The following is a 72,089-nucleotide window of genomic DNA, read 5'->3' as shown; positions in this document are numbered from 1 at the left end:
AAGGTTTACCATATTTCTTTAGTATAGTCATGATTCGCTGATACTTCATGAACCCTGTAGCCTTGAGTAGGTGTCTGTGCCTTTGAGAACAAGTTACCTCTTCTGGACTTTATGGATTGACTTCAGTCATGAAACACAATGTCCTGTTACCCTGGGTCTAGTCATATAGGGCACAAGGTGTGGGGTCATGTGGCAGCAGTGGATACAGGAGTGCATGATGTCCCTTTGGCTTAGGCTGCTGGAGCACACAGTATGAACACCCATGTGGTCCTTGGTCAGCACTGTGGGGAATACAGTGGCTATAGGGACTGTTGGGATTCTTAGCAGAACCTTCAGGTCCAGTAGCTCGTGACCTGGGCAGGCAGTGATGGTGGCTGAAACCACTGGTGTGTGCACACTTGGGTATGGATCCCACAGCAGGCGCCTGTGTAGTGGCTGGGACCAGGTGCAGCCACACACATTGTGGGGCGGGGGTGGGGGGTAGTGGGACTGGCCAACTAGGGGCTCTTTGGTAGCTATGGGGATCCTGGCTGCTGGCAGGCTCTCCCATGGCTGCACAGTTTGTCGCAGGTCCGCATGCAGCAGTGGAGACTGGTGACAGGTGTCAGGGTAGCGGCACACAAATACGCAGCTGGAGGGGCTGGCCCCTGTGCCTGCTAGGCTATGGAGCTCAGCCGCAGGATTCCATGCTGGCATCTTACGCTCATGCCTCCACATATATTGGGTTTGATTGCAGCTCCTGAGCTCTGGACTGGGTGAGGGAGGAGGCAGCAGGGACAGATGCGGGAGGCTGGTGTCCACAGACGAAAAGTAGTGGTGGTGAACCGAGCAGAAGGCGCTGCATCATTTTCATCAGAATCTTCCGGCTTTGTCTATAGAGCAAGTCACCATGGCCTAGGATTGCCCCTGCTGCATGGTGACTGTCCGTATCCCCTGCTCTTCCTCCTTGTTCCTTGCTGTCTTTATATGTCTCTGCTTTGCCACTTTCTGGGTGCAGTGAAACTGAAGTGAGACTTTCAGGGGGAACTAGAAGGCTGGGGATGTTGGTCACTGACCTTCGTTTTCCTTCCCTGGTGAGGGAGCTCTTTCTAGATGGGAAGTTCTCTCTTTACACTGAGCAGTGCTGGCCTGTAAGATGGGTTGAGACAGGCAAAATGAAGCTGTCTTCCTTTGCTTCTTGTGCGGTTTTTCTCGGATTTTTTGTTTCGCTGTGCTGCTTAACTTCAAATGGACCCCAGGGCTCTCCCAGTGTTGTTTTATTCTTGGATAGCTAATTGTTGCTCTTTGTGGGGGGATGAGGCTAGGTTTCATCTATCACCATTTTGATGATGTCACTCCTGCCATTAAAGAAAAAATCCCCATCAACTGCAGTCTGTTCTCTAAATGAAAAAGTAGGTGTTTTTCAGCATAAATGTTTGAAGAATTTGAGGGAAATGGAAAAAAAAATTATCAAAATGGGTGACTTTCTTGGTTCCAAATCATGATGATGGCCACTCCATTGATGACTTAACCTTTTGAAGTTTAAAGTGTCAAAATTTGGATTTCACTTATGTTTTTATAGATTAAGATTTTAGGTTTCAGTTTTTTTAGATTTGTCTATTTATAGCAGATTATATTAAAATATATTAACTAAATAATGAAGTCATTAATTTATTGCCATTTCTCAGTTTTATTACTATATTTTACCCTGTCCCATGAATTCACCCTTTTCCTGTGTATTTGAATTCTCCATTGCCTGAGGCTTGGTGGGGTGCAGAGTCTACTTCGTACCCTAGAGGTCCACTCTCTTAGCCTCCCTTGTGCTTTTTGTGGGGTATGTGACTCAGGCTCATCTTGTCAGATGCAACTACTGCGGGTTTGAATTGGGGGTTAGGGATGTAAGACAGTAAGGATACAAAGCACTCCTGCTGGCAGTAGGGCTGTTCATACCCTTATCCTACATACCAGCCCAGTAGAGACAACACTATTAACAGTGGTGTTTACTACCTAGTGGCTGAATTCCTGAGAACAAACTTTCTCATTAGAACTCTACAGTCTTTTATAGTTTAGTCTTCACTAAATCCCTTCTCCCCTTCCACCCTATGCCAGCAGGCGTGTTTACATGTGTCTGAACACCAAACATGACAGAATATGTGGTCTTTGACCAGAAAGCTATTTTGCCTTTATATACCCCAATTGCTGGAAATGGAAAATGAGGAAAGTGTTTTTTTCTTAGGAGTAACCAAAAAGCTCATTTTGAATCTCATCTCATGGTGGGCTCCCTCCTTTATTCTTAGCACCCCCAATCAAATTCAAAATGAAGCATTGGAGACTCTCTGTTTCTAATCAAATTAATTTGTATTTTGATGCTCTGTACTGTTAATATATTCTCAGGGAAAATTTAAAAGTCATTTTTCACTTAAACAGATAAACAAAACAGCAACATGTATATGTAAGAAAAGGCAATAAGCTCAAGTGTTCATCAATAGAGGAGTGGATAAACAAAATGTAGCATATCCAGACAATGGAATATTACTCAGCCTTAAAAAGGAAGGAAAATTTGATCTATGCTACAACATGGATGAAACTTCAAGACATGCTAAGTGAAATGAACCGGTCATGAAAGGCTGTGTATTGTATGATTTCTTTCACATGAGATTCCTAGAATAGTCAGTCTCATAGAAACAGAAAGTAAAATGTTGGTTGTCAGGGGCTGGCAGGGAAAGGGGAGTGGGGAGTGAGTGCTTCTTGGGAACAGAAGTGAGGAAGATGAAAATGTTCTGGAAATGGATGGTGTTGATTGTTGTACAACAATATGAACGTACTTAAGACTACAGAAATGTACAGAAAAATGCTTGAAATGGTAAATTTTTATTATATTTATTTTACCATGATAAAAAAAAAAAGTAAAAAATGCTCTCCAGAAGTAACCGCTGTTTTTTTTTCTTGTGTATTCCTCCAGGAATTTCCCTATGCATATATATATATATACCTATTGTGTATGTGTATATATACCTAAAAATGTGTGTGTGTATTTTAACATAAAGTGCTCTGTATGCATCTTTCTTTGCTTATTCTATCTTGGACATACTTCCAGATCAAAACATATAGATGTACTCTATTCCTTTAGGTGGTATCAAAATATACTCTTATCTTGAAGTAATCTAAATTTTTAATTAGTGTCCTACTGCTGGACATCCAGATTAGATTCTTTTTCTTTTCTTTTCTTTTCTTCTTCTTTTTTTTTAATCAAACAGGGGTGCCTGGCTGGCTCAGTCAGCAGAGCCTGTCACTCTTGATCTCTGGGTCATGAGTTCAAGCCCCACGTTGGGCGTGGAGCCTATTAAAAAAAAAATAAATAAGTGTTCCTGAGTGGCTCAGTTTGTTAAGCATCTGACTCTTGATTTCGGCTCAAGTCAGGATCTGAGGGTTGTGAGATGGAGCCCTGCATGGGTTCTGCGCTCAGTGTGGAATCTGCTAAAGATTCTTTCTCTCCCTCTCCCTCTGCTGCCCCCCCTTCTTCCTTGTGTTCTCTCTCTAAAAAATAACAAAATAAATAAATAAATAAATATTTTTTTAAAAAAATCAAGCAATACGAGTGAACATTTAAATATACATCTTTCAGCTTGAGCACTTGGGTAAATATATGTGCTTGACAAATTTTTAGAAAAATGGCCTTTAGCTGAAAAATTATCTGTTTTAATATGGTAGATATTGTCAAATTTCCCTCCAAATTAGGAGTTTGTACCAGCTTACACTGCCACCTACAATGTATAGGCATTTATTCCCCACTTTCCAGTAATGGATATTATTAAATTTTTAAACTGTCGATTTAGTGGATGAAAACTAGTGTCGAGCATTTTTGCTATGTTAATTGATTTGTAAGAGCTTTTAATGCACAGTAACAAAATTAGTTTTTTTGTCTATCATATTGTTGGCAAATATTTTCTATGTCTGTCATTTGTCTTTATGCTTTTTTTAACAGCTACGCAGAATTTCTAAATCATTACATAGACACAAATGTATCCACTTTTTCAAGATTAAAAAAATTCTTCACACCATCTCTCATACTTTTGTGGTTTCTTCTTATAAGTCATCGATTTATTATTTTGGTGTCAGATTGAGGCCAAGAAACTTGGCACTTTCATAAAAAAACAGTTACTCATTAAATACTCTGTGAAGCATTATGCTAGTGCCTTCCATTGGTCACAATGAAATCTGTATTGCTGACAGGTAAGGAAGCAGGCTCAGCAAGTTCTCATTGCCAACCCAGTAACACAGTTAGCAACTGGTAAAGAGACAAGACTTGTGCCCTAGCGATGGTCTGAATAGCTAATTTGGCCACAGAATTTAAGACCGAAGTGGGGACCTCTGCTTTTGTACTCTGTCACTTCCTCCATTTTACACCGGAAGATCTGAGCTCTAGAGACATCACACAAGTAGGAGCAGCAACTTTAAAAACATGTCAGAACTCTTGAGTCCCAGCCTTCTTCTTCCAAAAAACCTTTATTCTCAGGCTTTCCCAGGTCAGCACAAGATGGTGCGCAAGACGTTTCCTCATGAAGATGATTGACAATTTCACCTACAGGGACTGCAGGGACGGCAGGGACGGTGAGACTTTCTGGCGGCTCCTTTGCCACTGTGAAAGGCTATAGATGCCCAAAGCACCCTCTCCCCTTCCCCCACCGAAACCGGGAAACCTGGGCTCTTAACTGGAGTTGGGGAGGCCTCTGAGCTCTACTGCAGGAGGCTTGTGACCTAGGCTTTGTATTTATATATGTATATTCTTTCTCCTGGGGCCACAGTTCATACTGTTCATCAGATTTTCAAAGAGGATGGGGGGAAATGTTAAGAATTATGTCACTGTACATATATAAAATATTTGTGGAATGGATGCTTGCATTGGACTGTATTGCTTCCTGAAAAGTTTCTTTAATAGGTATCATTTCTTCCTGAAAGATTTCTCCATTAGAAATTCCTCAAGCAACAAAGGTGAGAGTCTGTTCTTTTACTGTCAGCAGATGTGTAAAAAATGTTCAAATTGTTTCCTTTTCCAGGGCTCCCCTCTTCCTTCTTCTGGAATCTTTCAAGCCTGAGAGGCAAAGTACTCCTGAATGTCAGAGAAGCTACACAGACGGCTGTGGTCCGAACGTTTCCGGGGGGCCGTGAGTTCCCCAGAGTTAGAGTCCTGGCTGTTCTGTGGCCAGAAACACAGCCATCCATGTCTTCAATTAGCGCACAGCCCCGGCTCCCGCGAGGACACCTTGTCCCCTCCAGCCTCAAGCAGCGAAGTGATTTCTTCGGCTACGCAGGAGGGAAAGGAGGGTCGAGATGGCAGAGCTGAAAACCTGCAAGTGAAATCAACTTTGAATTGATCCAGAATGAAGCCTTGTTTCCCTCCTAAGCTGCAAGTCTTTGAAATGCTCACTGGTGTCTTTGGGGTGGGAAATTAGCATAACTTCCTTCTCTCACGGTCAGGTCTTCCAGCCTCCCAGTGGGGGCTCTCTTTGAAATACGAGGAGTGTGTGTGGAAAGGTTTCAGGAGCAAGGCTTGCAGGCCAAGAAGAAAAGCAACCGACCTATTTCCCATCCAAAGAGTAACCAAATACAGCTGTAACTTGGGACTAAGGTGCTTGGGAAAATGATTTTTATTATTATTATTATTTTGTAAGAAGCAAGTGTACACTGCTAAGGAAAGGATCTAAAATGTGGCTTAGGAAATCTAGCTTTGATATTACAGTCTAACCTATTATGTAAAATTTAACAAGTTAGCTGACTTCTTAGGAACAGAAACCTCACAATTAAAAAGTTTTCTAAAAGACACAACGATTAAGTAACGACTTAGAAATACAAAAGAGATTCCCAAACACCCAGCAGGTACAATACTCTTACAGCCTGTTCCTATTTCCTTCAATATTAGCTCTGTTCGAGTTTGAGCAATTAATAAAGGAAGCTAAAATTCTCTTGTGTTTTGTTTACCCATGGGAGCTATAACAAGATTGCCGCTGAAACAGGAAATATACAATAAATCCCCCCTTTATGACTGGAAGTGAAGTATTTTACGGTGTTTGCAAGTCATGTAACTTTGTAGGGGAAACAAGTAAATTACATTGTAAGTTATGTATTACTAAGTAGTCTCTGCTGCATAGTAACCTGTTTTGTATATCTGCCACCTCTTTGTAATTGCAGCCCGTGTCTGTCCTCGCACATAATCAACTGTGATGTTGAAATGAAAAGAGGCACTTGACACTGAGTTTGTGAAAACTTATGTGTAATGAGATTTCCCACAAGCAAATTAGACCAACAATGATATATTGTATCTTATTAATTTAAGTAGAAAAAAGTTAGGTGACTTAAAAACTAGGAGATATTTCAAGAATATGGTTTATTGGGCCAATATTGTTTTCAAGGAGTCTTTTTTTTTTTTTTAAAGATTTTATTTATGTATTTGACAGATCGAGATCACAAGCAGGCAGAGAGGCAGGCAGAGAGAGAGGAGGAAGCAGGCTCTCCACTGAGCAAAGAGCCCGATGTGGGGCTCGATCCCAGGACCCTGGGATCACGACCTGAGCCGAAGGCAGAGGTTTTAACCCACTGAGCCACCCAGGCACCCCTCAAGGAGTCTTTAATTTAGGAGTGTTCTGCCATTTTAAGAGAAATTCAGAGTAGTTATTCTTTGATTACTGTTACCAAAAAGCTAATTTCCAAAAAAGAAAGAAAACAAGATACGATCTTAGTTTTCAAAATCCAATTTATTTGCAAAGCCTGTACTGGGGGGAGGGGCACTATATTTTGTGCATTTGAACCAAACTCTTTGCTCGAGTCAGTCTACCCACCTCAGATCCAAATCTGGTGGTGGCTCTTGATACCTATAGCACATCTCCCAAGTCTGACTTTGCAACTCCAGCCTATCACCTGTTCAAGTGTAGATGTAATCAAGATGAAACTAATAAGGCGTGTCTCTTATTTTGATTGCAGCTTCATGTCTGTAAAGTCTGGAGAGATTTGTGCGCCCTGTATCTCCAGTGTAAGGTTTTGACCTATGATAGTAGTGACCATCAATCACACTGTAATCCAGACTGTCTCTAGAAGGAAAAGAAACATTTTTTTTCATACAAATGGAAGACTAATTCATTATCAAACCCATTCATCTGAAAAGGGGTTGAAGTGAAGGGAATGCAGAAGAAACTCAGAATCAACTCTCTGCGTCTGTTTTGGTTCATGGTCCTTGCTCTGAATGTTGGGATTGTGGCTATAATCATAGAAGGCATTTTGTGAACCAGAAGATAGACTGCAACTACCAGGAACTGCCAGAATATTAGCTAGAGGATTCAGCTTTGAGTGAGACTCTTGAATGCTGAAAGAAATGCTACCTTGTGGCTACATGCATTCTGTATAAATTAGGGAGGGCCTCATAAAGGAGGGGGGAAAATCCATGAAACAAATTCAAGAAAATTAAAGAGTAAAAAAGAATCTTCTGCTGTGAGACCATTGCACTGGACCTTTTAGTACATATACATTTGTTTTTTTTTTTTTTTAGGATATTATTTATTTATTTGGCAGACAGAGATCACAAGTAGGCAGAGAAGCAGGCAGAGAGAGGAGGAAGCAGGCTCAGCAGGGAGCCCAATATGGGGCTCAATCCAAGGACCCTGGGATCATGGCCTGAGCTGAAGGCAGAGGCTTTAACCCACTGAGCCACCCAGGCACCCCAGTATATCTACATTTCTATTCTATGTGCTGATCACTAGGGATACTGTAACTTAAATAATAATGCAAGAATGGATTCAGTAATTTTCCCTTCCTGTATTTTTCATGCACAACATCTAAGCCTTCAGTCATGTATCAAGTTGAATCCTAATCTTCCATAGTTGAGAAAGAACATCTCTATATTTATTTCTTAAAGCATTCTTCTAAAGAGCCAGCATTCTGCAGGGGATATTATACCAGAAATATTGACTCTAAGGCGATACTCCCTAGTGGAGGTGACCACATTTCCTTCTTCGTTATTAAACTGGGGAGGCAGTCCTAGATGGATAAAACAAGAAAGAATTGGATGCCAAAACAAATTTTCCTATTCCCTCTACTACCCAGCCACTAGTAACTGGGTTGAGGGATTGGCTCCCACTTTGTTAGCCATATAAATAAAGGTACAGTGTGGAATTAGGTTTGTCTTCACTTCCAAAATCTGAAGATGTTTCCCAGATGAATTTAGAATACCTTAAAGCAATTGTTAAATGCCTTTCAATTATGTTTCAGATGATAGGTGGCTCAGTGTCCTAAAATTTGTGTGAAAGGTCACATATCCCTTCAGAGATCCTAGGAAATCAAAAGCCACCAGTACAGTTGTCCCTGGCTTGGGGACCGGGATGGTGGCTGTGACTCCATTCCCACATAGCCTGGCCACATGGCATAGAAGGTACGGCTCTGCCTGTGACAAAGCCCAAAGGGCATGAGACAGCATTGGTAGAATTGGGGCTTGTACACGAAGATATGCATAATCGTATTTTGCTTTTATCTAGATAGCTGTTTTTAGCTTGGGCCATCCACTCAAATATTTTTCTGTTTTACAAAGTAATACATGTTTATTAATGGAAACTTACATATTTATTGCAGAAAATCCACATATATTTAAGACAAATACTGACAGCAATAAATGCAAATGTTAAATCACCTCAAATCCTATCTTTATTAACATTTAATCTAGATATAAAGAGATATCTGGATAGATATCTAGATATACATACATACTTCATAGATTTATATGTATTTCTGTAGGAATATTTATATTTACAAATGTATCTGTATCTACCCTTATATACTGATCTATCTTCAGTTTATCTCACGATCTATATTTAGAGGCTCTCATACAAGATCATGCAATATCTACTATGTGATAAGTTTTTAAAGACTTAGCATATTATGAACAGTTTTCCATGGCAATTTCTTCTACTATTATAGTCTACAAAGTCATTTTTAATGGCGTAATGCATAGTAATCTATAGAGCATACATTTGACAATTCTGTTTTTTAAGGATCAATTCACAGATGTGGAGTTATGAGTCAATATTGCAAAGCTTCTGCTATTCAATGACATTATCTTCTAGATGGTATGTTCCTATTTCTACTTCTACCAGCAGGGTTGGGAAGGGTCTGTTTCCCTGTCTCATTACCAAACGTCGCTCTAAACTTTTATGGGCTGCTCTTTAACAGAAGAGCTCAGAGTGCCACACAGACATCCACTTACCAATGTCTTCTATATCAGGCAATGGAGTGAAAGGGGTTGTTATGCTGGTTTAGCAAAGAGCATTCACTATATGGTTGAGGTAGGAAACTAAGAGTAGATCCTAGTCAGCTGATGGCCCACTTACAGTTCTTACTTTTAGCTCTATTGCAAACATTTTGTTTAACTATATATTCAAAGAACTGTTATTTTGGTGAAGAGTGGCATGGTTCATTTTATAATATTCAGAAATTTCTTCAGTGTAGGGTTTCAAATTCTAATCTATAGGAGTTTAGTGTGGGGTGGCTTCCCATTACCAGGATAAAAGAGATTTTAAAGAGGCCTGTAAGAATAAACATTGTATGAAGGTTCCCATCCTTTATAAATAAATAAAAGCAACATAGAGGTCAGTGTGAAAGACAACAAAATTAATCTGCCATACACGAAATGACAGGCACCACTCAGGGACAGGAGATTTGTAGACTAGACTCATACCTCTGCCGATACCATTCCTCCCTCCGTCAATAAATGCTTTTTTTTTTCCTTTAATTTCCCCGTTTCTATGTATTTCACTCTTTCTTTCTTTCTTTTATTTTTAAATATTATTTATTTATTTATTTGAGAGAGAGACAGTGAGAGAGAGCATGAGTGAGGAGAAGGTCAGAGGGAGAAGCAGACTCCCCGTGGAGCTGGGAGCCCGATGCGGGACTTGATCCCGGGACTCCGGGATCATGACCTGAGCCGAAAGCAGTCGTCCAACCAACTGAGCCACCCAGGTGTCCCAATCTTTCTTGATCTTTTTTCTTCTCTCTGCCATAATTTTAGTTTGTGGAAGTTTCCATAACCTTGTTCAACGGAGGATAAGAAGAGAATCTGCTTCTACGTATAATTCCTTATACGGATTCACTTTATTTCCAATGGAACACTGCTATGTGTTTCTCTAACACAAAGCAGATAAACATATAAAGGAAGGGAACCTTCATACCATTAGTCTGCAATGACATCCTTTAGCTGTAGATGGTAAAAGAGAATACTGCCTTCAGAGTTGGTGATTTTAAATGGATTGTGTCAGGAGTCTGAAAGCCCTGGTTTCAAATCTATCTCTATTACTTGCCAGCTCCTTGCTATTGGGTTGACCTAGAACTTAGAGTGTTTCAGTGAGGTTTAAATAAAGTAACATAGGGGCGCCTGGGTGGCTCAGTGGTTAAAACCTCTGCCTTCAGCTCAGGTCATGATCCCAGGGTCCTGGGATCCGCATCGGGCTCTCTGCTCAGTGGGGAGCCTGCTTCCTCCTCTCTCTCTGCCTGCCTCGCTGTCTATTTGTGATCTCCGTTTGTCAAATAAATAAACCAAAATCTTAAATGAATGAATAAATAAATAAATAAATAAAGTAACATATATTGAGCACTTAGCACAGAGCTTAAAGAGAAAAACTTTTTTAGCTTAGCATGCAGGAGGTAAAGTAGAAAATTATTTGGAACTCTGTTAATTATGCTGACTCCACACAGTGTTACTGGTATTACTGGTTTGACATAGAGTCAAACACATTCCCACTCACTGCAGAAAGTCCAATGCTTTCCCGTCTATGTCTGTGAATTCCCAAGAAGCATACTGTCATTGTCGCCTATGGGTCCAGTCTTCTGCTTCTGCCAAATTACTCATTAAGAGATTGCCTCAGTTTCCCATGAACCTGTCCATGTTCTGTGCCACTTTGACCCTGATATGTCACTCAGTGATTTTCTTTCATTTACATATACACTAAAAAAATTACTCACCATGGATATTTATGCCTGTGTAGAAAAGTTGACTATTCAGGAAGAGGGATTTATATCACAGACACATTAGCTTACAAATTAAATGTTGGATATTTCTGATTTTGAAAATGCCTTGGCATTTCTGAAAAGTGAGCTTTCGATAAAATCATGGTGAATAATAATACCTAATCTGCAGGGTTGTTGTGAGGTTAAATGAGATAAACCATAAAAAACCACTTGGAACAATGCCTGGTATGAAGTGGTTAGCTGCTTGTACTCTCACTCTTACCGATATCTGGCCTGCCACCATGTGACTTGGTCGTCCTCTGTGTCCCGTCTCTTTCTTCTGCCAACCACATTCCTGTTTGTTGTCTTGGCAGCTGCTGACCTTTAGCACCGGCATTCATCCAAGGTATTTATGAAAGCATTTCCCAAACAGAGACAGTTCCTTTTCTAAGAAGAATTCTGCTGCCAGCTATTAAGATAACATGGTTTTTTGTGTGTGCGTGTGCGTGGGCATGTGTGTGTGTGTGCGTGAGTTTTGTTTTTGTTTCTTTGCCCTACTCCTTACATATTTCAAGCTTATAAAATAAATTTATTGAAGAAGGCAAATTCCACGCATATCACAGATTTGGCTCACATCCATCCTCCTGTCCTAAGCAATCTAACCTACTAACCTACTAACTACCCAGGTAACTTATTGATCAAAGAGTGTGTTTCTTGTCTTTGTTACATGAGCATGTACTCCTTGATGGCATGGTTGTGTCCAATTCGTTTTGGTTAGAGACAGAGACTTGCGTGCAGACGGATGTTATAAGTAACAATGTATTGCTCTTCTCCCTTTCTCCACCATTGTGGTGTGTGGGGTTGACACCTTTCCTTGTCCTGTTTCCTGTAAGACTTTCATGATCAAGTGATTTCTGGCCAAGAAACAAAAGCAGAGTCATTTTCATTCTCCAGTGAATTCACTTGAAAACTCATAAGTCAGATACAACTCTAAGAGGACACAGTGGAGAACAACCAAGCTGTGTCTGTAAGGAATCACACATCGGATGGCTCACACTGATGCTGCTTTGAGGTCACTAGAATTTTACCCTATCAAGCTGAAAAACTGCCACTATCAGAACAGTTGGGCATATTATATTGGGCAAATAATTTTTTCTTTACTTCTGCACAAATAGATTGTTTCAGGAATAAATATGGGAGAACTTTTGTTTGAAAAAAAAAAAGGTGATTAAATGAAGAGACTGAACAATACTGAGTATATTTAGTTCCAAGGAAGAAACATATTTTTGAAAAAAGAGTCAGCAGTCTTTCTAAGGTAGCATGGAAAGGTTTAATTCATTCGCCCCCTCACAGAGGGGTGGAAGGGTGATAATGGTTACATGGAGAGGCCACCTGTCTACCCCAGCTGAGCCCGCAGGCAGAGGAGTGTTCTGGGAACGTTTCACCTCAGCTCACAGCTTGGCTCCCAGCAATCTAAGTGCTGAAGACACCTGCTGTGGGAGCAGGTGGTCTGGAAGATTCGCCAGTGTGTGTGCGTGCGTGTGTGCACAAGTCTGCTTGTGTGAATGTGTGTGTATCTGTATGGGGTGTGCACAGCACAGCAGCAAGGGGCCGGATGTGTGTGGAGGGGGTGGGGTGGGGGGTGGTGTGCTTTTCATCCTTGTGTCTAGTTGAGCCTTTCTTGACAGCTTTGGATGCATTTGGCCTTTTAAATAATCTTGTAGGTATTCTACTAGCCTTGGGCATGATCAGGTTTAGGATGTTTTATCTGAAAGGGAATGTTTATATAAATCTTAGAACTCAAAAAACAATTTTCAACAACAGAGGATTTGACCTCTGTTCTGCCTTTCCTGATGTTGCCTGATTACTATGATATTCCTGTGTTTCATTTCAACGATGAAAAGTTGAATGAATAAATATAAATGACAATTCATAGAACTGTATGTGATGAAATGCTAAATAAGTCAAACAGCAGTAAGTTTAATAAAGAAATTATCTTTGAAATTTCACTGTTAAGATGATTTGTTTAACATTGTCAAAACTACAACTTACAAATTTATGCTGTTTTTATATACATTATCTTATTTCACCCTCAAAATTGCTTTTTGATACAGAATGAGAAAGTACTATTAGGCTCATTTTACAGGTGAGGACACTGAGGGTCAGAGAAGTTCAATGACTTATACAAGGAGAAGATATTAATATGAGATGGAACCAAGACTAAAAGTAAATATGCCTTGCTAGACTTTATATTCAGTGTTGCTGAATATAATTTATATATTTATATTTATCTAGAATATATTTATATTCAATGTTGCTGTTCTTTTCTAGAACAATCAGTAAAGATTCTTTTTCACACTCATTCATTAATTCATGCAACCCATATGTTCTACTAGATGTCTGGTTCTATCGTAGGCACTAGAACAAAATGGTCAAATTACTATCCTTGAACTTCCATTCTAGACAATAAAATACACACATATAGACTATTATTTATTACAAGGTGTTAATAGTTATGGAAAAAAATAAAGCAGTGCAAGAGGGATAAAGAGGGCCATGGGGTTGAACCTGTACCTTTTTAAATAGGGTTGTCAGAGAAGTCTTCATTAAGAAGTTAACATTTGAACTTAGAGAGCTTCGGACAGAGAAGACCACCCATCAGGGGCATTTCCATTCCCAGCATGTTCAAGAAACAGCCAAGAAATATGTGTGGCAGAGTGAGTGAATGTGGCTGAGAGTACTAGGAGGTTGAGCCAGAAAAGAAAGGGAAAGGTAGGTCCTACGCAGTCTGGTGGGCCACTGTGAAGACTGTGATGTCTGCTTTAAGTGAAAGTGAAGGCCATTGGGAAAATAACAGGATCTGACTTCTATTTTTAAAGTATTATTCTTACTGTGGTGTCAGGATGAGACAAAAAGGAGCTGACAGTGGAAGCAGGGAGAGGAGTTGCGAGGCTCTACGATGAATCTAGGCTTGTCTCACTGTGCTCACGGTTGAAGTGATGAGAGGTGGTCAGATTCCTTATGTATTTTGAAGGTAGGACCAAAAGAGACCATGGCCTCAAGGATTTTGGTCTGAATTGACTGGAAGGATGGAGCTGCCATTAACTGGGTTTGGAAAGATTGTGAGTGGGTCAACTTTAAAACTTTTTATTATTTTATTTTTTGTGGAGGTTGCTGGTGGTGAAAGATCAGGTGGTGAAGATCAGGAACATGGGCTGGGACATGCTAAATTTGGGATGTGTGTTAGATATCCAAGTGGAAATGTTAAGTAGGAAGTTGAGCAGAGTCCAGGGCCAAACTTGGGCTAAGAGAAATAAACCGGGCAGTCATCAGTTTCTAGACAGAACGTAAAAAGCCGTGAGATTGGATGAGATCATCAAAAGAGTGAATACAGGGTAAAGAATAGAGTCAAAGACTGAGCTCTGAGGCTCTCCAACATTAAGAAATGAGGGAGATGAGGATTTCCAAGATATCTTTTGGTAGAGAACATACCAGAACTCTCCTACATATACATATAGTGTACCACCACCACCACCATGACCACCATCACCATTATTATTATTATTATTTTAAGATTTTATTTATTTATTTGACAGACAGAGATCACAAGTAGGCAGAGTGCAGAGAAGCAGGCAGAGAGAGAGGAGGAAGCAGGCTGCCTGCTGAGCAGAGAGCCCGATGCGGGGCTTGATCCCAGGACCCTGGGATCATGGCCTGAGCCGAAGGCAGCGGCTTAACCCACTGAGCCACCCAGGCGCCCCACATCACCATTATTATTACTTCCATGACCACATAGCTGTTATATGATGTTGGTTAGGTGCACTGGATCTGCCATAATAGTGCTTTGCGCAGCAAGAATGAACTCTTTGCGTATCTATGATAGTGGAGAAATTGCTGAGTGTAGAAATTCCTTAGCCAACTTTCATATAAGGGGTACCTCTTGTTCTACTACTATGGAATATTGGTTCAGAAAGGGCATTGCTTTGGATTAACATTCCTAGATTAAAGAAGCTACATAAAATAATTCTAGAGGAAAAAATAAAGAATCTGTTCTCATTTAGGTTATAAATACTAACCATGTACTATGGAAACAGCACACTGGGAAGTATGCCGAGACATACAAAAGAGTTACAATACAGATGCCAATTTGTGGCATCACAAATTGTTTCATGCCTCTAAAACAAGGGGTAATCTGATTAAGTGATATGGTCGTGAATGAGTCACATCATGCAGCCAGGGCTGGGGAAGAGTTCATGAAGTTCCTGCTTATACAACAGCCTTCCTGGAGCAGAGCATATGTATTGAAAGGCAGCTCTGTGTTGACATGGACAGGGGAATAGGTAAGATCTAAGTAAGGGGCATGAAGAGACCAGGACCAAAGAAACCTTGGGGTGGTGCTGGTTTGGAAGGGGAGCATTGCCTAAGCACTGGGAGATTGTCAGGGGTCTGGCCATCCTGGGACAAGTCTCTAAAGGGTTTTGATTAAAATTTCAAAGGGTGAGTCTCAGCCCTAGCCACTTACACTGCTTTGAAGAGACATGGGTTTGAGGAAGCCTGGACATCAAGACTCTGGGCACCTTCTCCACCTTCATTGGAGATGGAGGCTGAGCCCTCTCACTGACCTTCTGGGTCCTTCCTACATCTCAAGACATGAGGGGCACATGAGTGACTTCCAAGGATTTCTTTCTTTCTTCCCTTCACCCCCACTAGTGTTAGGTTTAATTTCGCTAGGAAAACATGTTATGAAAATTTTAAAAACATGATTTTTTTTTTTACATGAAACCCTTCTTAAAGAACAGAAAGTTGCTAGACAAAAATGACACATATTATTTTATTTTTTTCATTCACTTCCTGCTCTCACATGCTGTATTTATTGAAGAAATATATAAGACATCATACTGAGGACATAAAATGGATGGAGCCTAATTTCTGCCTTCTGTGGAGGTTCTGACTTGGGCTTATATCATATTATGTTACAGTTGGAATACTTTCTGGCAGAAAAAAAAATCATTAAAGTATGTGCCCCATCACATCCACTCTTTATAACCTGAAATAGTGGGTTCAGTTTAATTTTGCACCTGTGTGCCTCAAAGGAGAAAGTAATGACCAAGCATTTTGTTAAATAAAGCCAAACTGATCTTTCAGTTGCAGTCATCACGTGCTCACCTTGAAGGTGAAGAGCCTACCGAAAAACCTAGGGCTGAAGTAATTGAGTTTTATAATTTTATTCCACTAACAAGTGATGGTTTTCACTAAGCAGGAAAGAGGCATAAGTCACTTAGTGGGATAGGTGGTTTCAAGACTTTTCTAGTCAAAGGATTTTTATTTCCTATTAACAACATCAGATTTTCTCTGAAAGCTCTCTTTTGGAAGGACCATATTGAACCTCAGAATGTATTTTAAGTGCCTTAATCACTGTAATAAAAAAAGATAGGGGCGTCTGGGTGGCTCAGTGGGTTAAAGCCTCTTCCCTCGGCTCAGGTCATGATCTCAGGGTCCTGGGATCGAGTTCCGCATCGGGCTCCCTGCTCAGCGGGGAGCCTGCTTCCTCCTCTCTCTCTCTCTCTGCCTGTCTGCTTGTGATCTCTCTCTGTCAAATAAATATATTAAAAAAAAAAGATAAACACTGTAGCTGTTTTCATAAATTTCAACGTCCATTTTATGTCTTTGCTGCAGAAGAAAGTAAAAAGGGAAAAAAAGGAACACTAGCACTTTGGTATAGTTCATCTAAAAAAAATTTTTTTTTTCTTTACAGTTACGGCCATATTTACCATTTGGGACTAGGTAAATGCGGCAACAATGACTTTGGCAGAAATTTTTTTTTTTTTTAAAGAAACTGAGAATTTTGGAACATTTCCAAAACATTACAATAAGGAACCTTTAATCTGTAGCAGTAAAGTTTTGTTTAAGCTTAACCATTTGATATTTTCTGTTTGTCTGAAAAAAATTGCCTAGTGTGTGGCTGCCAAAGAGCATACAGTACACACACAATAGGTCAAATTTGTAGTTCAGTATGTCACCTTCGAACAAAATGGCGACCTAGGAGGATTTTCAAGTCAATGTAACATTTTATGGGTTTCTGGGAAATATTTAATGTAAGTTATTGTAGAGTTTTCTATTTTAGATGGACAATTTAATTAAACTGTAATGGGAGGCCTAACTCTGAAGTTTTTCCCAGTTTGCTCTAAATCAATGGATTTAAAATTTGATGGATATTCATAAGCTGGAAGAGTTCTATAAATTAAATATCGAGAATCTTATTCTTTAGAATAGAATGGAATGCCTTTCCAAGGAGTTGGATTTTGCTCATGTTTAATCCAATTTCAAAGCCTTCTGTCTTCTTATCAAGCTGTGCAGCACAGATAACGGCTATGGGCAGATCTTGGTTATAGTTGATGGCATTCTCACAAGTGTACACTGTCTTGTCTTTCCTAGAGGCCCTAATAATGAGACATGGGATCTAATTCTAACCTCGTAGTACTTTATCTGTCAAATCAAGGCCACCTAAGTCAGAGCTGGAAGGAGGGAAAGAGTGGTGTTGATAAATCTTGGATGAAATTGACTCCGAAGGCTTTTCTCCCTCCTCCTCCTGCAAACTGGTTCTGAATCCTGGAGGTTTTCTCTGCATATCACAATGATCTGGGTTTTTTTCCTCCTTCTTCTTCCCTAAATTATCATTATCAATAAAGTAATTAGTATATACTTCTGACCTGACAGAGTGATTTAAGTTACATAAATTTGATTGAATTTTCTTATCATTGAAAATAGGATTAAAAAGCCCCAATACCACAAACAGCTAGATAATTCAAATTTCAATTATATTCAATCTGACTTTTTCTTCTTAATTAGTCAAATTTATTTGTTTATATATAGATTCAACCATAGGGATGGGTAAATTGTTTCTATTTTTTAATTTTTAATTTTTAATTAACATATAATGTATTATTATTCCCAGGGGTACGGGTCTGTGAATCGCCAGGTTTACACACTTCACAGCACTTACCATATTTCTATCTTCTAAGTGCTTAAAATGTAGCTATCTGAAAATAGAATCAAGTATATAGATGTAGGTATATATGTGTATGTATAATGAGAGAAAGAAATAGAGGAAGGGAGTGGAAGAGAAAAGAGGGTAGAGAAGGAGACGGGGGAAATGGGGGGAGAGAGGGAGAGAAAGGGAAAGACTGAACCGTTGGTTTGGTGAGGGAATGGGGTTCCCAAGGTGAAGAAGTTATGCATTCTATAGAATATTTGCAAATGCAAATAATTTCTAGGCCATGTCTGCTCTTAAGTACACAGATACGTTTTAAAGTTGTTTTTTAAATAAAGATTTTATTTGTTTATTTGAGAGAGAAAGACAGAGAGAGGGAGCACAAGCAGGGGGAATGGCAGGTAGAGACAGAGAGAGAAATAGATTCCCTCCTGAGCATGGAGCCTGATGCAGGGCTCGATCACAGGACCCTGATATCATGATCTGAGTCAAAGGCAGATGCTTAACTGACAGAGCCAGCCGGGTGTCCAAATGTTGAAGTTTTTAATTTCATTTTTCTTGTCTGCCCTCCTGTGTACTCCCCTTTATTAGTTTGAAAGTTACATTTGCAGTGGTTACCTTAGACACCCTGAAGGACAAATTTAACCTAATACAATCTAATGTTAATAGTTAGACAATCAAATAATCCTTCCAAACAATAAAGGATTTTAAAGTTTTTAGCACTAATCATCACACCTTTTGGAATTACACACTCTTGTTACCCAGTAAATAGGTACCCACGTGTGGACATTGAAAAGAAAGAAGGAAAGAAAGAAAGAAAGAAAGAAAGAAAGAGAGAAAGAAAAAATTGGGACAGATCAGTTAAGGGTTCAACAGATGTAAATTTTTAATATATAATTTATAAACTAATTAATAATGGAAATTTTTATCCCTAAGCATCCACAGTTTCTTAACTATTCCACATCATGGCAGAACATATTTATGTCCTGACTCTAGTCTTGGTGAACATACTCATTCATTATTTCTATCAATGAAGAGTTACAAATAAAATCAGCAGGAGAATCTTGGTGACAGCACTTGATAAAGCCGGTAGGATACATGATAAATTACAAACAGATTACACAGCAGCTCAGTGGTTTTCTGGATTTTTGCCTCAGAAACTTCTACTATTTTATGGCTTTAGCTACAGGACAGATCAGATTCCTGAACAGTACTCATATTATAAAAAGGTACAACACAATTCTGGCCTTACAGAAACATACAATATGCTGAAAGCCCCTTTGGTCCTGGGATTTCTGGGGAGGAGGGAAGGGTTATGGAGTGCACCATCTGTTCCATTTTATATTTATGTAATACTTCATCTCCAGGGCATTTCTGTTTATAATAGGCAAAGAACAGGCAACATGAGAGAAAAGTTGGTGGTAGGGTCATGCCAAACATGAGAAAAATTAAAATGGTGAGAGTTGAAGGATTGGTAAACAGTGTATTTATCAACTGTGACTTATTTATTCTTTATAATCCTATTTATAAAATCAAACAATAATATTAATAAGAGTAGTACTTTGGCATCAAAACATCTCTTTGGAATCATATCCTCTTTGGTGGTGTATTGCTAAGGCACCACACAGAGGTCCCATTACCATCCATATCATGGCAGAACTGGATTCCGGCATGTAGTTGTCCCTGAGGTCGATGGGGTGAAATTAGACTTCTGGTACATCTTGAAGGAGTCTGATAAACAAACCCCTCTCTTACCAATTCAATTTCAGAACCACTTGGTTCTGAACTAATGGATGTTATTACTAACAAAGTTGATTATGGAATGTGGATTTAGGTATCTGGCTAATAGGGCTTGCTAATTTCTGGCTTAGTAAGAATTAAGTACCCAGTCACAGAAATGCTGGACCACCCAAGGCGAAGCCCCCCTGCAGTGGCTGAATCACCCCTAGCAGTGACCACATGAGGGGCCAGACAGGGTGGAAGAGCCCCCAAGGAGAGGGGGGCAGCCTGAAGCATCCTTTGTTCAAATCCACAGGTCAGAAAAACTGCTCCTTGCCCAGCTTCCTCCCATGATTTTCCGTCCTGGGGAAAAAATTGGACAACACCTCCTCTCTGTCGAACTCTCTTCTTGTTTCTCTGCTAGTGTTAAGTTCATCCCTGGCATCCGCCCATCTTGTTCTCCTGGGCTTTCCTTTGTTCTCATTTACCTGCCTGCAGTAAGACAGGTAGGTGCCTGCTGTATTGATCATGGGCGGCCATCGGACATTTTTCTTCTGCATTTTCTTATTTCAATCATGTGCTATAGATTAGAGATATAATATTAACATTAGTGATACCCATTTAAGATGCAAACATGGGAACATGCATTTTATATATTTTGAGATCTCTGTATGAAATGACACAAATCTTAATTATCTATATTCAGGAAAGAAAAAATACCTTTGGTTGAAAACATGGAATGTGTGAATGTTTAAGGAACATTACATTTGTTAAAACTAGAGAATAAGTTTATTTATATACAGAACCTAAACATTTGTCTCCCTAGAGGTAACAATAGCTAGATAGAAGCCATTGATTGGCTATCTATTGGGGTAATTTTTTCTTTTCTAAATGTGACTGAATTCTGTTTTATGTAAAGTAGTTTGTTGATTGCCTTTGGTTCCTTTGTTGTAGTCTTATCAGGAATTAAGTGCTACAGTTTTCATAGTTTTCTGTTTGGTTCTTCTTAAATTTTTTATGGAAAATCTTAGCCTGTTGTGGACCACATTCCTCACAGAAAAACAAGTTCTAAAACAAAATGCATTGCAAGTGTAAAGCACTGCAAATTTCCCCACCTAATCTTTCACTATAAATGATATTTGTAACACCAGCATCACACACTGACTCAGAGATGCAGTGCTGGGTCACAGAGAGTTCCTTGTGGCTTGCACAGGCCTGGCAATTAGGGTCTTACAGATACTTCTGTGAACATTTTTTCTATCGAGATGAGAAAATGCAATTTCCTGAGGGGGGAAAACACCCCAAACGTGTCCATGGATAATGTGGGAAAAGAAACAAAAATAAAAATAATACATGGACCTATAATCTGGTGAAATGAAACACTAAATGTCACCTGTAGGACAAATAATTCTTTCAAGTGTACTCTGGTACGGTATTATTACATGAAAGGTGACTAAATAAATATAAACACCGACATGGCAGTATGTCAGTCAAATGTAAGCTGTTTTATAAAAGCTGGTTATATGAAATACCAAAAATGCCTACTTAATCATTTTCTACCTGCTAGTTCTTTCTAAACCTCACCTCCCACACCCTCTGTCTTCCACATTAAGCAGGGGTCCTGTCTGAAGATAAGAGGAAAATTTGTGGCTTGATTTGCAAGTAGAGTCATCCACACTCTTGGAAGAGAAAGATAGTCTCTCAATAGTAACTTAATTTTTAAGGGAACCACTTCAGGACTTTACCAACCTCTACCTGGAACATTCTTTAAATCTATTATAACTCTTTCTTGCCATAACATAATGTTGTAACTTAGTCCTTCCTTGGTCAAGATATAGGGCTGATCATTTACAGTTTTTTCTATTTTGTAGAGAAAAATTTTATTAGAGTGCAAATTTTATGATGGCCCTGACTTTGCTTTGTTAATTGTGCTATTTATTCCACCTAAAACTATCTGGAACTTAAAAAGCCAGCAACAAGTGTTTAGGAAATGAATGGATGAATTTTCTTCTTCAGAACAACAATATTCTATTTTTTTTTATAAACATATAATGTATTTTTATCCCCAGGGGTACAGGTCTGTGAATCGCCCGGTTTACACACTTCACAGCACTCACCAAAGCGCATACCCTCCCCAATGTCCATAATCCCACCCCTCTTTCTCCCACTCCCCCTCCCCCCAGCAACCCTCAGTTTGTTTTGTGAGGTTAAGAGTCACTTATGGTTTGTCTCCCTCCCAATCCCATCTTGTTTCATTTATTCTTCTCCTACCCCCTTAAGCCCCCATGTTGCATCACCACTTCCTCATATCAGAGAGATCATATGATAGTTGTCTTTCTCCGCTTGACTTATTTCGCTGAGCGTGATACGCTCTAGTTCCATCCACGTTGTCGCAAGTGGCAAGATTTCATTTCTTTTGATGGCTGCATAGTATTCCATTGTGTATATATACCACGTCTTCTTTATCTATTCATCTGTTGATGGACATCTAGGTTCTTTCCATAGTTTGGCTATTGTGGACATTGCTGCTATAAACATTCAGGTGCACGTGCCCCTTCGGATCACTACGTTTGTATCTTTAGGGTAAATACCCAGTAGTGCTATTGCTGGGTCATAGGGTAGTTCTATTTTCAACATTTTGAGGAACCTCCATGTTGTTTTCCAGAGAGGTTGCACCAGCTTGCATTCCCACCAACAGTGTAGGAGGGTTCCCCTTTCTCCGCATCCTCGCCAGCATCTGTCATTTCCTGACTTGTTAATTTTCGCCATTCTGACTGGTGTGAGGTGATATCTCATTGTGGTTTTGATTTGTATTTCCCTGATGCCGAGTGACATGGAGCACTTTTTCATGTGTCTGTTGGCCATCTGGATGTCTTCTTTGCAGAAATGTCTGTTCATGTCCTCTGCCCATTTCTTGATTGGATTATTTGCAGAACAACAATATTCTTTTAAACTTTTTCCAGAGATTATATTCCATCCTTGCCCCCCAAAGAAGATGCTTCATGTTTCTTCTGTATCTTTTCCAGTTTGATGCTATTGGACACAGATTTCTAAACCTTAATAACTATATTGTCATTGTGTTAATCACCATCTTCATCATCGTAATAAAAAATATGAAAACATTTATATTGTTTATAAAACAGTGTAAGTAGATGTCAATGGACATTCCCCTCCAAGGTCCTCTTGAAGGCAAGTAAACTGTTTTCACTTAAAGCAGATTATATTATGCTTACAAATTAAAATCTCTTTAGTTTCAAAATTGGTGAGAAAGAAAATCCAAGACGTACTATGTCTTACTCTTGCAAAATATTTAAAGAATTTAAAATGTTTTCATTTGGCAGTTACTAGTGAAAACTCAAAATCTGAACTTCCATCAAGACAGGAGGTGGAGGGGCACCTGGGTGGCTCAGTGGGTTAAGGCCTCTGCCTTCGGTTCAGGTCATGGTCCCAGGGTCCTGGGATCGAGCCCCACATCTGGCTCTCTGCTCGGCGGGGAGCCTGCTTCCTCCTCTCTCTCTCTCTCTCTCTCTTTCCCTCTCTCTCTGCCTACTTGTGATCTCTGTTCAATAAATAAATAAAATCTTAAAAAAAAAAAGACAGGAGGTGGATTTATAAAAATTCTGTGCTCAGAAAGTATCTGGATGGCCTTAACTGGTCTTCATATGTGTTGTTGTTTTCATAACTTTGCCAGGTTTTTATTTTTGGCAGGCCAAGAGAAAGGATGGCTGATTTTTTTTTTTTGTCCACATTTCCCTTTTCACCTCAGATTGAATAAGTGAGTGACGTTAACTCCATATTAAATATTTCTCAAATTCTCACTGGGAAAATTTTCCATGTACCAAGCTGCCTTTCAGATGATGTAACTAGGGGAAAAGGATGGTTTCTCAGAAGACCTGTGCGCAAAGTCCTATCAAATCTTTTTTTTTTTTTTAAGATTTTTTTTATTTATTTGACACAGAGAGAGAGAGAGAGATCACCAGAGAGGCAGGCAGAGAGAGAAAGGGAAGCAGGCTCTCCACTGAGCAGAGAGCCCCATGCGGGGCTCAATTCCAGGACCCTGAAATCATGACCTGAACTGAAGGCAGAGGCTTAACCCACTGAGGCACTCAGGTGCCCCAAGTCCTATCAAATCTTAAACCTCATCAGGTCAAGCAAGGAATTGGAGAGACTCTTACTTCTCTGTTCCTTTAGTAATGTACACAATCAGACTGACAGCCAATATTAAGTATCAAAAGAAGTATTACTTATAATGGATGATAATTATTAAATATATTCTAGATAGGTTTAGAATCTATTTCTTATAAAGGATATAAGTAAAAACAAATTTTTATCTAGATAAGAGAGATAGGAAATATAATTCTCCCCAAGAATTTTCCTGGAGACTGTCATGTATCATTATAAGTAATGGCTTTAACCAGATGCTTTTCCTTTGGGTTCAAAAAATTATTTGCTACTGTGTTCAGTTAATAATATTGTATTAATAACATATCAGTCATACATTCAGGGTAGTATTTGAAAGTTATAATCTTCTTGTCTTACCTTATTATTTCTGAGAGATTGCTCAAAGAAGATAGGCTTTATAGGACAAATTTTTCAAGACAAAACCAATGTTGGTGTTAAGGTCTTTGCTACTTATCATTAGAATGAATCAGGATATCAGGACATGAGTAGTATAGAATTGAGAATCCAGAAACACCCTTTATGTTTATGTTAATTGATTTTTTAAAAAAGATTTTATTTATTTATTTGACAGACAGAGTTCACAAGTAGGCAGAGAGGCAGGCAGAGAGAGAGGAGGAAGCAGGCTCCCTGCTGAGCAGAGAGTCTGATGCAGGGCTCCATCCCAGGACCCTGGGATCATGACCTGAGCTGAAGGCAGGGACTTTAACCCACTGAGCCACCCAGGTGCCCCTGTTCATTGATTTTTGATGGAGATGTCAAAACAATGAAATGGGGAAGGAATAGTCTTTTCAACAAACAGTGCTGCGACAACTAGATAGGCACATGCAAAAGAATGGAGTTGGACCCCTTCTTCACACAATGCACCAAAACTAGCTAAAAATGGATCATAGCCCAAAATCAAGAGCTGAAATGATAACATTTTTAGAAGAAAGCAAAAGAATAAATCTTTGTGATCTGGGTTACTCAAAGCCTTCTTAAATATAACACTAAAATTCACAAGAGATGAAATTAAATAAAACTTCATCAATATTAAAAACTTTTTCTTCAAAGAACACTATTAAGCAAATGAAAAGACAAACCATAGAATGAGAAAAGATATTTATAAATGATATATCTGATAAGGGACTTGTCTCTAGACTATGAAGAATGCCTACAACTCAAAACAAAATAAAACAAGAACAAATCATCAATGATAAACAATCTAATTAAAAAATGCAAAGGGTCTGAATTGAGATTCTCCTGAAGATGATATAGAAGTAGCAAATAGGCACTTGAAAAGATTCTCAATATAACTAGCCGTTAAGAAAAGACACATCAAAACCACAATGAGATGCCATTTCACACTCATTAGGATGACTATAACACAAAAGACAGATACTTACAGTAAGTGTTTACGAGGATGTGGAGAAATGGGAACCCTTATGCATTGCTGGTAGGAATGCAAAATGGTATAGTTACTTGGAAAAGAATTTGGCATCCCTCCAAAGGTTAACCATGAAGTTACTATGTGACTCAGCAAGTTCACTCCTGAGTTCTACCCAATAGAAACAAAAACCTATGTCCAGACACAAAAAATGTGTGCACAAATGGTATAGCAGTGCTATTCATTATAGCCCCAAAGTGGGAAAAAAACAAAACAAAACAAAACAGGTGCCCATTGGCTGACAGGTATTCAGTATTTCCCACTTTTTGTCTACAGCATAGGTGAACCTAAAAACATTTTAGGAGGTGAAAGAAGCCAGTCACAAAGAACCCATATTGTATGATTCCATTTATATGAAAATGCATATATATGTTTCAAATAGGCAAATGTGTAGAGACAGGATATGGATTAGTTGTCATCTAGGCCTGAAAGGATTAAGGGGGAGATGGGAAGTGATTCTAATGAGTTTGGGTTTCTTTTTTGGGGTGACAAAAATGTTCTAAATTTGATAATGATGATTGTTACATAACTGTGAATAAGCTAAGAACCACTGGACTGTATGCTTTAAAAGAATGAATTTTATAAATTTTATGCAAATTATATCTCAATAAAACTGTTATTAAAAAAAGATATCTGAGGAATAGTATGCAATTTAGTATGTAGAGTGCTTATGTTATATTATACAATCCCAAACCTCTCCCTGTGGACATTGTGCCTAGGGGAGGAGTAACTTCTCATGCAGAGGACTGTCTGAATCAGAATCCTGATATGACCTCTTACTAAGTCATGGGATCTTGGGAAAACAATTTATTCTGTGGCACAGCCTCCTCGTTCATAAAATGGGAATAATCATGATACTATGGTATAAAGTTGTTGTGATGCTTAAATGAGTTAGATGCTTTAATAGTGCCGGGCATGTAGTAAATCAGTCAGTGCTGTGTAAGTATTTGTTATTATGATAGAGTCTACAAAATTCAAGACTTGATCCTCTGGTGCTGAGTGAATTCCAGCTCTTCTGTTTCTAACTTAGGGAACAAATATATTAAAGAAAGGAGCCCAAATTTGAGTAAGGAAAGTAGATTTCCCGGGACAAATTTCGGACAGATAACAAAACAAGGGAGAGGGGAAGAATAAAATAACATCTGCATTTGCCTCCTCATGATCCAATTCTTTATGATGGAAAAATGGAGGGAATGATTGAAAGAGTATCAGCCAAAGGTAGTATTATTAGCTAGTGACGGGAAGACTAAAGTAACTGAGGGCCACCTTGAGGGTCAAGGACATCAATTAGAAAGGATCAGGGGGAAAAATTGAATAGGATGATTAATATTCTTGGGGTAGCAAGAAGGTTAGCAGGCCAGGATTCCCACGTGGGGTAAATTAGTTGATTAGTGATATAAGGGTAATAAACCTAGTCCCAGGAAAGGTACTGTTAACGCTAGGAGGATCCATGTTAAGATTTAGGGCTTAACATTGGCTAACTTATTTTGAAATACCTCATTTCAACCCTAGAAATTTGTCAGTAGCCATTTCTGATATTCTGATGAACATTTACTCTTCAAGACTGAGGAAACAGTTTTAGACTTAAAAAAAAAAAATTCATTGGCTTTAGTAACTGATATCTTTGCCAAGTTGGCAGATTGATGTTCTTAATATTTATGTATCCATGGAAGAGAACAATTCATCTTCCAGGTTTAACATGAGTTATATGGCTCACATTTAACAATTCACAAATGACTGAGGGCTAGCTGGGTTATTGCTTCTTATTGATTGTTTTGCAGGATTTCCAATATAGTGAGAATTATTTTAAGGCTTTTCTGACTTGGCCTTGATGGTCACAGTCAGTTGCTCACTTGTTCAGCCATAAGCCTAAAGCCGATGTTGGAACAACCTGTGTGCCACTTGACTTCCCTTCACCGTCAGAGGGGAGCTAGGGAGAAAATTAAAGACTTTTAAAGATATAAGATGTAAGATGTTTTCAAACACACAGGTCTGTTCTAGAGTAAGATGGCAAAAGAGTATTCTAGACATCATCTGTAATTAAATATTGTCAAAGGGAGATTAGAAAGAAATTCAGGATCATTTGAGTTTCAACTGATGTTAGACAGAGGGAGCAGTACAGTCTGGGGTCCACTCAGACGTGTCCCACACCTCTCCTTCTCAACCCCCAAATCCATCTGGGCTGTTTGGAAGGTTTGGATGATTTTAAGGGATTGTGAAATCTGAACACATACATATTTGGTATAGGCATTGGTGTTGCCAATCAAGAAGGGTGGTGTACATAGAAAGATCATTTGAATTGAGCACCATTAACTGCCATTAACTGACTCCATGATTTTGCATAAGCGATTTTTATCTCTGAGTTTTTTCCAAAATAAGGCAGGAAAGGCTGGGCGGTTGGATGGGGAGGAGTAGGTGGGTGGGCTAGATCGCTGAGGTTCATTCCATTACTAAGATACTATGGTGACTCCTGGAACTTCTTTGAAGTTCGGTCTATTGTTCTTTTGTTGCAGTGGGGGTGGAGTGGTGCTATTTTCCTTTAGGAAAGTACAGGAGGGTGAGAGAGCCCGCTGATTTTATTGTCCAGTCTCGCTGAGGCTCTGGGGTTGCCCTTTGAGTAACTAGGAGGGAAATCCAGTCCTTTTTTCCTCCCCAGTCCCCCTTCAGAGTGTCATTTAGCTGTCAGACTGCTTTACTGAAATTTTGTTTCTAAATTCCTTCTAAGAAAAGATCACCAGGAGATAAAATAATGAAAGATTTATAGTATGCAAAATTTACTAAGGGCGAGTCAAGACTTCATATCTCATTCAAAAGGGTGAGTCTCAAGGTGTTGTCCCTGGACGGCAATACCATATCGCCTGGGAACATATGAGAAATGCAGATTCTCAGGCCCTGCCCCAGACCTACTGTACCAGAAACTGGGTGGGGCCCAGCAATCCGAGTTTTCCCAAGTCCTGCAGGCGATTTTGCTGCACAATCCCTGCCCTGATGTTGATGTAGCTCACCGGCAGGAAGCTTTTACTGGATTGTTTGGAGACCAGAAAGGTAATTTCATCCTAAAGTGGAACCTGAGGAATTACAAGGTCCACAGAACAGTTTGAATGAAACACGAAACAAGGTCTCTGCATTTGAAGAGCAAGGCTTCATATTCTGTTCCTGGGAAGGCAAAGCCAATGTCTGACAGTGAGGACAGGGTTCAGGCTGAAACTTAGGTCCACAGAGAGCCACGGTCCCAGATCCTCTCTGCCTAGGGAGAGATGGGCGCCTGGGTGGTTCTGTGGCTTAAGTGACGCCTTCGGCTCAGGTCATGATCCTGGAATCCCAGGATTGAGTTCCACATCAGGCTCCCTGCTCAGCAGGGATTCTGCTTCTCCCTCTGACCCTCCCCCTTCTCATGCTCTCTTTCTCTCTCAATCTCTTTCTCAAATAAAACAATTTAAAAAAAGAAAAAAAGAAATGTGATTGTTGGAGTTGGGAAAGGAGCATGGATTCAAGTCCCACCTCCGAACAGTTCTATTCTAGTTGTGAGAACTTGGGGAAATTCCTCCATTCCTTTGAGACTCAGTGTCTTTGTCTTTGGAACTAATACCTCCTGCAAAGCATGGAATGGCTTATGTGACTCACAGATAGTAGGTACTCAATAAACACTAGTTCCTTTGCTCCCTGGCTACATAGGGCTGATCCCCAGTCGGTACAGAATGGGACTAGACTCGTTCAGACTGATCAATGACCATGCTGTACTAGTTAATTAGTTCACATACTAGCCCTGCTTGCAAGAACGTAAGCACACTTTCTTAAGGGACAGATGTGGATCCTCTTACAAATGCAACACTGGGGTAAGTTTAAAGTGTATTTAGACAGATGAAAAAGAAATGTTGACACTTAAATTATTGACAAGAGTTACAAATTACAAATCTGTAAGAATTACAAATTCTTTTTTTTTTAATTGGTCAAATTTGAATTTTGGAAAGATGGCTGTTTCACAGTGAAAACCTCTAGGAAGTTCCTTTCTTTTCTTTCTGTTTGGTATTTTTTATTTCATTTTATTTTATTTTAAAGATTATTTATTTGAGGAAGAGAGAGGGACAAGAGACAGACAGCAAGAGAAAGCATGAATGGGGAAGAGAGGGAGAATCAGGCACCCCACGGAGTAGGGAGTCCCATGTAGGGCTCAATCCCAGGACCATGGGATCATGACCTGAGCCAAGGCCAACGCTTAAGCAATTGAGCGACCCAGATCCCCCCGGTATTTTATTTTACTTTTAATTCCAGTGTTAACAGACAATATTATATCAGGTTCAAGGGTACGATGGAGTGATCCAACAATTCTATATAGAAGATCTTTTCTTGAAATCACTTGTCAGGAAGTTAGATGAAATGCCCATGACTATGGTGCTATGATTCTGAGAAGACTGATTGGCCATGTACAGGTCTGGAGGCACTTCCTAAGCAGCTGAGAGCCCAAAACTGACTCACAGCCCCCAGTAGGTGCTGGGGGGCGGGTGCTATGTTGCAGTTCTCAGAGAGTCCGGGCCATGTGGTTACTCCCCGTGCTGGCACCCATCAAGGGCACTGGATGTGTTTTGGGGAGCTTTTTAGGGAGCCTTTTAGGGTCTTGGAATCTGGTCTTCATTAATGTTTTTCAGTAGGGTCTTAGTACATTAGTAAATTTGCATTTGTCATCTTGACAACTTTCTCCAATACAAAATCTCCTGCAAAAATCTTTGATTTTCACCCTTAGTTCTAAAAAGTGAGTTTTAAAGAATCCGTATTGCTGTGCAAATCAAAACATCATGTAAAAGCTTCTCCAGCCACTTACGTGTTGCCTGCAAAGTCTTTACATATCTTCAGTAGATCCAGGGAGATGTCTGAAGTAGTCAGCTGACTTTATGCAGCCTAGGTGTGCTGTTACAGAAGGATTCTGTCAGTTCAACACTGGTTAAGTAAAACCGTGCAAAATAACAACAGAGAAACAAATTACCTATGACCCATATCCTCTGAGGAACCAGATTTCAACCTTCCCTTCATTTTCTCTGAATGTGGGGCTGTTGGAAGGCACTCATTCTTATGAATGTGGCTCACCCACTAATGGACACTGTCTTATCTAATTAGAGTTTCCTACATGATTATATAGCCTATTTTTCAAACTTCGCCATCACTATTTGTTCAAATTGTATGTTATTTCTTTTTAAGATGTTTATTATTTTTTTATTTTTTAGACATTTACATTTTAATACTTAAAATATTGCAGGCTAAATTATATCTGCTCACATTTCTCAAATGCCCATTTCAAAAGAAAAAGATTCATCAAAAGATGAATGCTCTTCTTGAAAAAAAATCATACATGTCGTTTAGGAAGGCAGAGCACACCCAGATGAAATAATAAAAGGAAAAATTTTAAAGCAGTAAATTGACAGGTGTTAAAAGAATAATTCACAAAAATGAACAAAGTTCAAGAGGAACCAACTAGAAAAATGAACAGAACCAGGCAGTATACTCAAAAAGACTTCTAGGAAGCAGTGAAATTTATTTTGGGTTTCGGTAAAGACACATTTGGATTAGAGAAACCTTGTGAGGGGACATGTTAGACAAAGTGGTAATTAACGTCTGTGAAGGGGAAGGAAAGCAGCTTTTATTTCTGATAGTTGTGGAACCATAAAAACAATTAGTTTGTTTCTTCTATTGTAAGACTTAGACTAAACAGCAGAACATATATAGCAAACAATCTATTATGTTTACTCTTTACTTCTTCTTTCTTGTTTATTGAAAACCCCAGCTACATTTTTAGATGCAGATTAACCCGCAAATGCTCTAATACTGACTGTTTTCAATTTTGTTCCCCCAAAATGTACTTGTTATATCATTTTTCATCTAAGTCATTTCTGTATTTTTGGCTTTGTTCTTAAGAGAACAAAAATAAATAAATAAAAATAAATAAAATAATAAATAAATTTTTAAAAATGCCATGTAAGCATGGCATTAAATAATTGTAGACAAAGTTTGTATCCTAACTAAATGATTCCCTATCTATCATCAGCTGTGGTCCCCCCCCCCCACCCGCCACTCCTAAGTGGAACAAACTTTCTTCTGCAAAAATTTACCTTAGTCATAAACTGTGCTGTTTCTGGTCATTTCAGAGATAAAATTCCATAAACCCAAGTGAGCACTGCTGTTTTGTAAGTGCTGTCAGGTCAATGCTGGGGAGTGGAAACCAGCATCTCCCCGTGTGCTCTGAAGTGGAGGCATCTTTTCTGCTTCTGATTGACCGTGAGAAATGGCTGGACGAAAGCAGCAAAATATTTCAATGATGCAGAGCAAAGGTGACTTCCTGTATTGTTTTAGGGTTTGTTTCCTTCTCTTCTCAATGAAGGCTGTGTTTTCTGACATTCTGCAATCCTTTTGCTGGGTGAAAGGGCAGGGTGCAGGACCCCTGAAGGTCATTCCATTTACAATACGCCTGGAGAAGGGAGAGGGGAGAGGAAGGAGGAGGGACCACTCATTAGAGTGGAAGGGGCAGACCAGAGGGGATCTGTTTTCTATTTTCTTCTTTAGATTGAGCTAATTTGGATGGGAAGGGTTTGATTGTTGTCAGCACCACCATGATTACTATTACCTCTGCAGTGTCGTCTTCCTACACAGTTTTCTCAAGTGTTAGGTGAAATCGTTGGTGATGAGAGATAAATAATTAGAGCCATTTTATTTTAATGAGTAAAATCAGAGGAAAAAGATATCCAAATACTTCAGATAGTTTTCCATTCTTAACCTTAAGAAACAAAACTCAAAAGTTCTAATTCTGCAGGGCAAAAAAAATGTTTTAAATCTGTTTCTTCTGGTGGCCTAGTTGTAATTATGTGCAGTATTTTTCTTTTCTTTCTTTCTTCTTCCTTTTTTTTTTTTTTTTTGAAAGGCAGTTTCCCCCCACTTTGTTATTCATAATGCAGACTCTGTAGACCTAACCTCTGGGTTCCTAAGCCTCCACCGCTGCAGACAAGGGGCTGTGTTTTCTCTGACCCGGACACTTAAAGTGACATTGCTGTAGTCCACCCTACTCAGGTCGGACTTTCTGCAGAGCTGGTGATCCGCAGAGGTCAAACTGTAGTTTGCTGAAAGAGCCACCTCCAGGGAGGGAGGGAGCCTGGGCAGACTCCCCAGGAAACAGTGGGGGCTTGGGGTCCTCTTCTGGGATCGGGGTGGGCTTTCAGCGAGGGGCTGGGGGCTCTTCTTTGGAGCCAGTGTGGGGACGGGGAAGGGGTACATGTCTCAAGTCAGCGCCGTGTCGGACTGTAGCATCCTGGCTGCTTCTCGAGGCTTCCGTCCCTCTGCCTCCAACCGGCAGACCTCCTCTCCTCCGTCCCCGCTCCCTTCCCGGGAGCCGGCGTCGGAAGGCTGGGACTGCACCGGGGGGGCGGAGCTGCCTCTCGGGCCAGGAGGTGGGAAAGTGGAGAGCCGCGGGTCGGAGGCACGGACCTCGCGTCCGGGCTCCTGCGGCCGGCGGGTCCTTCCAACAGCTGCGGCAGCCCGCGCCAAGCGCTGGATCTTTTTGCTCAGCCTACAAGACTTGAGAACTCTCAACTGCCCCCTCCTCCCGCATTGAGTCTTTCCCTCTGTTTTCCTCTCCATCCCCCGCCCCTCCCTCCGTTGGAGAATTTCATGCTTCTGTTAGCACCTTTTCGTAATCCAGGGGACGTGACAGTCCAGAGCTCCAAGGGCCTCCGCTGAATTCTACTTTTGTTTTTATTTCTCCCTCGCTTCCTCTTGTTTTCCTCTAATCGGATTCATCTGCGAAGTCTGGCGCTTCTGCCAGAGGGAGCAAGGAATAAATAGATGCTGCTGCCCCAGAAGGCTTAGACGTCGGGAAAGAACAGCCAGAGCGGCAGGGGCGGCGGCGGCAGGAGGTCGGCGGAGCTCGTGGGACCCCATTGGGGGAATTTGATCCAAGGAAACTGAGATCGTCGGGGGAGGAGAAGCTCCCAGATCATTGTGTCCACTTGCAGGGGGTAAGAGGGGACGGCGGAGCGGGCCTCTCAGCGTGCTCGGCACTGCTCCACCCTGCCCCGTCCTGCCGGGATCATGGTCTGTGGCAGTCCTGGAGGGATGCTGCTGCTGCGGGCCGAGCTGCTCGCCCTGGCGGCGCTTTGCCTGCTCTGGGTGCCCGGAGCTCGGGCTGCAGCCTGTGAGCCCGTCCGCATCCCCCTGTGCAAGTCCCTGCCCTGGAACATGACCAAGATGCCCAACCACCTGCACCACAGCACCCAAGCCAACGCCATTCTGGCCATCGAGCAGTTCGAAGGTCTGCTGGGCACCCACTGCAGTCCCGATCTGCTCTTCTTCCTCTGTGCCATGTACGCGCCCATCTGCACCATTGACTTCCAGCACGAGCCCATCAAGCCCTGCAAGTCCGTGTGCGAGCGGGCCCGGCAGGGCTGCGAGCCTATCCTTATCAAGTACCGTCACTCGTGGCCCGAGAGTCTGGCCTGCGAGGAGCTGCCTGTTTATGACCGTGGCGTGTGCATCTCTCCCGAGGCTATCGTCACCGCGGACGGAGCGGGTGAGTCCTGACCCGGCCCAGCCTCTCTCCTGACCTCCAGCCACCCGGCTCCTCTCTTCTCTTGAGTTTTTGTTACTTGCCTTTGGCTTTCTAGTTCTGCCTGTTTTCTTGGGGTCGCTTCTCTTAGTCACTCCTCTGTGGGGCACCACTTCTTTCTTCTCTCTTCCAGTTCCATGCCAGTAGGTAATCTTTCATTCCACTCTGGTCACACTTGTCAACACTGACCCTGCACTTTCCATCCTTTACGTGTCCTCGTTGCCACATCTTGGATGAGTGATGCTCCTTCCTTACTGTCTCAATCTGTTTACAGGCACTGCACTTCCTTCCCGGATTCTCTTGCATTCTCAATCCTCCCCTTTCCATAGCTTTACTGTGTTAGCTGCTTGTCAAGACTGTGTGGCAAGAACAGAAAACTGAAGCACCATTTTCTTCTAATTATTAGAAATGCCTAGATAATTTCAGTAACCTTACTCTAACCCACAGATGTTAGTGGTTTGTGTTTGCTCAAAGTCCAATTGGAGCAATTACCTTCACCTTAAATTTCCCCCTCCTTTCAATGAGATAAATTGTTCTTCTATTCCAGACTGAAACAGCTGTGAAACATTGCTATGCACTGCTAATTAGCTTCTGTGACTTGCTCCCAGCCACAGAGCTGGGGAAGGGAAATTGCTGGGCTCTTTTCACATTCCCACATGCCTTCAAGTCCTTTTGTAAGTGACATATGGATGAAAAGAGTTATATTTAAGGCGTGCTATCATCATTCACTCATGTAATGTTATTTTTAATCTCACTCCTTATCCCATTGTTAAACTCTGCAAATATGCCTTTAATACTTTATTTCATGCCCTTTGTTCTGTGTGTGCATCAACCACACATCTATCTTAATCTTTCCGTACCGGAAAGCTTGATTGCAGTTCTACATTTAATAGAATCAATCACAAGTTGTTTTCTTACTAGTGTTTGGTCTAATTATGACGCTCATAACTCTGAAGACCTCAGCTACACCTAGTTCGCTATGATTTGTTTAATTCTCACTCAATATCACTCTTACCAATTACCCCCGAACTCAAATTTCACCCTTCATATAATTTCATATTTTCTGTGGTGGGTCCCTTTTCATCCCCTTCCCAGAGGAACTCTGTTACTAGATGCGATGACTTAATTGCCTTCTCTGTTCGTTTCCTGGGCAGCAGTTTTTTCCTTCTACCTCTCAGCTTGTCCAGCCTATGCTCACGTCCTTAGTCCATTTCTAGGTAATAGTTCCTGGTTGTCAAGAGAATTGACTTGGAAAAATTGCTTTCTGTGCACCTTGACCCTCTTCATGGAAAGTGAGCAAAGAGGCAAAAAGTACAAATAGCTGCAAAACCAACACTGAACAGAAAGATTCTAGCAGCTTTTCCATCATCCTCTAGGTCTTATATAGACCTATTGTCTTCTTGATTTTAATCAAGAACTAAGAACTGGCTGTATACTATATGCAGAAAGGAATGTATTTCTGATTAATCTCTGGGCTAAGAGCATGCTCTTGAGCCTTTGTACTCACTAACATCACAGGCTGTGCAGAAACTGGAAGAGCCTGGTCAGTTGTTGCCCTGGTTTGCCAGACCCTTAGAATCAGTTAAATGCTGGTGCTTCACTCAGGCCAAAGACTAGGAATGAGGTGACTGTGGCTCACTCTGAAATGCTTTCCTCCCCTTAAAGGAAAAGACTTGCTCTGAAACCTCTCTTAGAAATGGACCTTAAGCGAGAGAGGTTTGGCAAGGGTAACAGCTTTCAAAACCCATGGTCCGTATGGATGGGAAGCAGTTTTCTTAAGTGTCCCTGAATTACCTATCACTGGGGACCAAATGCAGAACAATTGCCTCATTGAAACACTCAAATAGGCCATGCATGGAAACAATTTGTCAGTCCTTAGGACCTGGTTTCTGAGCTGCTTTAAAATGCCATAATATCTGCTTTGTTGACAGCATCCTTGCTAGAAAAATACAGAGGGTTAGGTGGCAGTGGGAACCGTATTTTTGTGACCGGCTCCCTTTACCACAAGCTTCGTTGTGAGTCAGAGACACCGGTGGCAGGAGGGAGCCGCAGGGGAGGTGGGGATGGGGAACGGAGAGGTGGATTCTAACCCCAAGGGTCTCCTGGCTTCCGAGGCCAGCTTGCTGAAAATTGCATTCCCTATCCTGGGTCAAACTGTCAGGCACCTGGAATTACTTAGTAAGTACCATATGTGGCCAGTTTAATTTACGATGCAATATACTCTTTGGTTCAGTGGGATATGATAGTTCATGAAGCCCTTTTTTTTCTCCCTTTAGGTATAAACAGAATCACTTATGTTTTATGATTAAAATCCAGCTGAATACAAAAATGAGGTCTCCCTGAATGAAAGGGGCCACCCTTCACATTCCTTTGATGCCAAGAGGATTTTGAAATCCTACCATTCGCATGGGTCTGTTCGCTCCTAGCTCAGGATGATGCCACAAACAAGTTTAGGCCCATTCACAAAGCAAAGTCTATTGAAATGGAGTAGTGCTTCGAACTACTTTTTGCTTTCAAAATACTAAGGCCAACATACGTTAAAAAAAAAAAAAAAAAAGGTCTCCAATCCTGACCATTACCAACAAATTCACATTACATGTGTTCCTTTTCCCACATTGTTTATTTACTGTAGAGCTGGGGCTTCACGCACAACTGCTTTATCTGAATGAAGACCTCTGGTCCAGTCTTCAGTACTTGTGGCAAGTACATGTGGCAAGTCAGGAGTATGGGCTGGGAGCCTGGCCAACCAGGCATTGAATCTGGACTCTGCTTCCTCTCAAGTGTTATTATGGGGAAATTCCGTAAGCTCTCTGATTGAAAGTTTTCTGGGCCGTACCATGGGGACAGCCTGCCTCTACATCCCCGGGGCATGGAGAGGATGAAATGAAGCAGCCTAGTCCCTGAGACATAGTCCCTAAACAGCCTGTGCTACTCTTCCACCATGATAATCGTCATTCTCTCAAGATGAGGTTTTCTTTTTTTGAAATGGGATGCTTGTCAGTGCAGATACAGCTTAGAACTTCGATCACTTCAGCTCCGGAAACCAAGCTGCACACCAGGAACCAAGTGGAAAAGCCGATTTTCCTTCTGAACATATAAGCTTAATATTGCACTTTCTGCAAAAGGACTTTGGACCTCAGGCTCAAGAATAATTTCCTTTGGGAGCACCAGGAAGAAAGAAGGAGTCTGAGGGATGTCTGTTAGTTACAAATAGTTTATCTTGGAAACAGAGAGATCAAGAATTTAAGAAAACTTATGGTATGATAGTCATCAGCTATTTATTCAACGCCCATGGCTCGTCATGCCAAGGGCTTCATAATCTATGCTCAGTCGTTGCTGGTTTCCGTGGTAGCTTGTCACCCCGGCTCTTGCTCAACACGTCTCCCGGCCGTCTCTTGCCTGCCTGCCCCACGCCAGCTTTCCCATGCAGGCGCTGCCGTGGAGTCATTTCTCTGTGCTCTGAGGAACAGGCAGCCTTTTCTTTAGGCCTGGTCTGCAAATATTTGAGGGGCCAAATACCAAGAAGGAAGAATTATTCAGTGTGATAGGAGGAAAATGGAATGGAAAGGAGAAATGGAAATTTTAGATTAAGGCTGGAGAGAACACATTTCTGAGGACCGGTCATTCCCTAAAATGTTGAAAGGTACTCTGGATGGGGTAGGGACAAGAGTATCTCCGGGAGCTCTGGTATTTCATTGTAGCTAACGGAATTAGTGGTAACAGAATCTTTCGTAGTCCCCAAATCTGATTTTAATAATTCATTTTCTATTTCATTCTTATCAAACTTCCAAATAGTTGTTGCTATAAATAGCATCATTGACTCCCTTCTGTTTGGCCTTTGTCTTTCCATGAGGCTTATAGAAAGAAGAGACAGTTTTGAATAATTAAGAACTGGGTCTGTTTCTGCAGCTTCCCAGTTTTAGAGGTAGAGGCCCTTAGTTGGAATTCTAGCTTTGCCACTAAGGTTAGGCCTTGAGCAAGTCGTTTGAGATTGACCCTGGGAACAGAGAAGAACAAAAGAACTATTCATGTGTAGTGACTAAGAAATGGCAAAGCAGAGGGTAAGTGCTTAGCAAAAACAGCATGCTCCGGGAGGGGAGAGGACGTGTCCTCTCAGGAGAGGGGTCTTTGGCAGCAACAGAATAAGCAAACATATTCTGTCTGCTGTTCTAAGTGTGTTATGCCTATCAACTTATTAAAATTCCATGGTAGGTACTATTATTTCCATTTTGAAGAAAAGGAAGCTGAGGCATGTAAGTGACTTGTTCAAGTTCATGAAGCTATTAAGAGGAAAGGTTCAAGCCAGAATCCGTTATCCACTACACTTCCCATCTCATGGAGAAAGAGGTGATTCATAACTTAAGGAAGAATCTGTGTCTTTTGACTATCAGATTTCAGTTAAAGGCTCAAATTTTGTCCATTGTATTTTGAAAGCCCACTTATGTGTAGTTTAAGAGAATAAAAGACAGCCCTGGACAGGGATTCCAAGAGATAAGAGATAAGTACTTCAGTGCCCTTTTGAGATAACAGGGTGCATTCCAGACTTTCACAGCTAACCCAGAGCCCCTCAATCTCATCATGCCACAAAGTGAACTCCTCATTTCCTTACCTCATCTGCCTATTCTTTTCTAGTATTTTTTATATGGTTGTGAGGCCCCATATGCATGCTCCAGGCCTGAGAGTCAGCCTTGATTTTACCCTATTTTTTTTTTTAAAAGATTTTATTTATTTATTTGAGAGAGAGAGAACATGAGCAGGGGGAGGAGCAGAGGAAGAAGGAGAAGCAGACTCCGTGCGGAGCATGGAGCCCAACACGCAGCTCGATCCCAGGACCCCAAGATCATGACCTGATCCGAAGGCAGACGCTTAACTGACTGAACCCCCCCAGCACCCTGATTCTACCTTATTCTTTACCCCTTCCTACCCTGCATTCAGTAGATATCAAATGTTACTGGATCTACTCTGAATCCAATTTCCTCCCCTCCTTCTCTGATGTTACTCTCTTAGTTCGGATTTCAACATGTCTCACACGTATTACGGCCACAGGAGAATAACTGGCTTGCTTACACTCAGTATTGCCCCTCCATATTCCAAGAGGATGATCATTCTGAACTGCAGATTTGTTGCTTAAAATCCTTTGGTGTCTGTCTCTAGCCTTCATGACCTCATCCCTTCTTACCCCTCTAGCTTCATTTCTTCCTGCTCACACTTCTGTTTTAGCCACTCTGGAGACTTGCAGGTCCCTTGGTGAGTATGGTAGTTTCTTTCCATACTTCTTACACATGTTATTTTCTAAGTGGAACCAACCTTCCCCACCTCCTTTAGGAAGCTTCTATGACTATCCTTGGGGCATACAACCTACTAATGCCTTTTAATGTAGGATGTAGGATTTTAATGTAGGATGATTTTGTTGGGATTCCTAAGTTGAATTTTCTGAATACAATTTTTTTTGGATTATTTATGACCAGACAACCTTTTTCCCCCTCTTTTAATTCTAACAACTGATTTCTAAGCACTTTTAAAAACAGGAACATTTTCCTGTGAATAATAATGAAAGAAGAAAACCACTTTCCTAGGTTCAACTGTATCAAGGGTTCCCCCCAACCCAGGAAAAGAGATGTATTTTTCATTTTTATTTAAACCATTCAACACTTAACAGTTACTTTACATGTGTATTAATATAATTTCTTCATTTATAGAAAGCTCATTTTTAAAAAAAGATTTATTTGAGAGAGAGAGTGTGTGTGTGCATGAGCAGGGGAGGAGCAGAGGGAGAGGGATTCTCAAGCAGGCTCCCTGATGAGCATGGAGCCCCAGGCAGGCCTGGATCCCATGACCCTGAGATGATGACCTGAGCCAAAATCAAGAGTTGGCTGCTTAATGGACTGAAACACCCTGGCACCCCGGAGAGATCATTTGTGTATGGATTAAATACGTGTTATCATGATTATTGGACTCAGGAATAAGCCGTTGGCATGTTGCTTTAACACTTGGTTATGTTTATCATTAATAAAGTTGTTGAATAGAATAAAAGTCATAAAATTAATAGTATATGACTGAGCAGAACCTAATGTTTTGGAATCAAGTATTTGTTGCCCCCCCCTTTTTTTCTTTTGGTAGTTACTATCTTTCCTTGTATATAGCTTTTTAAATACCAGATGAATAAAAGTTAAAAAGAGATCAAAAAAGTTCATCCCAGATGATGATTACTAAGCCTGAGAAAGTAACTCATTAATTGTAATTGGAGTGCTATTGTCCTAAAATGATATTGAGCTACTCCTTTTTAATTTATTCATGATACAGCCTATAAGGAAAAAGGACAGAGGAAGAACATTACTTTCTGTTAGGATAAATGGATACTAAACTCATTAAACATAAAATGTTAGTACAAAATTTAAACATAAAAGTATGGAGTTGCAATATCAATAAGAATATGTAGGGGCATGCAGCAAATTCAGCATGGTGTTTTGCTGAGGCAGTCTTATTCCCTAGAGGCTGAGTTCTTAACTAGAACCCAGAAAAACTTTTTATAAGTACTATTTACTGTGTGTTGTTACCATTTTCTGGGATTATGGTGGAGTCACTGGCCATTTCCACCTATGTCTATTAATCGCATTGGCTTGAGGGGTCCTTGCATGGTATGCTTGCTTTCTGCTGAAGAACTGTTTAGTTTATAGGTAACAAAGGGCATGAGAATGTGGTCTGGATGTTTTCCTGAATTTAAATATAAGCTAGTCATGTGTGATACATCTATTTATTGAAGAGATGTATGGACTTCTTTTAGTTAAAACACAAGTGTTGCGTGAATGCTTAATATGTATGTGGATTTTATTGGGTCAGAAATTTCGTGAGACTCAAAAACTTATTAAATCCTGAAATTTTCACAGTTGTTGAGGATTCAAGGAAGTGTATCATCTCTCAGTCACACTAAAGAATAGGTCTTGTCCTTATTTGATCTCTAAGTAATAGCGTGGCAAGGTCATGGCACTAATAAGAATCCACTTCCTTGAGATTCCTGGGTTCTTACTCAAATTAAATTTATGACTGAATTAGATTTTTGCATGGGAAATTTTGAAATAATAATGAATAAATTATAATTCTTTCTTTATTCTATCACCTTTCAGATTTTCCTATGGATTCTAGTAATGGAAACTGTAGAGGAGCCAGCAGTGGTGAGTATATCACTATCTTCCCAGTTTTCATTTGTGTTCAAATTTGTCTTTGTAACCTAGATACTCAACTCTTATATGGCTGCATTTGTGTCCTGTGTTTTGAAAGTAAAGTTAAACATTTTAATTTTATTTTAAAAGTTAGCACATAATAAAATTGACTTTTTCTCTTGGTCATTAAAACTTGTGTGGATTTTATGAGTTCTGTGGATTTTAATGCATGGATAGACTTGTGTAACCACTACCATGATAAAGATACAGTTGTATCTCCTCAAAAGAAACTTCCTCATGCTGTCTCTTCATAATGTCAAGCTCCGCTCACCCTTAACCACTGGTCATCGCTGATCTATTCCCTTCTCTAGCTTTGTGTTTTTGAGATGATCTTATAAATGGAACGGTAGAGTATGTAACCTTTTGAGTTTGGTTTATTTTACTTATCACAACGCCTTTGAGCTTTATCCAAGTTGTTGGTGCATGTAGCAATATCAATTTGTTTTAATTGCCAAATATTTTATGCCTTGAGTCCATTACTATTTGTTGAGCCATTCATGTCTTGAAGGATCGTCAGGCTGGTTCTAGTTTTTGTCAGTCATGGGTAGACCTACTATAAACATTTGTATAAAAGTTTTTGTATAAACATTAGTCTTCGGGACGCCTGGGTGGCGCAGTTGGTTAAACGACTGCCTCCGGCTCAGGGCGTGATCCTGGAGTCCCGGGATCGAGTCCCACATCAGGCTCCCAGCTCCATGGGGAGTCTGCTTCTCCCTCTGACCTTCTCCTCGCTCATGCTCTCTCTCACTGTCTCTCTCTCTCAAATAAATAAAATAAAATCTTAAAAACAAACAAACAAACAAAAAAAACAAAAAAAAACATTAGTCTTCATATCTCTAGGACAGATATCTAGGAATAGAATTACTGGGATTATATGGTAATGTGTTTAACTTTGTAAAAAATAGCCAAACTGTTTCCAAAATGGTTATTCAGTTTTACAGTAGCGATATGTAAGAGTTCCAGTTGCTGTGGATCCTTTTTTGCCTGTGGTATTTTCAGGTTTTCATTTTCTTAATCCTAGCTATTTTAATAGGTGTGGAGTGGTAGCTCACACCTATTAAAGTAGTGCTGTATTCTGGATATAAAGAACCATCTTTTGGTTCCTTTGATTTTTCTCCATTGTTTCTCTTTTCAATTTTATTGATTTCCACTCAGTATTTCTTTCCTCTGCCTGTGTAGGATTTAATTTTGCTGTCTTTTTTTCCCCCTTAAGGTAGAAGGTTAGATTATAATTTGAGACTTTTCTTCTTTTCTAGTATAGTAATTTAATGCTATAGGTATTCATCTAAGGATGGCTTTATTTGCTTTTTACAGAGCTTGATAGGTTTTATTTTAATTTTTCTTCAGTGTAAAATATTTTATAATTTCCCTTGAGACTACCTCTTTGACTCATGAATTACTTAGGATTATGCTGTTAAATTTGCTATTTGGAGATTTTTCTCTTTACTTTAAGTTGTTATATTTTATTCTAATTCCCCTATGACTAGAGAACATACTTTGTATAATCTTGTTCCTTTTAAATTTGTTAAGGTTTAATCTATGGCCCAGGATATGATTTATCTTGGGGAATGTTTTATCTGCACTTGGCAAGAAAATATATATATTCTGCAGTTGTTGGGTAGAATGTTCTTTTATTTATTTATTTATTTGGGGAGAGAGAGAGAGATAGAGACAGAGACAGAGAGAGTGAGAGAGCCCAAACAGGGAGGAGAGAGAGAAGCAGGCTCACTGCTGAGCAAGGACCCCATTGTGGGGCTTGATCATGGGACCCTGGGAACATGACCTGAGCCAAAGGCAGATGCTTAACTGACTGAGCCACCCAGGCATCCTAAGTGGAATGTTCTTTAAATGTCAATTAGTTTAATTAATACTGTTGTTTAGTACTTTTATATTCTTTCCCATTTTCTGTGTACTAGATCTACTGATTACTTTGAGATTAGTATTTAAGTCTTCAAATATTGTAGTCTTTACTATTTCTCTTTTCAAGGCTGTCAGGTTTGTTTTATGTATTCTGAAACTGTTATTTGGTGCTTCCACAGTTAGTATTTTATGTCTAATTGGGGAATTGACCCCTCATCATGTAATGTCCCTCTTTATGTCTGGTAATTTGCTCTAAAGTCTGTTTCTTTAATTATTATTAATACTACTAATAATAATTAGTTTATAATAATTTTTATACTTTATTATAAATAGTTATATTAATTAACTTCAGTTTTCTTTTGATTAGTATTTGCAAGGTAATCTTTATCCTTTTACTTTTAACATACTTATATTACTATGTTTTAAATAAACTTCTTGTAGACCTGGTATAATTGGGTCACTTTTTGTTAGTATTGGTATCTTTTGTCCATTTTACCAACCTTTGTCTTTTGATTGATGTGTTGAAACCATTTACATCTAATGTCATTACTGATATGTTTGTATTTAGATATACCATTTTATTATTTCTTTTCTGCTTGTCCCTTCTCTTTTTCATTCCTGTTTTCTATTTCCTAATTTATTTTGGATTATGTGAAAGTCTCTCTCTCTCTCTCTCTCTCACACACATACATATATGCAGCATACAGATATATCACAAGATATATATATATATATATATCATGAGAATATGTAACTTGGAATTTTTTCTTTTAGGCATAAAAAATACTTCTTTTAAATATTTATTTATTTTTGAAAGAGGAGGGCCAGAGGCAGAGTGAGAGACAGAATCTCAAGCAGTCTCTGTGCTGAGCATGGAGCCTGATCAGGGGGCTTGATCTTATGACCCTGAGATCATGACCTGACCTGAAACCAAGAGTTGGAGATGCTTAACCAATTGAGCCACCCAGGAACCCTGACATTAAAAATGTTTTAAACAACTCAATAGGAGAATAGCTTACTGTCTTTACACAGATATTTTTAATTTCTATTTTTTTCCCTGATTTCTAGTATTTCTTCTGCCTGAAGAGCATCCTTCAATACTTCTTCTAGAGCAGTTTTGGTGGCAATAAATTCTCTTAGTTTTCCTTTATCTGAAAATATCTACCTTTCACCTTTTCCCTAAGGACATTTTCACTGTATAGAATTCTGGGTTGGTAGTTCATTCAGTGCTTAAAAAAGTTATTCCACTTACTTCTGTCCTCTATGTTTCTCATGGAAAATTGTTAGTCATTCAAATCATTGTTCCCTTATATATAATGCATCAATTTTCTCTGGTTGTTTTCAAGAATTCTTCAGTCTTTAGTTTTTAGTAGTTGGATTATGCTCTGTCTGGACATTTGATTTCTTTAGATTTATCCTGTTTTAGGGTTAATTGATTTTCTTGAGTCTATAAGTTTTTGCATTTGTCAAATTTGGAGGCTTTCAGCAACCATTTCTTCAAATATTTATTTTTACAGCACATTCTCTTCTACTTCATGATGATGTGAATGTTAGAGCTTTTGTTATTGTCCTACAGCTCCCAGAGGTTCTGTTTATTCTCCTCCCGAACTTTTCTGTTTCTTCAGATTAGATGATTTCTTTTAATCTGTCTTCAAGTTCATTGAATTTTTCCTTGATCATGTCTGTTCTGCTATGGAGCCCATCCAGTAAATTTTTTATTTTAGTTATTGCAATTTTCAACATTCAAAATTTCCAACTGGTTCTTCATTGTATCTTAGATTTCTTTCTTGAGACTTTCTATCTTTCCATTCATCTCAAGAGTGTTCACTATTACTTTTGGGGGAATTTTTATGAAAACTGCCTTGAAATTATTGTTGGATAACTTTAATATTTGTGTCATCTGATTTTTTACCTGTACATATTGAGATATTTCTGGTTCTTCATATGCACGTGTGCATATGTGGTTTCCTTTGCTCTTTACTATGCTGTATATGGTAGTACTTCTGGATTTTCATTGTTGTATAGTATTTTATCATATGAATATACCACACATTATTTTAACGTTCTTGGATATTTGGGTTGTTTCTAGTTTTTATTTCTATGATTAGTGCTGTATTTGCTTCTACAAGAACATTATAACTACAGTTAGTTACTATATACCTTTTCTATTTCACTTTCCTCTAGGAATTTGCATTGATTTGGGTCTGTGTGTCCTGCCTTTCAGGTGTCTTTTTTTTTTTTTTTTCAGATTTATTTATATGAGAGGGAGAGGATGGGAGAGAGAGGGGTCATTCCCCTCCATGACCTTAAGATTAGTGGGAAGTTCTTTTCTACATTTGCTTTCATTTCTGATTTAGCCTCCACAGTCCACATATCCTTTCCTTTTGGACTAGACATGCTTCCTTGAGCACATCCTATCCTTCTTTACAGCTCCTTGAGTTCTTAACACCTGCCATTCAAAGTAAAAACAAATAATGATTATACTTTTACCCCCCCACCCCGCCACACACACATACAAAAACCTCCCCAGATTTAATGGTCTTTCAATGTGTTGAAGCTCTGTCATGATAAAAATATTTAATGGAGGAAAAGCAGGAGGAATTAGGTCATATAGAATAGTGTTCTTTCTCAGCTGTGGAAGATGCTGATGGTGGGAGGGCTTAAGGGAAGATCTGAGAGTGAGAAACAAGAGTTCCCAGTAGAAAGTAATCAGTCTGGTTTTATTTGTAGTGGCCAATCAACAATCAACGTTGAATTTCAACTTTCCTTCTGACTTTGTTAAATACCATTAACTCCAAACTTCTCTCCAAATTCAAGGGAAAATGGAAACTTAGAGGGAAAATACCATTTTTATTCTACTGAGAATCCCATATCTTTACATATTAATGCTAAAACAAACCAGACTATTAATACCAAAAGAATCACTTAAATTGTTCACTTGCCTGCTCATCAGAATCATTCCTTCGAAACAACCTGAGATCATGTCCTGAGCCAAAATCAAGAGTCAGATGCTTAACTGACTGAGCCACACATGTATATTTGTCTTGTAAAGTGTCTTGTACGTGGAAGTAGAATATTTATTTTATTGAATTGTAAATAACTTTGAGACATCAATTTTCATTAGACTGAAACAGTATTCACTGTTGATTTCCACTGAATCTTGTCAGAGTGACAAGAGTTTGACCAGAGGCAATGTCTACCAAAGGTGCACAACAAACATTTATATTGTGAAAAACATAAGTGAATGAAAATGACTTGTTTAGAATTATTTCATTACCTTCTTGATGCAATTGAGAATGATGTTCATGCAGTATCATAAAATCAGCTGGAAATTATGGGTGTCCAGCCATGGTTCTATTTTAATGACCACTCCAACTTTATATTTGATCAAAACAAACCACAATTATATAGTACAATTGATAAGTCAACATTCTGGTTAAGTGCAGGCATGGGTTATCAAACTGTTCAGAAGTTATGGTTAGAATAATATAGTACTTCAGTGTGTCAATGAAAGAAGATGGCATCAACAATACTATAAATAATTTACACAAACAGTTCAATGTGTAAAACTACCTGGAATGAATGTCCTTTCCTGGGTTTAGTGTTTACTGTTCCCCTTTTACAAATGTTTTCTTGTTCCCTGGTATAACAGGAATGATGAAAACCAACCAACAAACAGGCAAAACCAAGCTCATTCAGCTTGGGCACTGACATATTCACTTGTTCTGTAAAGAAAGTAGAAACTATTCACACTCAAAATTTGATGCTTTGGAAAAATGGAGCACCCGGGTTGATAAAATAGGGAATGAGGAAGGTACAAAAACATTGTAACCCACATAACCCCATTTTCAAAAGTGTCAAGTTGTTTGGCCTGGAATTTGGAAAAGAAATTCTTTCACTCCAGTTAATTTATCCTTTGCCTGAAAGTTTAACAGTTCTTTTCTCCTTTTTCTCGCTTCCTTCATTCCTTTTCTTCTTTCTTTCTTTTTGAGATAATGACTTAGTCTGAACAGCTTCCAATTTGTGAGTGTGTTTTATTATTGTAAACCCACTGCCCTAATAAAGAGTACATCACCTCTGGTTTCCATAATGTAGAATTTGGGAAAAAAACAATTTTAGTTTTATTCCACTGAATCATTTGGTCTGTCAAGTCAACACAGAAACTGAAGGCAGGTATTCGAATGGTGCAACAAAAAGATCTATTTTTTATTAAAAGAACTCTCTCAGCTTTCTACTTTGGGATGGTGACCAATTTATGAATTTTTGTATTTGAAAAACACAGTTTTGTTTTTTTTTTCCCAGGGAGGAGATCTAGCCGGTAAATTCTGACACTAAATAATCATAGACGCATAATCAAATTACTTTTCTGCTTTGTTTCCAAATATAAAATCACACTGTATTGACCTCTGAGGTTTCATCAGGTATATTTTCAAATCAGGGCAACATTAGCAGAATCCCCAGCATAAGTTGGGTGCTCTAAAACGTTCCATTAACATCTTCCTGCCTCTATTTTAGAGGTGTTTCCGAGAAACTCTTCCAGGTTCTGAGGAACATCCTCCCTTTTGGGGATGGCCTAGGCCTGGCTTGGGTGGTATAGATTCATTCTCTTTCTTCTTCTCCAAACTTCTTTCCTCCCCTTTGACTTCCTTCTAGTTTGGGGAAGGAATTTAATTTTTTTCTTTGGTGCCAATGTTTATTGACTATAGCAGCTGAATTAACTTGGGGGTAACTTCTGCCCTTTATTGGAAAAAAATTAGGATAGGTAAAAAGTAGTAATACTTAAAATTTTACAATAGCTTAAAAGTATATGCATTCAGTTTTTTTTTTTAAATTACTTTGCAGTATTTGACAATTTTGACTCATTTTTTATTCCTAAGCATTCTTCTCGAGCTGTTACCCAAATCATGCTTGTACTTCTCCTGTCCCCCAGCTGTGGGCATCCTCCAAGGCTCTGTGCTTGTCCTCTGCTCCTCTCTCCTTACAATCGTTTCTTCCCATTGGATTGCATCCAGCTACATGGGCTTAGTTATCACTCTCATGACTCCAGGTCTTATCACTGTCAAGGGTAGAGCACCACATTTTCCTTCGGTAAACACTTCTACCCAGTCACCTAGTTGTACTTCAAATACAACCTAGTTAAGAATTAAAGCTATCTTTGTATTAGAGATTTCTTCTTTGCAACTTTCTTTTTTGGTATGTAACACCATTGTTTTCTCAGGTCCCCAGTATGGAAACTTCATATTCAGCTTATTGGTCCATCCACCCTACAGTTCATTAGAAATGTAATGGCTGCCTCCTCGTGCCAGGCATTCTGTATGCCTGGGGTATGGGACGAGGAAGTGAGCAGTGACTGCACCTCCATTTTCTGTCCTCTTTTGTGTGTACTTGAGAGGGCTAGAGAGAGAACTGATTTTTTAAAAAAAAGATTTTATTTATTTATTTGAAAGAGAGAGTGAACGTGTGAGAGAGCACATGTTGGGGAGTGGGCAGGTAGAGGTGTGAAGGAGAGTCAGGCTCCCCACTGAGCAGGGAACCCAGACACAAGGTTCCCTCCCAGGACCCTGAGATCATGACTTGAGCTGAAGGTAGACATTTAACTGAGTCACCTAGGAGCCCTGATATATGATGTTCTAAAAGACTGTGAAGCCCACTTTATGTTTTTAATTGACTACTGTAAAATATATTGTTGAACATAACACTTCAGATCTCACAAGAGAAAATGGGCAAATCTCATTGACTATCTATATTTTGTATGTCCTGAATGACCCTTGGATCCAGAAATGTTGTGAAGGACAGTTTATTTAAAAATTTCCAAAGACCCAAATCCTAAAGGAATAAACTAAATTTCCTTTTCTTATTAATACAGTGTTAGTCCTCTCAATCTTAAACAGTTCCCTTTTACAAAGTACAAATTACTATGAATAGAGACCTTTATTACAATATTTGAGGTTTGTTTTTTAAGCAAAACTGAGCAAATGTTATTTTTGCTTTTTAAAGCCTTATTATATTACCTCCATTCACCATCAGCTGCATTGCATTTTCCACATACTGCTCTTATCCAAAATAAAATCCAACAGATTCTTTGCCTTATGCTTATGATTGGGAAATAAATATTATTTTAACATGTAATGAACAGCTGCTAAGTCATGGCACACTTCAGTTTATGGAAAAATGAAAGGAATGTCTCATGAATTTTTATGTTATTGGTACTTTATCAACATATAATTCACCTACAGTAAAATGCATAATTGAGTGTATGGCACAATGAATTTTGGCAAATGTATACACCTATGTAGCTATCACCCAGATCAAAATAAAGAACATTTCCATCACCCCTCAGAATTTCCTTGGGCCCAGTCACCCACCCCATTGTGAGGCAAAGCATAGTAGTGTACCTTTGTGGAGCACAATACCAATATGATTTCTCAATTCTATTTTTTTAATCTAGTTACCCGCCCCCACCTAAATGTAATACATATAAAAGTTTCTACCTCTAGGAAAACTTAGTACATTTTTATCTTTAAACTTAAAACTTTTAAGTATAAACTTTTGACTTTAATTTTAAAATCAACTTGCAAATGATTTTTCTTTAGCAAATTGTCTCTTCTGTTTCACCAACTGCTCTTAAATTTGCATAAAATATCTTCAGATCTTTTTGGTTTGTTTATATATTACCCCTACTGCTAAGAGCTAACATTCAGTGAGGGATTTACTAAGTAATAGGCTTTGTGCCAAATTCCTTAAGTGAATTACTCTTTAAATTCTTAACAATAACCCTATGAGGTAGACAGTATTCATTTAGAAAGTTTTGCTAAAGGTAACTGGCCCAAGGTCACACAACTGGGAAGGAATGGAGTTGGGATTCAAACCCACATGCCCTTAATCATTTTGTCATATTCTCTTGCATTGTAATAATTATTAGAATGGTCACATATGTGATCATTTTGGCTTGCTAAGTTTGATCCTTCCCATTTTGAATATGTACATGACAATTCAAATGGACTTCTTATATCAGGACAGAAATTACCTTGGTCCACCTGAGTCAAAATAGCAGAATCTGGTACCGTTGAAACGCCTGATTGCTTAATTTTGGACACCTCAGTTCTGTAGGTGGCAAGGAACCTAAGATAAATAGTGCTTCTCTTATCATTAGATGGTCTTTATATAGAATGGATTAAAAAAATCCCAGTGAATCTTGATTAAATCTGACATTTATGGGGCAGGCATACCAGGTACCATGATAAGTATTTTATGTGTATTTTCTCATTTAATTCTCCCAATAATTCTATGAAGGGTATGTCTGAAATTACCTAAGGGCGTACTTACCGACACCTCTTATAGGTGGTTACAAATATGAACCTGGATCTCAGTAAAGAAGTCGTAGTTAAGAATATAGATATTCAAATTGTAAAAATTTATTTTTTCTGTCTGTTTTAAAAGTTGTGGTTTGCTCCTGTTTCTTAAAATGGAGGGAAGAAGTCAAGTGGGCTTCTAAGGCCAAATGTCAAGATATAAAACATATAATACATTTGGTACAAATTAAAATTGCGGAAATTCTAATCTTGAAAGAATTACAGTGGAAATTGTAAAACAAATAGAATTACATTTTCTTTAATCCCCATGTATTTTTTGACAATAGATTCTGCACACAGCTCTAAGATGTCTTCTCCTAGAAAAAGCAGAAAAATACTAACTCGTAGACAGTAGTATTCCAAAGTCATGGTACCTGAAAAACTATAGGGGCTTTAGAATCTAGCAAAGGAAGTCAGTTAGAGTCTTTTAGCTCTGGATTGGACCCAGCATTAGTCGATTTCAAGCAAAGGTCAAGGTTAGAAAGTTGTATCATCCTTACGTATGAATGTAAACAGATTGTACTAAGTAGTGAAGGTCCACTGAGAATCAGATTTCATAGTTTTATCAGATACTTATAATTATTTAGATCTTATGAAACCGTATGATTCTTTAAAAATACTATTATCAATAAATGAACCCATTTTTATGAACAAAAATTCAAATAAAGAAGGATTGCTTTCCTCTCTGAATTTTGTTTAAAAGAAACCTCATTGTGAGACAGTGCACTTGGGGGGGCATCTCCTCTGAGTTGCAGACCAGATTCTGTGGAGCTCAGCCATGTTAATTTTGCAAACTAATGTTTGTATGAGGGTGATAAACTCCTATTTGTTTGAGGATGATGAACAGTCTTCAATTTCATTAGCAAAGAAGTAGGAAATCATTGATTCTAGGAGAGTGTCTGAGAGAACCAAGCAAAAACATGAGGGAGACCTGCCAGAGGTGGAGGTCCATGGATGCTCCTGGGATGTAGAATGCCATGTTATTCCGCAATTCAGGATGTTACATTCCATCCTAGATGTTGAAGAGAATGAATTGTTCATATAAAACCTTCCCCACATTTGAAGAGTTCTTTGTCACTTCATTTTGTTGCAGCCTGCTCCTTTAACTTATTCATGTACTTTTTTCCTTAGAGAAAAATGCCAAGGCAGTTCCTTGACAACCTTTTCTTCCCAACAGTGGAATGCAAGCGAATCAATATCTAATGGTTTCTGTGCAAAGCTCAGTAAATAATAGATTTTATTTTGCCACTGTGGAAAGCAAAATTTAAAAACCTTGTGCAGTTGGGAAGCTGGGAGAGGAAGACTGCTAGCAAAATTATTAGCAAATTAAAGTAGAAATGATGATAATATTTCTGGCTTCATAAAAAGTCTGAGAAATTAACTATTTATACTAAAAGAAGGGGAAAAAAAGAAGGCTGTTGCAATCTGATTAAGGGTATCACGGACAAAAACATAATGAATAATGCATGTACTATATCCCTCCATGATTCTTTGCAATTTCCCAGTTCTTGGGCTTTTGGGGATATATATGTAGATGTGAGTGAAAGCACGTTAGAGGATGAAGAATTGATTTAAGATATATTTTTCATGAATATGCTCTCATATGAATATGTTTGGTTTGAGTTAGCATAAATAAGTGAAAGGAAGTCTTTCCATATTTGAGCCTTGTAGATATAAATTTCTACTTCTCCTTTTATTCTGTTATTTTATTGAGCTACTAGTTACTTCAGCTAGGCAGATGTTTGTTTGTAACAAGAGCTAAGGACCCAAGCATGGCAAGGGTCGCTTTTATGATAAGGCTTTGCCACCTCTGAGGCTAGCAGAGGTAAGTGCACTGTAAATGAATCAAATCCAGTTCCGAAAATATAATCGCTCTGCTCCTTAGCTATTAGGAAGTGGCCTAGCTTTGCATATGTAGCTGATTATATATAGTTATATAAATACTTACTTGAAATCTTCTAAATTACTTTATGATTTGATTTTTGAAAAATATCTCCTTGGGAAGGTTATGGAGTCTGTTTGTTTATGCTTCAAGTAAAGTTGTATGGTAACACATCATATTAGACTCAATCCAGTGATGGTTGGTATAGTTTTGCCAAGAGTTATTATTAGAGTATGAGCAAATTTCTGAAGAATTACAAATATGTAGATGGTTAACCTACATGCATCACATTTAAGAAATATCTATTTTTAAATGCTAGAAAAGCACAAATCCCCGTGTGTATATGGGTGAGAATGATTTGTAAATCAAAGACCATAGCAGTTATTGCTTCAGAAATGGTCTCATCTCAAGAATAGCTCTCCTTAAAAAGGAACCCTTGTGAACTGTTCATGGGAATGTAAATTGGTGCAGCCACTGTGGAAAATAGTATGGAGGTTCCTCAAAAAATTAAAAATAAGGGCACTCCTGGCTGGCTCAGTTGGTATAACATGCAAATCCTGATCTTAGGGTGAGTTCAAGACTCACATTGGGTGTAGAGCTTACTTAAAAAAAAAAAAATTAGAAGCACCAAGTGATCCAGTAATTTCATTACTGGGTATTTACCAAAAGAAAACAAATACACTAATTTGAAAAGATATATGAACTCCTATGTTTATTGCAGCATTATTCATAACAGCTAAATAAGGAGGCAACCTAAGTGTCCACTGATAGATGAATGGATAAATATGCGGTACACACACACACACACTGGAATATTACTTGATCAAAAAAAGAATGAGATCTTGTCATTTGTGACCACATAGGTGGACGTAGAAGGTATTATGTTAAGTGAAATAAGTCACACTGAGAAAGACATATATGAGTTCACTTACATGCGGAATCTAAAAAACAAGACAAATGAAAAAAAAAGCAAAGCAGAAATGGATCCATAAATACAGATAACAAGCTGGTTATTGCCAGAGGGGATGAGGTGGGGAGGATAGGCAAAAGGGATGAAGGAGAGTGAGAGGTATAGGCTTCCAGTTATGGGATGAATATGTCACAGTGATAAGAGGCACACGTAGGAAATATGGTCAGTGGTATTCTAACAGTTACGTGTGGGGACAGATGGTAGCCACACTTTTGGTGAGCATGGCACAATGTAAAGACTTGTCTAATTACTGTGTTGTATACCTGCAACTAAGGTCACATTCTGTGCCAACTGTATTTCAGCAAGAAAAGAATATCTCCTTAAAAAAACTATAACATTTCCATTAAAAATAAAGCAACTATACGATAGACCTAGATATCTTTCCTTTTCTGACAAATGGGAATATAAATATTTTGTGAATAAGAAAGTAATTATTGGAGTAGAATTCTTCAGAATAGCAACCAACATTGAAGTTACCCATAATTTATTTATTTGAGGTCTTTATTCTAGGGAAATTGTGTGTTAAAAATTATCTGCAGAACAAGGGATGTGCTGTGTGTAGTGTGAGAAAATCCTCACCTCTCTCGTGGATGAGAACGGCGTTGCTACTCTTGCTTTGTAGAATAGCACCTATCCCCATCAATGGTGATTTCTAGAACTTAAACACTGCTAGTATGGTGCTTAATACTCTTCTTGGGACTGCTACTTTAAAACATGTCCTCTATAAGTTCAACTGCAAGTAAAATTTATTTTGATTAGAAAACATCAGCTGGTCATCAAAAGCTTCTGCCTTTTATTGGTCTATGCTAACAAAACATTTCTTAAACAAAATACTTTTATTGACTTTCTGTGATTCATGTGCTCTTTTTTCCTTTTTCTGTGTCACAGCATAGACAGCTGCCATTTATGTTTAATGAAGCTTTCTCAGGCAGACTAGTTTAAAGAAATCTTTACACAAACTAGAATGCTTCCTGAGATAATTGTGTATTATTATCTAATTTTATATTGGCTTTAATGACTAACAACTTACCCTGGTTATGATGCATATATGACATATATTTGTCAACTAATATATAAACAGTATAGTAATCCACTTTCCAAGATTTTAAGTATCTATCCTATATATAAAACATTTTGAGACAATACAAACTTTAATTACATATACCTGTCTTATATATAAAATGTACTCTTGTCACTACTCACCAGATTTAAAAAGCATGGAACTTCTCATTTTTAAATTATGTATCTAGTAATTTCTTCCAATAAGAATAAAAATACCATTGAGTAAAATAGCAGTTATTCGGCCTCTAGATGGGACTCTTGGCTGCTCTTAAGAACTTTACTAAGTTCACTGGGTTGTAATCAAACCTACTTATCTCACTGAGTTGCTTTTAGATCAGGAACTAATATTTAAAAAAATGACCTGTAATCAGTAAAGTATATATGAATGCAGGTGGGACCCCACAGAGGCAAACCAGTTACCTTAGCATGAGCAGGAAGTTGCCTTTCAGTAGGCATTGATTCTACTTCCACAGGCACTAAACATAACTCTTTTAGGATTTGGGGTTCATGCCCTCTTCATGCGTGGCAGTGAACAGGGTTTCCTTAGGATTTGGGTGGTTTGCTGAAGAGGAGAAGCTTATGAACATATTGGCATTAAATAAGAGGCTAGGTAAATAGAAGTAACATGAATGTAGTCCCAGGAGAAAGAGATCAGACACATAGAATGGTGAAGAGCCTCCTCATCACCAAATTTGGATTGACTCTTACCAAGAAATACGAACAACTAAAAAGAGAGCTCATGGTGAATTTTTGCTTATAGCGAAAATGTTGTATTTTTCAGAACGCTGCAAATGTAAGCCCATTAGAGCTACACAGAAGACCTATTTCCGAAACAATTACAACTATGGTAAGGATAACTTCATGGTTGACCTATAAACTGCTGTGCTGAGAAAGGGGTGTGTGTGTGTGTGTGTGTGTGTGTGCACGCACGCATGCTTGTGCATGAGCTCGTAGGGCAGTTTAAAATTAAGGCTGAGAACCAAACAAGGACAACTTTCAAGCACAAGTTTACTGTTCCTCCCGAGCAATTAAAACGTCTCATGGGCAAAATTCTTTTTTTTCTTTTTTCTCGTGGGCAGAACTTTTAACAAATGCTTGATTTTACAGCAGCTCAGGCTGCGTTGCGGCCATCTTAGAACCATGTAAGTAAGTGAGCACCCAGAGCTGCTTTTCAGACAAGATGGGAGGGACACTTCTTTCCCTGACAGGCTAAGGAGGGTTGGAGCCTGAGGGTCTGGAGCTGCCCGGGTTTTTCAGTCGTGCTTCGAAGTCCGCTTCCCCAGTGCGCTTTGATGCCTAAGGGACTGATGGGTAATAGAGGACAGCTTGGTTTCTCCAGTCAGTCTAGCTCCTGGAACACACTGACAGAACTGGAAGGTAACACTGGCAAAAGTTGTTAGTATTCAATTAAGGAAAAGTTTTTTTGTCCAGCTTGACCAAGAAAAGTGACGTTCTGTTAAAATATTAACTGAAGAACCACCACTCCCTCCAAATGTAGCTGCCAGACTTAACTGAAGGAGGAAAAACCTCCTGTCTCTGTAGCAGGTACTGTGCTGGGCGGCTCCTGTACACTGTCCTTCATAGTTTTTTCAACTGTCCCCGGAGGTGTATTATTATGCTAATTTTTATCAGTGTTTATTGAACCCAGATTGTCCTTTCTTATTTAGAATGTTCTTTTGGGCACTGGCATGCTTCAGAGTCACAGATCTCAATTCCTGTTATATTTGAAAGGCTCAGAGTTTTCCAGCTGATAAAATAAGGGACAAATCATCATTTGCTGTAATGGATAGGCATTTTATTGTGATTTTTCCCCCTACCATCTATGAGGTTAATAAAGGTCACGTGACTATCCCTGAAGAAGACTGCTGATGCTGAGCCAATGAATAAAAATATGACAATTAAATAGATTTTTAAAGGAAACATTATTAAAATGAGAATTTTATTATCGAATTTATGTGCCTTATTTTAGAAGATAGAGGACATACAGCACAGATTTATTTTTATTTCTATACTGCTGGGAATTGGAAGGAGAGAAGTTGGGTAAGACTCTAAGAGTAATTTTTGATATCTATGAAAATACTGTGTCTTAGAAGGTATAAAGAAGAAAATTCTCAGTGTAAATAAATCTATTTGAAATAAATGTACTAGTTTCCCAAGTTTTTCTTCAATGAAATCAATTTTTATTTTTTGCTTACTACTCATCTTAAGAGGAATCTAATTTCTCTTAGTCAGTGGTAGATGCACTTTCCAAGGTTGGAAGGTCATGTTTTTCTGAGAAGTCAAATGCCTGGCTGCTCATCTGAGAACCCATTCCTCTAAAAACTGATGTGAAAAATCACAAGGAAATGGAGCTTTCAATTTTTAGGAGATAGTTTTTCAAGACTGAAAAATGTTATGTGAACTTTTAAGTATAGTTATACTAAAAACAAAAGCGTAATAAAAATGTTATTTCAAGGAAATTTAGTTGACTTTGTATTTATTTTACTTCTCTTATTATTAATTTTTACTTTATCTCACTTTCTTAGAGCTGTGGCAGTTGGTCCTGCTATTTTGGTTAAAAGTTATAATACGAGTGGTTACAAGTCTGAGTGAACATTATAAAGTAAAATGGAATACAAGTCACAGTCAGTGGGAAGGAGATCATTTCTTCCTCATAGCCAAACAATAACCAGGTTGCCCATAGTTGAAGGGTTTTCATGGGTCTGTAGCTACTACTTTAAGCCTCTTTGCGGGGGAAGACAAGCACTCAAATGATTAAGTAGAAGGAAGAACTCTGAAAGGAAAATGCAATTTAAATTTTAAAATATGTTGATTTTTATCACCAGTGTCTGCCTGTGTCTAATGAGAAAACAAAGTTGGGGGTGGGAGTAAATGATAATTCACACAACCTCTGCTTCATTCAGATTAATTCAGTAAAAGCTCTTGAGCTTTAACCAAATTACTTGAATAATAAAGTAAGTCTTGTAGAGAGGTATTTATTTTGGAGTGGGTACATGTGCTAAAAATTTCTAATGAAAATAGTAGACACACTGGGTAAATAAATCATTAGTTAGAGAACATTTGCACAGTTGGCTAATCTCTAAGAGTTGATGGAGGCTCTGAAGCACATTTACATAAACCAGGACACAAAAAAATGTCTGCGAGCCAGGCTTGTCAATTTATCATCTGAATCTCCCAAACGCCATTTCAAAAAGGGTAATCTTATTTTTTTGTTAAAATATAGACGCGAGAACACGAAGAAGGGATTCCTTTGCTTGCAAGTTCACACCAAGCAGGGACAGCTGGGTAGTTCTATTTCGTTCACGGTAGTCCTCATACTTTCTCCAGAAATTGAAATACCTGTGGAGCAAAAATGAGATTTTGTCCTAAAGATTTTAGAATCAGCAACCTGATTTCTCTCATCCGTACGTCCTACCGGTGGAACGTTGAACATTTCTGTATCAAGTCGGGACACTGATAGGAGGAATGGCTTATTGCTGGCTTTACGTTTTCATGGATTACTTTTTTCCATTCCTTTGTAATCCAAAAGACTAAAATCTGTGGGAAGGAACTTAGACTAAAGTGGTTTGCAGAGATATGCCTAAGAGACTTTGGAAAAGTGGGTTCATTTAGATACACTTTGTCTTCCTCTCTGTAACGTCCCTGAATATTGGACTAGAGAGCTGGGCCAAAAGCCACTGGCTTCTTGCTAATTGACATTTTTACTTCTTTGCAGGCCTTTCCAAAGCCCTCCTTAAAAGGGGGGGGGGAGACAAGCTCATTTATCAGAAGAAGGAATCTAAAACATTTGGCTCTTCCAGAGGACAGAATATACAGATTAGAAGCAGAACTGTACTTTGTAGATTCTGAGTTAAATACTTGGACTTTGCAGCTGAGCTGGTTACTTTAAGGGGGTTCATCTTTATACTGAGAAGTGAAGGTGGCTTTTGTGAGCTACACTGGGTGTCAGGATTTCTGTTGAGTGAGGTACATCATGTAATGAACTTAGTAGACCATGTTCCATAGCTCATGAAGGGAGGGAATGTGGGGGAGTCTGACTTCAAAACACATGGAGGAAACAGGATCTTGTGGTAGCAGTTCTTATTCAAGAAGAAAATGTAGTATACCTACAGGAGAATATAAAAGATAATCTGAACTGAAACAAAGGAGAACGGAGCTGGTGTCTGAACAGTCCCTAAGATGAGCAAGGTAGAGAGGTCGCAGAAGCAGCTGGGGAACACTGTAGAACAGGACTTTAAAACACTGAAGAGGCCCCAACTCTTTAGAAAATTCATTAATACATCTGATAGAAAGAAACAAAACATATCAAATACCAGGTCTTTACACAGAGTGCAATAAATATAAATTCCTGTTGACAGCAACTCAAAGCACATATGTACACATTCAAAATAAAATTTTGGAGGAAAATCACATCAGAGTCACTCAACCTTTGATTATCTAAGTGGATTTCTCACAATGAAATACACACACACACACACACACACACACACACAAACATGTATGCGTACACGAATTGGAAAGGGATGGGGCTGAAGAGTAAAGGGGCAGCTGTGTTATGTAGTGTGTCATTCACTACCATCTAAGGCAAAAAAATCTGGTCAACGTTTTTGAATTGACTAGAAAGGAGCCCACCTGTCTTTTTTGATTAGGGCATTACTGTGTATCATATTACCACATCAGCTTTATTTTCTTTTATCTAGTCATTCGGGCTAAAGTTAAAGAAGTAAAGACCAAGTGCCATGACGTGACTGTTGTAGTTGAGGTAAAGGAGATTCTAAAGGCTTCTCTGGTAAACATTCCAAGGGACACCATTAACCTTTATACCAGCTCTGGCTGCCTGTGTCCTCCACTTAATGTTAACGAGGAGTATATCATCATGGGCTATGAAGATGAGGAACGCTCCAGGTAATTCACTCCCTAAGGATTCAGAATAATTGCTGTGCTTCTCCTTTCTTTTATCCTATGCATTTCTCTAGACCTCTTACTCTGGGGTTCTTACTGGGGCTCTTTCTGCCTTCTAGGGAGATAGGCTTTGGTTGGGTCCCTCAATATAATGTTTTGGATAGAAAAGTGTATGTGTGCAATTTGTGGGTGTGCATTTCTCTGGGGACAGTGGTCATAACATCATTTCTTCTTAAGGGAGTCCATGACTTCCAGATTGTTAAGAATTACTGCTCTAAAACTTGGCTGTTCTACTCGAGAATAAATAGTAAATCTTTCTTGACAAAGATTCCTTGTGTTTTTCAATAATACATTTTAATTTTCAAAAATGGTTGCTTCTTTAAAAAATATAGATTACTGTTGGTGGAAGGTTCTATTGCTGAGAAATGGAAGGATCGACTTGGTAAAAAAGTTAAGGTAAGCCTGAATCTTATGTTCAAAGTGATACATAAAAATAAAAGCAGAAAAATAGTCATTCGTCATTTACATGAAAGAGTTGCCCTTAAGAGCATGAGAAATACTTAAAGCTGAGACGTATGTGTCTCTGTGTGTCTGTCTGTTTCTCTGTCTGGGTCTCAAATTCTGAAGATGGAGTTTGTTTTTAATGCCAATTTAATTTAAGGAGTGAATTCTTTGTAATGTATCAGAGATTTAGCCATAATAAATCTTCTCACAGTGAGAAATCTGAGTATGGTTAATCTAGTCCTGGTTGGGTGGCTCCACATTATCCTTAGGGCTCCAGGATCCTCCTTGCTTCCTGTTCTGCCATTTTTAAGGGAACTGCTTCCAGCTCATATTCACCTAGAGGTCACAAGATGGCTGCCCACCTCCAGCATCCCACCTATATTTCAGAGAGAAAAAAGGGGAGGTAGAAAGGGCTTTCCAAGTGTCCCATCTGGCAATTTATACTTGGGTTTTAGTCTCCCTTCCATCCCTACCTGCAAGAGAAAATGGCAAGTGTCATTTTTTAGCTGGACATATTGCTTCCTTGAACAAATTGCAGTTTTGTGAGTCAAAGAAGAAGGGGATAATAAATGATGGGCAGGAAACTAGCATTGTCATCTCAATTCATAGACACCAATTCCTCTGTACAAGCTGCAGCCACATTCATCTGTATGTAAGAGATCTGACCAAATCAGTCTTTATAGCAGTAATGGAGGTTTATTTTTAAGCCAATGATTCTTAGATTCTGGAAATGATGTGTTTTTAGAAATCACAGTAAATTATTATAGAAAGTTAGAAGGTTTCATTTCTTCTTACTATACTAAGCAAATCTGTCTCAAAGAATGGAGTGTATGCATAGAATGGCAAAGAATTGAAAAGTGTGTGTGTGTGTGTGTGTGTGTAGTGGGCAGGGAGGGAGAAAGAAAGAGTGGGAATTGTACCAAACATAATACATCCCCTTCCTTCTGTGAGTCTGAAGGCTTGGGAAACATTTACAGGGTAAGTTAAACACCCCTGGGCAGTTTATCTTATACATCTGGCACTTGACAGAGCAGACACATTTCAGTTTAAGTGACCTACAAAAATGTAAAGGGTATTATTTTTCAGGGAGAAACTACCCTTTGGTAAGTTCTTTCTTCCCCCCAGTATATTTGTCAAAAGTGAGATGTATTTCAAGTTCAGACTTGTGGGAATTCTCCATTTGTGTCTCTTTTCAGTTACTGTGGTGTTTATTAAAAAAATTGCTCTTTTTCAGGAAGTTGGAATCTCTTACTGTCCTTTTAATTTGGTTTTCTGCTTGCTAATGCAGAACAGGAATTTGTCCTAAATTCCTGTACCAGTTGGAAGAGTTTTCAACCTCCCTGCTGCAAAGCATGTAACGAGGCTTTCTCCTTCTCTTGGTATACCCAAACAGCGACCATCATGTAAAGACCCAAGACACATGGCTGGTTTATCCTATTTTTTACGCAAACATATTTTCCATTGCTTTCTACAGGGGACTCACAGAGTTACTGTGGAATCTTTATATTCTCAGTCTGGAATTAAACATGCTAAAGGGAAGAATTGAACCAAAATGTGAACAATTTTTAATTCATATGCAGATATTCATAGCTAAAGATCTTGGGTAGAAAGTCTCTTTTGTCTAGATTTATTGAGATTCTTACTTTAATTTTCCTGTCAATATGAGGATGTGAAAAAAAGTTTTAGGGAGGATACCATTTTTTTCTTTTTTTTTTTTTCCAAATAAGAGTTGCCCTTTTCAGCTGATTTTCTTTTTTGTTCAGTGAGTAGAATAAGAATTTAATAAAGGCCTTCTTATGGTTTTGCCATACGAATTGTTGTTTACCTAAGTCTCTGGTGTACCAGGATGTTCAAATCAAAATATTTGGTCTGCCTTGGGGAGCTGAGAATCAGACTATTTTTTAATATGAAAAACTAAGATTGTGTAATTGAGTAGGCTAGAATGAAGAATTATTTGTAGTAAATGAAAAATGATAATTTATTATGTACTAAGCCCTTTATATATTATTTATTAAGCTTCAGGACAGTCTTATAAGTCTGCTCTATTAATTTCAATGTGTTAATGATAAAAATGAGGTTTAATAAGTTCAAAAACTTTCCACAGTAACTGGTGGAAGTAGAATTTGAATTTGGGCCCTCTGACCTTAGCTCCTTGCTGCTCATTGTGGTCTCTACACCAGCAACACTGGTGTCACGGGGGAGCTTTCTAGGTATGAAAATTTGGGGTCCCATCCCAGACCTACTGAATGACAATCTACAATTTTAATTTATTTCTATATTTATCAAAATTTAAAAAGTACTGTTGTAGTCCTTATTCACTACCTGTAATATCCAAAATATAACTTCCTTTTAATTTATTATTTTACATGTAGACCCTCTTGGCATTGTTATTATGGGATATTAGTGAACTTGATTGTGGGTTTTAGAAACATTGTGAATGTCTGCTTTGTACAATTTTGAGTGTAGACCCTCATCTGTTGTGATTGTTGCATTTGATAGAAATTACTTGGAAATACATTTTTTTAAAGATTTTTTTTTACTTATTTGACAGAGATCATAAGTCAGCAGAGAGGCAGGCGGGGTTGGGGGGGGGCAGGAAGCAGGCTCTCTGCTGAACAGAGAGCCTGATGCGGGGCTCGATCCCAGGACCCTGAGATCATGACCTAAGCCGAAGGCAGGACCTTAACCCACTGAGCCACCCAGGTACCCCTTGGTAATACATTTTTAAGAGATCCCATTTGCCCCCCAAATTTCCATTTTTTTCACTGCTTAAATCATGTATGTCTTAAAAGACTAAGTTCTGGCACATCGTCAGAGAAAATGAAAAATAGCACTTCAAAGTCTGAGTGTCTTCCATTCGTTGCCAGACTTATGTATATTACCTCCAGAAATACCCACAGGTTTGGACAAATACTTGTGTCACCATTTTACATGGAAATTTTAAGTTTGAGGATTGATATGAAAACATGGCTGACATATTCTAGGTGGCTAATTTTGTGCTTTTTATGGTCAGAGAATTGTGTCCATCTAGCATCATCTGATAACAAAATTTTATACTCTTTTATGATCAGAGAATTATGTCTGTATAACATCTCAGGAAAACAAAATTTTATACTTTTGGAAAATGCTTTTGCGATTGGACTTTGCGGTCTTATTAAGTTGTTAGAATAATAGAAATGATAACCCTGGTGATATGTGCCTGTGACCATTTAATGTTTTAAATTTCACAGCGCTGGGATATGAAGCTCCGTCATCTTGGACTGAATAAAAGTGATTCTAGCCATAGTGATTCCACTCAGAGTCAGAAGTCCAGCAGGAACTCCAACCCCCGGCAAGCACGCAACTAAATCCTGAAATGCAGAAAGAACATCAGTGGACTTCCTATTAAGACTTGCATTGCTGGACCAGCAAAGGAAAATTGCACTATTGCACGCCATATTCTATTTTTTACCACAAAAATCATGTGGTAACTGATATTACTTCTATTTTCTCTCTTGTTTTCTATTTTTCTCTTCCCTCCCCCCCACCTCTTTTTTTGTGGTCTGAGTGCAGATCCTTAAATATATGTATTCTGTTTCACTAATCCTGGGAAAACTGCTCTTTGCAATAATAATAAATTAAACATGTTGATACCAGGGCCTCTTTGCTGGAGTAAATGTTAATTTGTTGTTCTGCACCCAGATTGGGAATGCAATATTGGATGCAAAGAGAGCTTTCTGGTATCCACAGAAAGCTAGATATGCCGTAAAACAGTCTGCTTATCTAATTGCAATTGCCTCTTTTCACATGCCTTTTGGGCATTCTCCTCACGCTTAAAAGTTCTGAATGTTTATAAAGGTAAAATGGCAGTTTGAAATCAAATGCCACACAGGCCAGGCAATCAAGCACCAGGAAGCATTTATGAGGAAACGACACACAAGATAACTTATTTGCAAGATTGGCAGGAAGCAAAATAAATAGTTCTAGATGCTGGGGAAAGAACATTTCGCTTGATTGAGAAGCACCACTGAAACCAGTGGCTGTTGGGGTGTAAACAGTAGCATTTTTCTTTGGGCAATACATTTGGTTTGTTTATGAATATATTAATCAGCATTAGGGAAGCGAATTATAACTAGACATCTGCTGTTATCAGTGTAGCTCTGTTAATTTTGCTTCCCTTTAAATAAACTCATTGGTGTGAGTCTTTTTTTCCCCACCTTTTAAAATAAATCTTGACTTGCTGCATTGACCAGGAAAAGAAAGTATGTATGCATGTGCACTGGGGGTTATTTTTGAAAGATACATAGCTCTATAAAATGCTGTAGTTTGCAGGATGGTAAAATGTGTGAGGGTGTGCCTGTGTGTATGTGCGTGTGTGGGTGTGTGTGCACTCACACCCAAGCTGGACTGAATTACAGGCCTGTACTTGATCACTTGGATTTGTGCTGTTTAATGCTCAGTAAAATATGCCTAATAAAAGGAATTCTGGTTGTCAGAACAGTTTTTCTGACTTTTGAACCACATGCACAATCTCACTAACCAAGCTGCAGTGTCCCCAGGGACCTTGGGGGAACAACTGATACGTTTCCTTCTTTCCTTCTTCTAGCCAGGGTCTTCTCTTCAATTTACATATTTCATATAAGCAGAATCAAATTTCTAAGCTATGGTATACTGAAAATAAAACATTTATGAAGCAAAATGGTGCTGTGCTTCCTTCTACCAGGGCAATCGTGCCAGAATGAAATTCTGGAACAATCATTTCCCCAAATAGTTAATAATTCCTCTAAATTCTCCCTTTTGAAAGTAAGAGATCATCCTGACATTCTGGCTGTTACTTAAGCCCCTGCAGTTTGGGAATCTCAGAAGAGTCGCCACTTTTGCCTCCCATGAAGACTCCCATGAAGAGGGTAAATTGGCCACTTGCTCTTTGGGGTTTATTCTCAAATGGCTAGGGCAGGTGCATCTTTTTCTAGATGCTGCAGTCATAGCCTTAAAAAAGTGAGTTTGGGGGCGCCCAGGTGGCTCAGTTGTTAAGTGTGCTCAGGTCATGGTTCCGGGGTCCTGGGATCAAGCCCCGAATTGGGCTCCCTGCTCAGCGGGAGGCCTGCTTCTCCCTCTCCCTCTCCCCCTGCTTGTGTTTCCTCCCTCGCTGTGTCTCTCTCTGTCAAATAAATTAAATAATTTTTTTAAAAAAAGTGAGTTTGGGGGCGCCTGGGTGGCTCAGTTGGTTAAGTGACTGCCTTCGGCTTGGGTCGTGATCCTGGAGTACCAGGATCGAGACCTCTCTCCTTAGCAGGGAGTCTGCTTCTCCCTCTAACCCTCCCCCTTCTCATGCTCTCTCTCTCTCAAATAGGCAAATAAAATCTTTAAAAAATTTTTTTTAAAAAAAAAAAAGGTGAGTTTGGGTGTCCCAGGGGAGTCGTGAAGTGGCACAAGGGAAGACCTGTATCTTGGGATTTCTCATTGTGGTGTTGACGCCTCAACTTGAGCATCAAGGATTCAGAACTGGAAAGTCATGCTTCTTCAATGTTCTCTTTCTCTCATGTGTTTTTCATGTTCACTATGGGCAGAAGGGCAAGAATGGACTGAAGGAGGTTGAGAAGAATTGGTTTCTCAAATCCACGAAATGTCCTCATCTCTTCCAAAGCATAGTAAGGAAGACATTTTTTTTAAGAGAGAGAGAGTGAGAGAGAATGGGGGAGGGACAGAGGCAGAGGGAGAATCTTAAGCAGGCTCCATGCCCAGGGTGGAGCCAGAATGGGGCGGGGGATTGATCTCACGTCCCTGAGATCACGACTTGAGCCAAAATCAAGAGTTGGTTGCTTAACCAACCGAGCCACCCTGGGACCTCCCCCATAGTAAGAGGAATTTTAAGTGAAGAAATATTCTGATGTGCAATGGAAGACACAGACGTGTCCAGGCCCTACAGTATTTTTTTCAGGGTTGAGAAATAGCTATGGTGGTGGTAATAGTTTCTGTGTAGAGATGTGACATAGTTTATGCTCAGAACATATACAATTATATTTATAAACAAAAGAGCACTCCATTTTGGGATTCACCTGTGTTCTCTGCCACCTTCCCTTTAGTGATCTCTACTGGCAATGCTCGATTTTGCTCATTCTATGTAAAAGTCTGTCAGCAAACTTTCCAATGGTATGAGGTCTGTGAATTGTGGTGTTGATAATGTGCTCCTGGTATTTCGCTACGATAGTTGCAATATCTTCATTAATAAATTATGTACAGACCTCTCTTGGGAGATAACTTGATTTTCATCATGATGGTTGTGTTTCTAATCAGACTGCAAAATCATTTCTACTCTCCAATTGCCATAATACACATACATCTTATTCGTGCCTCTCTACGGGCTTTTCTGACAGGTACTAACTTCCAAAGCCACTAAACATTTAATATATATGCACCCTTGTGGGTAACCTTGAGATCTAAAGAGTTAATTTAAAATTTCTTTGAGCAATTTTGTTCACCTTCAGGATTTTTATTTCTCCAGCCCAAGTAACAACACCAAAATGTTAGGTGCATGCTGAATAGACTGGCACAGATTAAAATAACAGCAAATTTGGATTCTCTGCACAGATATGTGAGTATTTTACTGTGTCACATAAAGAGTGTAATCTGATTCGGTGCCATATGTTGCACTGAGCATTTGGGGGTGGGGTGGGACAAATGCATGGCTTTCCACATCTGTTCTGTATTAAGAAGACAAATACAAAAATTACAATCACTGTGAGTAAATAGCACTACTTATTGCCTTCTGCAAGAAATTACTTGCTATTATTTTTTCAACAAGTTAAAATGACAAATAAGTATTTCAAGATTGGTGTTTACTCAGACTGGGAGCTTTAATATTTAGATAATATAAGCATTCAAAAGATAGTAAAAATGAGGTAAAGCAGAGATTTCTCATACTATTACTGAAATCCAACTGGTAGAGTTTTTGAACATGGTTCCCAGCTGTATTAATAACAAAAAATGGTAGAGTCAGACCTTTTTAAAGTTATCTCTTTGGGTAATAATACCTAACAGTGGCTAGAGCTTTATAAAAAACACCTGTATTTGTGTTACCTCCTGTAATCCTTGAAAGTCTGTGAAGTAGGTATTATTTCTATTTTACAGATGAAGAAATCAAAACCTTAGAAACTTAGAGTTTTGTAAGTAGCAGAGCTGGGTCTCAGATGCTCTTATTTTTATTTCCCCAGTTATATGTTTTCCACCACTGTAAATGCTGATAAAAAGATCAATGCATCTTGACATCTAAAAAAAAAAAAAACATAGTATCAGGCATGGACTGGGCTACTCATATTTTTTTCTTAAACTGAGGTCTACCGACTGCATGCCAGAAAGTGTATATGATATAGTTCCAATTCTGATCCCAAGTACTGTTGTTTTTATTTTTCAGTTTTCCTTGCCTACAAAATTAAAGTTTCAATGGAATGATTCTTATAGAGGAGGAGCAGGTAAATAAACAAAGTGATTCTTTTGGTATTAACAGTTTGATTTGTTTTGGCATTAGTAGTTTAAAGATATGGGATTCTCTGTAGAAAACATGGTATTTTCCTTCTGAGTTTCCGTCTTCCCTTGAATTTGGAGAGAAGTATGGAGTTCATGGTATTTAACAATGTTACGAGGAAAGTTGAAATTCAAAGTTGATTGTTGATTGGTTGCCACACATAAAACCAGACTGACTATGCTCTACTGGGAACTCTTTGTTTCTCACTCTTAGATCTTCCCTTAAGCCCTCCCACCACCAGCATCTTCCACAGACAAGAAAGAACACTATTTTATATGACCTAATTCCTCCTGCCTTTCTTTCATTAAATATTTTTGTAATGACAGGGATTCAACACATTGAAAGACAACTAAAGCTGTTTTTTTTGGGGGGGGTGGATAAAATGCAACCATTATTTGTTGGTTCTGCTTTGAATGGTGGGTGCTGAGAACTGGAGGAGCTATGAAGAATGATAGGGTGTGCTCAGGGAAGCTTGCCAGTCCAAAAGGAGAGGATGTGTGGACTGCGGAAGCTAAATCAGAAATGAAAGCAAATGTAGAAAAGAACTTCCCACTAATCTCAAGGCTATGGAAGGGAATCACCCCTCTTAATAGTGCTGGGGCTGCCCTTCCAAATAGCCAGAACACCCTCCACACACACTACAAATCATGAAATGGGACTGAATGTTCTGTAGGGTTGGGTCTTAGGAAAATATGGGGCATCAGCAAGGGTAGGTTGAATTATACACGAAGCTTAGGATCACTCTGAGATGGTAAATAGTCTATGAAACAGAGAACAAAGTATTTCTGGTCTATACTGGATGGCCAATAAAGCTAATAAAGTTGATCTGGTTCATTCATTTTATCTCTACATTATTTTGGTGACTCTGGTTGGGAGGATCAAGGTTTCTCTGAGATAAGATCCCTATACTAGTATTAAGAAGAGAATTGGAGGTAAATACTTCTGACTCAACTAGACAAAAGGATATATGAATGTAAACAAAATCTCTACTGCAGAACTCTTTCCCTGGGACTTATAACTCAAATGATTGATCAGAGCTTTAAAAAGAAGCATGGAGTTCAGAAATATTATACCTATGAAGACGGCATTGTCCTGTCGGTGAACATTTATCTCTTTCCCTCTTGTTCGTTCTCCCCTGTCCTGCTTCTCCTCATATTGTTCTGCTCATTAAATCAAATACAGGGCTGTAGGAAGTATGTGCAGAACTGTTAGAAAGCCAAGTATGAAACAAATAGAAGAGATTGACATTCTTTAAGCCCTTTGATCAATATCCCTGAAGCTCATCTAAATTTCTTTCAAATCCCTAGTTCAGACAGTCTTGTCTTTAGCTTCTCTTTTATATACCCAGTACCAATAGCCTGAAACTACTACTTCTAAACTTCCTTAGAAATATTCACTCATTCAAAACAGCCTCCTTAACCCACCTGGAAAAGAGCTCTGAAGTTAGGGCACCTGGATTCAAACTCTTGCTTGGCAACTTACTGGCTGTTTAGTCTGCTCTCCAAGTTCTGAGATCAGGTGAGTGGAGCTGGGCAGAGCCTGTCGAGCAGTGCCCAGAGCATGGTAGGTGTTTAATAAATACCGGAATTGTTCCACCTTTTATTCTTGATTTCTCCCTTTAAGGTCCACAGTTCTCAAACAGTGCCCCACTGAGTGCTTACCCAGGCAAGAAGAAAAAGTGGCTTCCAAGAGATCTTACACGCTGCCCTGTTCTCGCTCCACCATCTTTAAGATGGCAAACTAAAAAAATTCCCTTCATTCATCCTCAGGTTGAAGACTGAAATCCTCTTTCTTTTCTTCTTCTTCTTAAGCTGATGTGCTTAGAAGTAGCAGGGTCAGGAGACAGGAAGAACACTCATTCAATTAAGGTAAGATTCTGAAAAAAAACACCTAATACTCAATTCTACAAAAACTTATATAACTGATAAAAATGTGTTTCCTTCCAAATATGATTTATTTATTTTATTTTTTTAAAAAAGATTTTATTTATTTAATTTATTTATTTGACAGACAGAGATCACAAGTAGGCAGAGAGGCAGGCAGAGAGAGACGAGAAGCAGGCTTCCTGCCAAGCAGAGAGCCCGATGCGAGACTCGATCCCAGGACCCTGGGATCATGACCTGAGCCGAAGGCAGAGACTTTAACCCACTGAGCAACCTAGGCGCCCCAAATATGATTTATTTTGGAAGTCAAAAAACAAGACTCTTCTCTAACCACTTTTAAATACAGAGAATGGTAAACTTATGGGAAGCTTCACATCTTTTTGTTGGTTATCTCTATGGGGATATCAACTTCCAGATTGATTCACTTAATCTTCCAGCTTTCGAAGTGGGTTTTTATGTTTTGCTGTTATTCATTGTAAGTAGCAGATTATTTCACATGAAGGAACAAAACAAGTAAGCCAATATATTTTTTTATGTTATTGGTAAAATTTTGGTCCCCAAGAATGGTTATTGTTCATTGTTTTGGTGAGCAAGAAGACATCTCTTGCAATGATATGTGTTCTCAATATGAGCTAAATTTTGTTAGAGGAGCTTCTTGGTGTTTTTCATTTCCTAGAGAGTTCCAGAAGTACTAAAAGTATATTGAGACAAAGTGTTTATGTTTCAAAAGTGCAGGCTCTGCATTCCAGGCTGCACACTGAGGGTTCTCAAAACAGAGGCGGCTTTAACTGAAGTTGGGGAAATAAGGATAACTCCTAAGGGCTCGGATGAGTACATATTGGAAAAATAGAAGATAACCTATCAGCCAGCTGTAAAAGGGAACAACCTGATTCTAGGGGTTGGCACACCTTTCTGTAAAGGGTTGCATAGTAAATACTTAACACTTAGTAGAGCCTCTGTTGCAAGCTCTGCCCTTGAGGCTTAGAAGCAGGCATTGATAATACATACATGAGTGAACATGGTAGTGTTCTAATAAAACTTTATTTACAAAAACAGGAGGTAGGCTGCTTTTGGCCTTTGGGCTATAGTTTGCCTACCTTTGTGGGTCATCTAATCAAATGTTCACTAACTAGTTTGAATGATTTGATCACTTTTTATACTTAATGAAATAGATAGTTTTGTGGCACAGAGACTTAATTATGGGGAAAGGTTAGGTTTGTGCTTAAATAGGACTTTGCCTAGGATTTTGCCATTAGAGAGTGAATCTATTGGGTAGAACATTGTTCTCTTCAGGAATAAAATGCAAGGGCTTGGGAAATATATCAAATTACATTTTTTTTTAATCAATTAACTAATTAGGACCAAAAAAGTCCCTAGAAGTTGCAGGAGAATACATGGTACCTGGCCTAGGGAATAGAGGAGTAAAAAAAGCCAGAAAAGAGAGATGTCAGTTGCTCCCTTTAAGCAATTAGTCAGAGGACTCATTTGACCATCCAGTGATATTTTGTTGTTTCCCTGCAAAAGCACAATCGTTAGGATGATCTACCAGGGAAAATTCATATGTAGTACAAGATGGTAGAACCTACAAAAGAAATAAGACAAAAGGTAATTTTTTTAAAAGTCCTTCAAACTGCTGGTCTCATTTCTCTCTTGCCTCCCCTCCCATTCATTCTAGTTCGGTGTATTGAAAAGTGTTCCTACTGCTAATTATCCCCTCTTTTTAAAGCTGGCATGCCTATAGTAATGAAAAACTATAAATATGGTTGGTAGTTGTCATTTTAAAAAATGTTATTTACTCTTTGCTATTTCCTTAACATTTCCATTTAAGTTGCTAAAACTAAAAGAGAGAGAGAGAGAGAAAGAAAGCAAAGAAAGAAAGAAAGAAAAAGAAATAAAGACACTAGGAAGTGTTGCCCATGCATTAAAAACCCTGTTGTATGTTTAACCCACTCACCATAAGCTTGATTTACAACTGCTTTCCCTGCCTGATGAATCCCACATGCCCCATAATTTAAACATCTTAATGTGCCTCTCACTGGAGTCCCTTTTTATATGAATGTAAATTGATTCTGAAACTGCTCCCAGTCAGAAGTTTGTGTTTGAAATACTGTAGCTTAGAGTCTAATATGGTCATACTAAGGTTCAGTCTGCAAGGTATAGGAATGAGGTTAAATTGCTGGCATAATTAACCTACCTCAGGTTCATTTAACCATCAAATATACACTCCAGCTGACTGTTGAACCTGCCGTAAATAAATAAATGGCAGAGATCCTGAGCCATTCAACAAATGGACTGCAGTTTGTTCGTATAAATACAAAAGAACCTTGAGTTCCTTTCTGGATTTGTGAGTTTATTCTTTTTTTGAGGACTTTAAGGGATTTTCTTTCTATTTTTTAAAGATTTTTTTTTTTAATTTATTTGACACAGAGAGAGAGAGAGAAACTGCAGGAGAGGGAACACAAGCAGGGAGAGTGGGAGAGAGAGAAACAGGCTCCCTGCCTGCTGGAGCCCAATGCAGGGCTCTGTCCCAAGACCCTGAAATCATGACCTGAGCCGAAGGCAGCCACTTATGGACTGAGCCACCCAGGTGCCCTGGGATTTTCAAAGGAACGCAAACATGATGCTTGTAGAATTCTAGATCTGAGAGCAAGCCCACTAATTTTTATCTAGTCCAGGTAAAAGCAGATAAAATCTATGTATGACAGTGGCTTATCTATCACCTACCTCATTCAAAAAGAGTATTCTGAAAGACATTTAATGAGATCCTTTAGTAGATAATTCTGGAATTTAATAATTCCTACTATTGACAAGTTCCACTGCAGGTTTTAGCACAAGAAAATGTCAAATTACATGAAATATTTAGTGACAATTATAAACGTCGTACTTTTTTAAAGTGCTTGTTCAACACCTTACACTTAAATAGCTAGATCAGTAAGTACTTTGGACTTAGGTTGGATATTCTTTTAATAAGTCTTGGTAATATTTCAGGTCCTCCTGTTCTCCTTTAAGCTCAGGAAGCGATGTGTTAGCTCCAATTATGTCTGGGTTCAGATGTTAGCCGTCCTTGGAGACAAACCACAGGCTCTTGA

At 38.9% G+C, this 72,089-nt stretch overlaps 1 protein-coding gene across 1 annotated transcript; it reads left to right on the top strand.

The window, feature by feature from the left end:
- The first annotated feature begins 32,768 nt into the window (after positions 1-32,768).
- On the top strand, positions 32,769-64,087 carry FRZB (frizzled related protein). The gene is made up of 6 exons (XM_044242491.1): positions 32,769-33,825; positions 40,986-41,033; positions 54,989-55,054; positions 58,908-59,112; positions 59,502-59,565; positions 62,844-64,087. The coding sequence occupies exons 1-6, from the start codon at positions 33,348-33,350 to the stop codon at positions 62,958-62,960; spliced, it is 978 nt and encodes a 325-aa protein (XP_044098426.1). The 5' UTR covers positions 32,769-33,347; the 3' UTR covers positions 62,961-64,087.
- Positions 64,088-72,089: the final 8,002 nt, after the last annotated feature.

This window comes from Neovison vison, chromosome 3 (genome assembly GCF_020171115.1).
Source record: "Neovison vison isolate M4711 chromosome 3, ASM_NN_V1, whole genome shotgun sequence".
Taxonomy (NCBI): domain Eukaryota; kingdom Metazoa; phylum Chordata; class Mammalia; order Carnivora; family Mustelidae; genus Neogale; species Neogale vison.
This window is presented reverse-complemented; position numbering and strand designations above follow the sequence as displayed.

Bases quoted from the DNA above. Each gene is read 5' to 3' on its own strand.
- FRZB (XM_044242491.1), top strand. From the start codon at position 33,348: ATGGTCTGTGGCAGTCCTGGAGGGATGCTGCTGCTGCGGGCCGAGCTG. The intron at 41,034-54,988 runs GTGAGTATATCA...TGTATTTTTCAG, and splicing joins CTGTAGAGGAGCCAGCAGTG to AACGCTGCAAATGTAAGCCC. The intron at 59,566-62,843 runs GTAAGCCTGAAT...TAAATTTCACAG, and splicing joins GACTTGGTAAAAAAGTTAAG to CGCTGGGATATGAAGCTCCG.